The following is a 53,624-nucleotide window of genomic DNA, read 5'->3' as shown; positions in this document are numbered from 1 at the left end:
AATCTCGCAAATGCCATATTGCGAGTTGATAATAAGCACACATGTGACCATCTTGTAGATGCATCTACCAAAATCATATAATATCTAAATAGTCTACATGGAGGGTGAATGAGCCCACATATATCACCCTGTATACGTTTCAAAAATGTAGGGGGTTCCATCCTAACTTTAATAGTTGATGGTCTAATAATTAATTTGCCTTGAGAACATGCAACACAAGATAATTCCTTAAATTGAAGAATATTTTGGTTTTTCATTGAATGTCCATGTGGATTCTCAATTATTTTATGCATCATAGTAGAACCAGGATGACTCAACCGATCATGCCAAATAATAAAATTATCTTGATTAGTAAACTTTTCATTTACTATGGCATGCGTTTCAATCCTGCTAATACTTGTGTAATATAAGCCGGAGGAAAGAGCAGGTAATATTTCAAGCACATATTTCTTACCCGACTTTATTATAGTAATATAAAGATATTCAATATTTTTATTATTTGTAGTCTCAATGCAATATCCATTTTGGCGAATATCTTTGAAACTTAGTAAGTTTCTTTGAGACTTACTACAATATAATGCTTCATTAATAACCAAATTTGTTCCTCCGGATAGTAATAAATTTGCTCTCCCTGAGCCTTCAATTAATCTTGTACTGCCAAATATTATATTAACATTAGCTTCTTTCATCACCAAATAAGAGAAATATATTGTATCTCTTAAAATAGTATGTGTTGTAGCACTATCCAAAAGACATATATCATCTTTATTGATCTTGGATCTAATTGAATACTAGGGATTTTTCATATTCTTTATAAATAAACAAAAAGTACATCATAAGAAATACGAAAGATTATAAATAAAAGAAATATTAGAAATTACACGAGAAATATAGAAACTAGCATATATAATGCCTTAGGAAAGTACACTTAAGAAGAACAAACTACATAAAGACATAATATGAAAATAACAACTTTTCTTAAAGCTTTATTCCCAGTAAGATAATCAACTCCTCAGTCAATATCCTCAAAGAAGTCTCTAGCTTCTAAATGAGTAATATTTGCAAGGCCTCCAAAATCATCATCTTTATATGCAAGATTTGCCTCAGCATCATCATATTTGTTTGAGGAGACTGCTTTATCATCATCATTTTGAAAAGTCAAGTGTGCCTCCACATTGTTATCTTTTCTTTTATTGGATGCTTGATAAAGTTTGACAAAATAGTCAGGTGTACGACAAACACGTGTTCAATGACCTTTCATACCATACCTGTGGTAAATATTAACTCTACCTTTCAAAGAATTATTTTGAGGATCCTTATTGTTCTCTTGTTTATTTTCGCCATGATGACGCTAATTATTTCGTCCCCTTTCATGCCCTTGTCCACATCCACGATTATGGCCACGACCATGACCACGATAATAATTTTGTCTTCTTTCAGACTTTTGAGTAGCTGCTACCATATTCACTTCGAAAAATGGTGCAGATCTAGTGGGACGAGCTTCATGATTTTTTATTAAAAGGGTATTATGTTGCTCAGCCACCAGGAGGCATGAGATTAATTCAAAATATTTCTTTATACTCTTTTCACGGTATTGTTGCTGCAATACCATATTTGATGCATGAAAAGTAGAAAGAGTCTTTTCCAGTAAATCCTCATCATTCACAATTTTCTCACATAATTTAAGTTGGGAAGTTATCCTGAATACATCAGAATTATATTCACTTACAGTTTTAAAATCTTGTAACCGTAAGTGAATCCATTCATATCGAGCTCTTGGCAATATCGTTGCCTTAAGATGGTCATATCGTTCCTTCAAACTGCTCCATAATTCAAATGGATCCTTTAGGGTTAAGTATTCGGTAATTTAACCCTTCATCGAGATGATGACGAAGGAAAATCATAGCCATTGCTTTATCCTGGCCTGATATTTTATTTCTTTGTATAATAGTATTTTAAGAGCTTTTGCAGCAAGGTGAATTTCAGCATCAAGGACCCATGATAAATAATTTTTTTCGGAGATGTCAAGTGCCACAAATTCAAGTTTTGATAAATCCGACATAATGAAAACTATCATAAAAAAATATATAAATTAAAAGCAATTTGGGTAATTATGAAACAAGAAAAAAAAAAATAAGTCATGTAATATGGAATTCATATTTATATAAACAGAATTCACCAAAGTTTTTAATCAATAAAATTAACCAAAAATTTCTGTGGCAAATTCTTAATTGAATTAAGAGAAAAATAAACAAAAATGGAGGTAAACGCTCAACTGTAATTATGGCAAAGTCTTGTTATGAAATGATTTAATATACGTATTCTATATTTTCTTATAATATCTTAATAACAATTTTATAATGATCTTACAATCTAAATTAACTGGTATATGTGCAGATTAGCAATCAATCTTGGGAAAAAGAAAATTCTCTAGACGTAATAACAATAATATGACAACTTTAAAAGAAACATACCAGAAAGTAGAGTGGTGGTAGCTAGTGTGTGCCGGTTTAGACTTGAGTAGAAGCTAATTTGTGCTAATAACGTATTATAAATGTTACTCAAAGTAATAATATAGAACAAAGAAAAACAAGCTAAGAGATATAGAGAGAAAGGGAGTAAAAAATTCTTATTTCTTTTTCTATTGTGTTTATTTTTCTATCTATTACAAGGCCTTTATATAGGCATAAAAAGTGAAGAAAATATGTCATTGAATATGTCATTAAATATAGAAAATATGTGAATATGTAGATATGTAGCATAATTTGATATTTCTTATAACAATTTCTAAATATTTATCGTATTAAATTTTTTTTTTATAGTGATTTGGATAAAAGTTTTAAATTGTTGTACTGTTAAGAAGGCCGGCAAAGACAAAGTGTTCATCTTCATCACAACAGCCGGCCAAGTAAAAGTCAAAATTATATATATTTTTTATAGAATATCGAATAAAAAATAGCACCAGCGTTCCATCGAAAAAGATGAGCTACTACTTGTCTTAAATGTGATTTGACGTAAATCTGAAATTGAACGGACTAAACTTGTCGTCTCACATTTCCGTCTTCTCTTCTCTGTTCACACTGACCAGTTGATCAAGCAATAGACGTCGAGAAGTATGGAGCTCAAGCCAGGCCTATCAGCTTTGGTCACCGGCGGTGCCTCCGGAATTGGTATTTATGTATTTTTTAACTTCAATTCGTCATAACTCTTTTGTATATCTGCTAATTTACTTTGTATTACAGTATTGCTACTCTTTTTAGCTTGGAACTAAGTATACACGATAAGTGGCAACTGGCTAGGTAAAATATCATTCACAGATGCACTAAATACAGAAGGAACCACTTCATTGGCGTGTTAATTTAATGATTTGAGATAGCTATATCGGGTAGAAGTGTCACGCTATCGGTGTGTATTACTTGGATTCTATTTCAAATAATGATTCGTATTACTTGGAACTCAATGTTAAACTGTGGTAAATGTAAATCGAGCTCGTTTCAATGGGTTGGATAGGTGTGTAACACCGTCTAGGAGCATTTGCACTTGGTCTACTATTGTACGATCATTGGTTTAATCAACTTTTTATATATATATATATATATATGTGTATGTATGTATGTATGTATGTATGTATGTATGATTTGTGAATATGTATGAATGAACTAGTAAACACGGTGGTTAATTGCTCATCTAGTACTGAGATGATTAATCAAGCAATTGAAATTAAATTATCAAAATGGATGCTCTAGATTATTAGCTCCCGTTATGGTTTTATTCAGTTTCACAAGCTCTAGTTTAATAGGAATGTCAATTTTGGGTTTTCTGAATCTCATAAGCACATTTTTTTTTTGTTTTATGCTTGCTTATAGAGCTCCTTTAAGTGTAACATCATTAGGCAGCTAAATGTTCCTTTCTATGATGGGTGGAGAAAGTGCCATTTTAAGTTTATATCAGCTGTGAAGCAAGAATTTAAATGCTAATATGTTTTCTGTATGCTAATACGTGCAGGTAGAGCACTTAGCTTGGCTCTTGCCCAGAAGGGAGTTTTTGTTACAATTGTTGATTTCTCAGAAGAGAAAGGCAAAGAAGTTGCAGCCCTTGCTGAGAAAGAGTGCGCCAAATTCCATTCTGGACTGGAATTTCCACTTGTTATGTTCATCAGATGTGATGTCACTAATGCAGGCATGTGGCATGTTTATGTCTTTTGAGTCAAAATGAATCTTAAAGGTCGGAATGAGAAGTGACAAAATCATTCAGAATATTCCTTTAGTTTGAGTTTCCCCTTGTTTTTTCACTTTGAAATGTTGTACATGCACCGGCATGGTTACGACTGGACTCTGCAAGCATTCTACCTTCTACCTTCCACCTTCCTGATGGTACAGCAACATGTGTATTTAGCTGTGGACTGTGGTATACTAAAGTTGTACATGTTATGGACATATGGCTATGAAGTCCCCTGACTTCTCGTGCTGCAGTTTGTGTCTATGCATGTTTGAAAACAAAACTTCTGTGTAGCTTGGGTCATTTGGCCAAGTTATTGAAGCTTCTTTTCATTATCTAACATATTCATATATAAATGCTCTTGTAAATAAAATGTGATCGCTGTATTGTTTTAAGAATTTAACATCCCAGTTTTGGGGGAGGGGATGTGTCGGAAGGCATTCTCAAATCTCAAGAGGGTCAAGCCTCTAGGTTGTTTAAATAGGTTGCAGTTTTTCTTTCTGCATTTCGTAGGGCCCCTTGTCTTTGGAACTATCTTGCGGAGTGTTTTTATTCGTAGGTTCCTCTACTTACTTGTTAACACCATTAGAATGCACTTACATGTCAGTATGTGGAAAACGAGTTAATTTGCATTTTGTCAGAGGGGAAAGGGAAGGATCATACCGAGATAGGAGAGTGGGAAGAGAGAAACCGTAGAGTCTCAATGCTTGTAAACTTTATCGAGTCGGATGGTATTATCAATAGTTAGTGCATATCTCTATATTTCATCAATTAGTATCAATTGGATCTTGCAACTGTGGTGCATTCTTGTCAATTTTGAGTACCAGTAACAAAGCAACAACAAATGTTTGTTGAGTTATGCGCGTAAATTTGAGCTAGAGATGCAATAGATTGATACCTGCTACAGTAACCTTTTAAAAAATGTGCAACTGGATCGTGGAATCCAAGTTTTCCCATAGGTTTTAGTTCAGCTCTGGCTATCCATATCGTTGATACATTCTTTGAGAAGCTTGGAAATGCCTATGCATATATGTCACACCTGGCCATAGCTTCTGGAGGCATCTGCTTGAGTGAGTACTATTTCTAATTGGACAAGGAGTTTGAAAAGACAAGTCTTTACGCCTTGCTTGTGTAATGAAGACCTATAAAACCATGACGGCACATCTTAGAGCTGCCTAATTTCATGGGTTTCAGTACAAGAAATTGTCGTACAAGTTAGTGAATACAATATATTACACTGATGTTTGGGTTCTGAGAGAAAGGAATTTCAGGGTCAGATCACATCTAGAAGTTTTACACCATAATAGCGTCCATGAACCTCCCTGATTTTGAAACATCCCATCTGTAATATAAGCTAACCTCTGATGGTCAGGGCTGAGGATTGCTTTTCTTGAAACATTTGAGCTGGCGTAAGATGCTGTCCTTCTTTTACCCATAAAACCAAGAAGATGTTATCCTTATTTTTTGAAGGGGTGCAGTACCGTTGATAATACCAAGATTTAGAACAGGTTCTAGAAAAGAGGCGGCTATGGTTGTTTCAGTTCCCTTTATATTTTGATGCGTTCAAGTGACGGCTTACCATCATTATGTGCCTTAAAAGAAAGGAATGCTAAGTTTCAGGATCACAAATTTAATCAAGAGTCTCAAGACTCAAAAGAAAGCCTTTAGAATTAGAATCCTCCCATTTATTTGATTCGTGAACTGATTTTCTTGCTTCTATGTGCTTGTTTGTGTTTTCTTGTGGAAGTCTATTGATGCATAATCTTTATCATGTATGTTTTCTGCAAAATGGAGCGACATGGTCAGTGAGGATTCATATAGCCGCCGCCAACTTGTTTGGGATTAAGGTGTCGTCGTTGTTTGTTTTAAGTCTTTTGCAAAGTAAACACACACACAAACATTATATGTGGAATTCATTTGATGCATATTTTTAATCACGTGAGTCTTCCGCAAAATAAAAACTATCTCTACAATAAGTAATAGTGTCTTCAACATGTGCGCAGGAGAACTAAAAGCTGCTTTCGAGAAGCATTTTGTAACATATGGAGGGCTAGATATCTGTATTAACAGTGCAGGCATCGGCGATATTATTCCATTCCGTAATGATCGAACTGATGGGTCTAAAAGCTGGAGACACACAGTTAATGTGAACCTCGTCGGAGTTATAGATAGCACTCGTCTTGCGGTAAATTCAACTCACTGTTTTATGGTTGCTCAAGTTGATGGATATCAATGTTTACCAAGCCACAGCTGTTAAGAAGCTTCATTAGAACCAAGAAAAATTTCTTCATTTATCAATATTCTTCTGCATATCTAAACTTGTGGAGCTACATAGACGGTTGTACTCTCAAAACTTTATAAGGCTGATATTCTTACTTGTGCTAGACTAAAATTTTCTCTCTGTTAGGTGTTTGCATAGATTTGCTATCGGTATTCAAGCTATGGAATAATTTAGCTAGTCTGGATAGTTAACATTTGTTAAATACTGTTGCATTAACCTCCATATGCACTGTTTTAGATGTGACAATATGACGATTAAAGGTGAAAAAAGAGGATAAGGTAGGCCTAATATTTATCCCAAAAGACATAACCTTTCAGAATCAATGCGAACTTAACTAAGAACAGAACATGCTGGAAGTAAAGGATCTATACAGGTGATACCAGCTAGTTAAGGTTTAGTTGTTGCTGTTACATTCACACAAGGCCAATGTTTGTCAGGAATACTTTTATTCTGGCTAGCGACTTGTATGTCTGTTTAGGGATAAGTTTGAGATTTAGAGAAGCTCTAACTTTAGGTAATCCCTGATTTGCCATAAAACACAAATTATTTAGCAGCGGGATTGAACCATAGTAGAGCATAATTGATGTAGATGATTCATATAGTCGGTTCCTATTAATTTGGGATTAAGCATTAGTGAGATTGGTTGTTTGATTTGACTATTGCATAGATGTCGTACGGTTACCTTAGTGGAGGAATATAGAACTAGATCTTACAATTCTCTCTTACACTATATATCTTGATCCTCCATTTGACATTCCTGATTCAAATGCTGAAGACACAGTACGAGTGTGATTCCTTCAATGTACAATATCCTTGTCATATACATATTAGCATAATTGTACCTGATGCCCAGACTTTTGGCCATGCGATATGCTCTTTAGTTGTTGTTAAGTAGTTAGTCATGTATAGTGTCCCGCATCGGGAAGTAGATACCTATTATTATGTAATCACTGTATATAAATAGGGGTTGTACAATACTTTAGATAATTAATAAGATTTTTCTCTCGTGCATTCTCACATGGTATCAGAGCATCGGTGAGAAGAGATCGTTGTGCGTCATTCCAGCGACATCCGGGAAGAAAGAACTCAATCACCATGCGATTTTCTGGTGACCTAAGTGACTATTTGCGTCAAAGTCACTAATTATCAGTGTTGTGGGAAATCCAGCACCACCAAAAGTTTCCCAAGAGAGAGGCGGCCGAACCCCAAAAAGATTCTCCTGAAAAAGCCTACTCACGCGCCCCCACGCGCCGGCGCGTGAGGATTGTTCCGGCCAGAATTTGAAAAAGTTTCTTTTGGACAGTGTCATCACCTTGCAATTCCGAGCCTACCCATCCAATTTAAACCAAATTCCGACCACTTTTCGATTTTTCCGGCGTGAACATTATAATGTCATTCGTATTAGAAGCCTTTGACTCACAATCCGTTGGATGCAATCATTGAATCCAATCCAGATGGTTTCTTACCGGATTATATTGAGTTCCTTCAATACAAAGCATGTAAACAGACATTTTCAGGGATAGCCTCCGTTGTTCAAACAGATACTAGCGTGACTTGTGTCTCCCAATCTTCAACCTCTGAGTCTTGGGTCATTGATTCAGGTGCATCTGATCATATTTCTGGTAACAAATCTCTTTTCACTACTATTTCATGTTCTCAATCTCTCCCAACAGTTACAATGGCCAACGGGTCTCAAACCACGGCAACTGGAATAGGTCAAGCACGTCCACTTCCTTCCTTATCTTTAGATTCAGTTCTTTATGTTCCCGATAGTCCTATTAATCTCATAGCCGTTAGTCGCTTAGCCAAATCACATAAATGCTCTGTTTTATTTCTTGATGACCTTGTTTTTATACAGGAGCGCAGTACAGGATGAATCATTGGTACCTGGCGTGAATCAGATGGACTTTATTACCTTATCCTTGCAAAATCACATGGACTCACATCTTGTCTTCCTTCAACAACTTGTCCTGTTACCGATTCACCAGATTTATTAAATAAACGGTTGGGACATCCCAGTTTGTCAAAACTTCAGAAAATGGTACCTGGTTTATCTCACTTGTCCACTCTAGAGTGTGAGTCATGTCAGCTCGGTAAGCATACCCGCTCTCATTTCCCTCGGTGTCTTGATAATCGAGTAAAGTCACCTTTTACTTTAGTCCATTCAGATGTTTGGGGTCTTAGTCGGGTCAGTTCTACCTTGGGATTCCGCTACTTTGTCAGTTTCATTGATGATTATTCCAGGTGCACTTTGATATTTTTGATGAAAAATCGATCTGAGTTATTTTCTATTTTCCAGACCCTCAACACTGAAATTCAAAATCAATTAGGGGTTTCTATCCGCACATTTCGTAGTGATAATGCCCTAGAGTATTTGTCTTCCCTATTTCAGCAGTTTATGAACTCTCATGTGATTATTCATCAAACATCTTGTCCGTACACATCTCAACAACATGAGATAGCTGAAAGAAAGAATAGACATCTTATTGAAACTGCTCGTACCCTACTCATACAATCTCATGTCCCGTCGCGTTTTTGGGGGATGCAGTTCTTACATCTTGCTATCTTATTAATCGTAAGTCATCTTCAGCTATCCAGAATCAAGTTCCATTCTCTGTCCTGTTTTCCCACTTACCTTTGTTCTCTCTTCCACCCGTGTCTTTGGAAGCACGTGTTTTGTTTATAACCTTACTCCAGAAAAAGATAAGTTAGCTCCTCGTGCTCTTAAGTGCGTATTTCTGGGTTACTCGAGAACGCAAAAGGGGTATCGATGCTATTCTCCTTACCTCCAGCGGTACCTTATGTCCGCTGATGTTACCTTCTTTGAAACCCTATCATAATTCACAGGTCCAGGTAATCACTTAGATATTTCTGAGGTGCTACCAGTTTCATCTTTTGGAGATTCAGTCACTATCTCCCATTCATCTTCCTCTACAACTCCAGCTCCACCACCTACAGCTCCAGTTGCAGCTCCACTACCTATAGCTCTAGTTCCACCACTTAGTCTAGTTCAACCTTCTGCAGCTCCACCACTCTTGACTTATCATCGTCGCCCACGTCCAGCATCAAGTCCAGGTGATTCACGTCATGTATCAGATTCTGCACCTACTGCGGACTTGTCTCTTCTTAGTCAACCGATTGCACTCCGCAAAGGTGTACGATCCACACTTAATCCTAATCCGCATTATGTCGGTTTAAGTTATCATCGTCTGTCATCACCTCATTATGCTTTTATATCATCTTTGTCCACAGTTTCTATCCCTAAGTCTACAGGTGAGGCACTATCTCATCCAGGATGGCGACAAGCTATGATTGACGAGATGCCTGCTGTACATGCGAGTGGGAGCTTGTTCCTCTTCCTTCAGGTAAGTCTTCTGTTGGTTGTCGTTGGGTTTATGCAGTCAAAGTCGGTCCGGATGACCAGGTTGATCGGCTTAAGGCTCGTCTTGTTGCAAAAGGATACACTCAGATTTTTGGGCTTGATTATAGTGACACTTTCTCTCCCGTGGCTAAAGTAGCATCTGTTCGTCTCTTTTTGTCCATGTCTGCTGTACGTCACTGGCCTCTTTATCAGTTAGACATTAAGAATGCTTTTCTCCACGGTGATCTTGAGGAAGAAGTTTATATGGAGCAACCACCTGGTTTTGTTGCTCAGGGGGAGTCTAGCGGTCTTGTATGCCGATTGCGCAGGTCACTATATGAAACAATCCCATCGAGCTTGGTTTGGCAAGTACAACATAGTTATTTAGGAGTTCGGCATGACTCATAATGAAGCTGATCACTCTGTGTTTTATCGGCATTCTGCTCCTAATCTGTGTATTTATCTGGTGGTTTATGTTGATGATATTGTTATTACTGGCAATGATCAGGATGATATTACTAATCTGAAGCAGCATCTTTTTTAGCACTTCCAGACTAAGGATCTGGGTGGATTGAAGTATTTTCTAGGTATTAAGGTCGCTCAGTCTAGCTCAGGTATTGTTATTTCACAGCGGAATTATGCCTTAGACATTTTTGAGTAGACTGGAATGATGGGCTGCAGACCTGTTAACACCCCTATGGATCCGAATATTAAGCTTTTGCCTAGACAGGGAGCCTCTTAGAGATCTTACGAGATATAGGATGTTGGTTGGCAAATTGAATTACCTCACAATGACTAGACCTGATATTTCTTTTCCGGTGAGTGTTGTAAGTCAGTTTATGGATTCTCCCTGTGATAGTCACTGGGATGCAGTTGTTCGCATTGTTCGGTATATAAAGTCAGCTCTAGGCAAAGGATTACTATTCGAGGATCGAGGCCATGAGCAGATTGTTGGGTACACAGATGCTGATTGGGCAGGATTACCTTCTGATAGACGTTCTACGTCTGGATATTGTGTTCTAGTAGGAGGTAAATTGGTCTCTTGGAAGAGCAAGAAACAGAATGTAGTTGTTCGATCTAGCGCCGAAGCCGAATATCGGGCCATGGCTATGGCAACGTGTGAGCTAGTTTGGATCAAGCGGTTGCTCAAGGAGTTGAAGTTCGGAGAAATCAGCAAGATGGAACTGGTGTGTGATAATCAAGTTGCTTTTCATACTGCGTCAAATCCGGTGTTTCATGAGAGGACTAAACACATTGAGATCGACTGACAAAGACACTTTGTCAGAGAAAAGATACTCTCAGGAGATATTGTTACAAAGTTTGTGAAGTCGATTGATCAACTAGCAGATATTTTCACTAAGTCTCTTACTGGTTCTCGTATTAGTTACATCTCGGTACATATGATTTATATGCACCGACTTGAGAGGGAGTGTTAAGTAGTTAGTCATGTATAGTGTCCCACATCGGGAAGTAGATACCTATTATTATGTAATCACTGTATATAAATAGGACATTGTACAACACTTTAGATAATTAATAAGATTTTTCTCCCGTGCATTCTCACCGTTGTGATAGAATGTTTTTATTTTGCTTGCGCCTGAAAGCTCTTAACTCCGCATCCTCATCAGCAAAAACTCCATTTACAGTCTCTAGTGATATTACTTCATAATCAGCCTCTTAAATTCGGATGTGTCATATATACAGCTTACTTTGTTGGTGTAAAGTTACATATTATCTTCTTACTTCTATTTGTAGATTTTAGTCTCCTTGGGGTGCGGCCCTTCCCCAGACCCTGCATGAACGGGGATGCTTTCCGGGCTACCCTTTAGTTTATGATGAAATGCATTAGCTATTTAGATCACCTTTTATTTGCATTCCAAGTTTGCTTTATACTGTTCTCTATATTATTGTAACTTTGTTGCTCATTCATTCATGGTCAGATAATCACAAATACATATTATGCAGATTCAAACCATGCAAGCTGCCCAAAAGCCAGGTGTAATCGTAAATTTAGGCTCTGCTTCGGGACTCTATCCAATGTATATAGGCCCTATTTATTCTGCCTCCAAAGGTTAGATGTTTTGTGCTAATCCATCCATTTCTATTTTCTTCTCTTATTTTCTGATGGTCCAGTACATGAAGTACATATCTATATCTTTTTGCAAACCTTTGGGTATAATGAGAGCATATTTTGTTGTAGGTGGTGTTGTCATGTTTACAAGATCACTTGCTCCTTTTAAGCGCCAAGGAATCCGCATCAATGTGCTCTGCCCTGAGGTAATCTGATCTTTCATATAAGGTTGACAGGAAGAAAGTGACTCTTTCTCCCCCCTCAGAGATTTTAATCAGTCTCAAATATGGCCCATTTCTGCTATCTGTTACCTCTGTTTTATCACTGCCATTTGGATGGCCTAAAAGCTTTAGTATCAGCATCTCTCAAGCCACTGTTTTGCTCAGAGGCGGATGGAGCCTAATATACTAGGTTCAACTGAAACCCAGCAGTTTTGAATCAGACCAAATATATATATATATATATATATATATATAGTGGCTCATAATTTAAGCTTCATATTTGAGTGACATTAGGAATAGCTCCAGTTGTAAACATGATATTGTTGATACTAAGAAAATATTTACCTTTCTTAAAAATGATATTGTTGATGCTAAGAAGAGCACATAATATGATCAGTTATTTGTTAAACTTAGACAAGACTTTACTATTTTACTTGTCATACGCAGTTTGTCCAAACTGACTTGGCAACAAAGGTTAGTTCTCCACATATTGATCAACTTGGAGGATATCTGCCTATGGAACTTGTGGTGAAAGGTACTTCAATTATTTGCCTCAGAATTATGTTTTAGCACATACCAACTGCTGCGTTTATTTGGCCATGTTTATGATTTGGACTAGTAAGCTGCATTTTAATGAGATGGCATAGAATAAGTTTATGCTATCGTATCTTCTATCTGGTGCTTATAGCAACATAGGATTGATGATATCCTTCTGGTTCTCCTTTATCTTCCTGTGATATGCTAATCACGTGTTCAAGATAGCTAATTATCCTACCTGATACGTTCTCAGCCAATCCAATTCGTCAATAGACATTGTTGAAGTCTGCTATTTAGCATTTTCATCAGCAAATTTTATTTACTTTCAATAGCTTGGGAAAAGTACACAATCCAAGACAGCAATATATCAACAAGGGACAGATTTTCATTCAAAAACATAGAGCCTCAAAATGTAGTTTTCGTTGAGTCTGAAGTACCTACTTTTTTCAGGTGCTTTTGAACTAATCAGAGATGAGAGTAAAGCAGGGTCATGTCTGTGGATCACTAACAGAAGAGGCATGGAGTATTGGCCGACTCCTGCAGAAGAAGCAAAATACCTCCTCCCCTCTTCAAAAGCACTTAGAAAATCTTTGGTTACGGTTCCAATGGATCTTCAGATTCCTCAAAGCTTTGAAAAAGTGTATGTAATTGTGTGATTTACTTCTTTTACTTAGGAAAGAGCACATGTCGGATTGATTAATTCTCTTGTTGTGGACGTGAATTTCAAATGCACATGTTATCACGGTTCCATTTGACAATGTCTCCTGCAACAGAGGAAGCGAGAAGAAAAACAAAAAGAGAAAGATAAAGAGAATCCATAATTTAAGTCTTGGTCAAAGTAAAATTTATTCAAAAAGTCAACCCTAAGTCAAACCGGTCAAAAAGAGGCCCCATTTTCATTGTTCAACCTCAACAACAGCAATAACAATAACGTACGCAGTGAAATCCCACAAGTGGGGTCTGGAGAGGGTAGTGTGTACGCAGACCTTACCCTACCTTTGTTCAACCTCAACCTCTCTTTGAAATATGCCGTTGGTGACTGCCAATGCTGCTTGTTTACCCTTTCTTTATTTGCTGTAGTTACTTTTTTTTGTTACCATCTTAATTCTGCCCGGATACCTTTTCTAAAAGAAAATTATGTGGAGATTCTCCCCCATTATTTCTTATGACTTTTGACACTTTTTGGTTCTGATTTTTGTTCCAGAGTTGTTCACATGTTGAGTCACAACTTTCGTAGTGCTACAAGAATTGTGCGAACTGCATTGAGGTTGCCACTCAAACCAGATCATGTTCTATTAAAAGTCATCTATGCTGGTGTGAATGCTAGTGATGTGAGTTTTTCTTTTTTCTCCATTTCTGCAATAAAGAATCTCAGCTTTATTGACATCAGACTGAATAACTGAGTAGATCTGTGCTTTCTCTGCCCTCATGCAGTCTGTGCATGCTGGTATTTGTATGTTTTCGTCACTATAAAATACAACGACATCTCTATAAATCAAGAGAGAATTTTGTACCTTTTTTATTCCCCGTTGTTTGGCATATCATTTGTAATTAGCTGATCATATTAGGGTCTTCTGGGGCAATGCGTATGATGTACATGTCCGCCCCATTCTTCACTGACAGATGCATTTTGCATGCCCCTACTAACTCCCCCACCAAACATACATAGACATGGTTAAGTTCTTCACTGATGGAAGCATTTTGCAATAGGTAAACTTCAGCTCAGGGCGTTATTTCAGTGGAGATGGCAATGACATCGCCTCCCGCCTTCCGCTGGATTCTGGCTTTGAGGTAGAAAAAGAACTTCTATATTCTTTGGGTTGGTTCTTTGAAATTTAGAACTTTTTTATTAGAGAAAAAAGAATATATATATATATATATATATATATATATATATATATATATATATATATTATGTGTATGCGTATATATATGTGTACGTACATATAGAGAGTCGGAGAGAGGGAGAGAGATTTAGGAGAAACTAGCATAGGAAAACCATACAGCTTCTGTAATCTTCCATCTTTTTAATATTTTCTGCAAAAAATGATGATTTCAAAAATGTCATACTTAAAAATCACTGATCGGACTCCAGAGAGATGAGAGCGAAAGCCCTAACCACAACTACAACTACTGATGAGACATGGGTAGGGTTGTGCACTAATCAGTTAGCTCTTCTCAGTGCTTATTTTAGATCTAGACATGTTAGGGCTTTAATTTAGTTGGGGCTTATAGAACAGAATTGTTTATAATTTGGTCCACCTTCAGTTGCAAGTTTGGTAAACAATACGATACCAAGGCCTCTAGATGTGAGAAGCTCCTGTTAATATAATCTTTGGTCATGTTATGTTATTGCCACCCTCTTAGGTTTCATTTTGACCACGTGATGGTTAATTACAGTTTTATTCGCTTGTACTAGTCGTGATGCTGGAGGAATGAATTGGTTTCTGAATGTATTATGGAATATGTTTTGAAAGTCAGTTTTCTGTTTTGATCATAATTTTGTTACTTAAACTGGAGTATTACCTTGCTTTCCTCATTGTATCTTTTTAATTCCTGAATTTGCTTGCCTCAAATATAAGCCTTGTGTACTGCAGGCTGTGGGACTAATTGCTGCAATTGGTGATGCTGTTAGAAATTTGAAGATTGGTATGCCTGCTGCCATCATGACTTTTGGCGGTTATGCTGAATTTGTCATGGTAACTACTGCTTTACACATTTATTCTTGTCAGGTTTGAGTTGTCTAATCTTTCATTGTCCTTGGTGAGTTTTATGCAATTTGGCTTCTATATTCAGGTCCCTGCCAAACACATCCTTCCTGTAGCAAAACCAGATCCAGAAGTTCTTGCAATGCTTACCTCTGGACTCACTGCATCAATTGCTTTGGAAAAGGTTAGTATAAGCATTCTTTTATATTATTCCTTGAAGAATCTTTTTACCCGGTTTCTGTTGCTGCAGGGGAAGGAACATACAACATGTATACTATTTTATGACAGTTGGGGTTGATTTATACATGTTTTAGACTTTTAGTTCATATTGCCTTTTGAATATTTTATTTACTGTTGAATCTGTAGGCTGCTCAAATGGAATCAGGAAAAGTTGTTTTGGTGACTGCTGCTGCAGGAGGGACGGGGCAATTTGCAGTGCAGGTATAGCTTAAAAGAAAAAGAAACCTGCAAGAGTAGTTAGGTTAAGACTGCTCATCTACTACATATTCAAGATAATAAAAGTGTCTACCAAGTAATAAGGCAAACAGATAAGTGGTTATAAACCTGTCATAAGATTTCTTTGATCCCATCTAATAATTTGCAGTGAATATCAGAAGTTATTGTGCAACTTTTTTGGGTTTCTGCCTTTTCCTTTTGAAAGGGGAAACTGCAGTGGAAGTTTACAGTAAATTATGTACAAGGAACTTACAAGAATTCGAGTAATTTTTTGTGCCATCTTGGTACCTTATTTATGAAACTTCTACCTTATCAAAAAAAAAAAAAAACTTACAAGAATTCGTAATTTTCAAAATGCTTCTTACATACTAGATTATTTTTACTAGTCGTTGTGCAGCTTTTCTTTTTACAGTCTTCCTTTCCTCATTTGAAGTGTTTTACCATCTGGAAGTGTGTCTCTATAGGTGCATTCATGTCATATCTTCTCTTTCTGTATAGGCGAATTCATGTCATATCTTCTCCTTCTGTATAGGCGAATTCATGTCATATCTTCTCTTTCATTTTATATTGTAATAAACTATTCTTCTCATTATCATGTTGATTAGCTAACTAACACATACTGAACTATTTGCTATGGAAGCTTGCAAAATTATCTGGAAACACGGTGGTTGCAACTTGTGGAGGCACTGAAAAGGCCAAGCTTCTTAAGGATTTGGGAGTTGATCGAGTCATTGACTACAAAGTAGAAAACATAAAAGCTGTTAAGTTTCTTAAACTCACTGGCTAACTATGTTCATATAACTTGTATGCTGCTGTCTTGGATAAGCATCATATTATTAGTTATCATTCAAATGTTATTGCAATGCATTATGCATAGATACCTCAGAATGCTTTGTGGAAAAGCATGCTCTCGAGGGTAGTTCTTATAAATATCAAAATATTTACGGGGAAAGAGTTCCAAAATGGGGGTCTTTCGAGAACCTTTAGGTTTATAGAACCACTAATTTGCCTTAAAAGATAAATTATGTTGTAGCTGAGTGAAATGGACCTGAATAGAGCGAAATATATATAACAATTCGTGTAACCAACCCCAATTATTATGAGATTGAGGCGTGGTTGATTGATTGATCAATTAATGTTGTCATCCCACTGGTGCAAAGTGTTAAGTGTCCCATATTGGTAGATGGATGGGTTGTTTGTCTCCTTATATGTTCTGGGCCATCCTCATCTCATGAGCTAGCTTTTGGGGTTGAGTTAAGCTCAAGGTCCATCTCTTCACATAGTGTCAGAGTCAGGCCCATTCATGTTATTGTGTGTCCTAATGTTGGGCCTCCATATTAGGTTGACCATTTCCATGGAGATATATTAGCAGCAAAACATGAGTACCTTGTGCAGTATTAGCTTGGTTGTCTAATTCCAGAGTGGCTACTCTGTTTTTATGTTGCTTATCCTTCCTTTTTGTAACAAGTTCTTAAATGTTTGCTCTAGTATGATTTTCTGGGTGACCATGATATATTAGTTTCAGCTGGAACTACTTTTCTATCTAGTTTTTTTTTTTTTTTTTTTTTTTAATATATGGCTGCACCAGGTCTTAAAGAAGGAGTTCCCTAAAGGTATTGATGTTGTCTATGAGTCCGTTGGTGGTGAGATGTTTGACATCTGCTTGAATGCATTGGCTGTCTATGGACGACTTGTTGTCATTGGAATGATTTCACAGGTTTAACTTCTCATGGGATGCATTGTCTTCTTCTTCTTTTGGTGGTTTTTATCTCGTATTTATCTATTTCTTACTGGCTGCTGTTGATGATCATCTTAGTAATACAACCTCTATCCATGTCTCATCACATCTATCCTGTTAGTATGACTTTGAAAGCCAACTCAACAAGTTTTGATTTCAGTACCAAGGAGAACATGGGTGGAAACCTCGAAATTATCCTGGAATATGTGAAAAACTTCTAGCGAAAAGTCAAACAGTGGTATGTCCTGCTATCTCTTGTTTAAGTGATCCAATATCCTTATTACGTAGTACCATATCGTGAATGTGATTGATTGCAATTGCCAATTTTCATTCAACTTGTAGAACAACTAACATATGAGTTTAGAGCTTGCACCATTATTTTTCATACCTGATTGGGAAATACATAATAAACATCGCATAAATATGTATATTTGATCTCATCTGATATGGTGGGAAAGGGCAACAGCCTCATCGGAGAAGGAGGCTTGAAAAGTAGTTGTGGAGATTTAGATGGAAGAGGAAGGCCCGTGGAGGAACCTAAGAGAAAATGGCATGTGAGTCGTGTGTGGGGAAAGGCGGGAACTTCAGTTAGTTTTGAAATTACCGTAACTAATGAACTCAAAGGGAGGCTCTTGTATACAGCTGTGGATGTGTGGTGACTGATTGAAATTAGTTCATTGATAGAATGATAACAATTTGACCTCTCTGTTCGAATCCTAGTCCTCTCTTCAGGGACATTCTTCTTTTTAGGTTCCTTAGGGATTTCTTGTTGCAGATTCGAATAGGTCGATGGTCGAAACAGAAGATTGCTGGGTTTTGCATTTTTTAATTGATATGAAATGAGAAGTTTGTAGTAACTTTTGAGGGGGCTACGTATCCAAAAAAAGGTCCTGAGGAGTTCAACGCCCAATGACGAGCGAAAAACTAATGTTATTTTATTTGCATTTTTTATGATAATGGTGGAAGTAGCTTTCATGTCCCAACATATTTGGTGTTATAATGTATCTCCATAGAGAACTTTCTATATTGTTCAATGAGAACAGAGGTGTGCTGATCAGTATGTGACTCTTCGACTGCCTACTTGATTAATGTCACCAAAAGTGTCAGTAAATAATTTCCTTAATGTCCTAAGAGATTTGGATATATATTGTCGGAAACTCTTGTTTTGTGGTTTCTTGCTTGCAATCATCTTGTTTAATTTGCCTATTACTATTTGACAAAGCCATGCTTAGCTCTGTCTGGATGATAGGTTTTTCAAGTGCGTGGTATTGTATTATTTTGGCTTATTTGGTGGTTTGAGTTTGTTCTCAGGCTGGATTTTTCCTGGTACAATATGCTCACCTATGGCAAGAGCATTTGGATAGACTGGTTAATCTCTTCTCTTCTGGAAAGCTTAAGGTTGGTATATCTGCCGGAACAAATTTCTTACCTATATACTGCCATTGTTTGAAAAGTTGAGTTGGATTTGTATAAACACTGATTTATTCTCTATGATTTTATGTAATACACTTCTAACAGTGGTTTGGTCAATAAGAGTAACAATTTGCTGTTTATTTGTGTTTTGAAGATTGCCATAGATCCCAAACAGTTTGTTGGCCTACATTCAGTTGCTGATGCTGTCGAGTACCTTCACTCTGGTAAAAGTGCGGGCAAGGTATGAGTGAAGGGTGTTTAGTTATTTAGATTGTGTCTTGTTTTCAATTTGTTTTGAGCATTTCAGTTGTTCTTATGATCAGTTTTTCTGATGTGAAAAAACATGTAGGTTGTTGTTTGCATTGCCCCGACATACGCTCAGCAACTTGCAAAACTTTAGGTACACAAGGAGACAACTATATCAGAGTCCAAAGATAATTCAAGATGCTATATAGTACATCTGAAATTATAAGGTAGCTTTGTTTGTTGTGTAAGGTGTTCTGTACAATGACAAACAAGAACTGTGATATTCGTTTTGTAAAAACAGCAACCGAACTTGTTTGCCACTTTTAAGGTTACAGCATATTGTTTCTACCTGTTAAATTTGAAAATGGATGAAAATTCAACAACTTGCCAGCTTTAAATTTTCAATCTTCCTTTTATGTTTAAATTTAAATGTCCCATTACACCCACTTTATTCATGCTTATCAATCTTTCCTATGCTGGACTTGGTTAACTCTTAAGATAATTTCATCAGTTAACATACTACTCTGTCATGGGAATTTCTGACAGACCAGAGATAAACATCAGACTACACTTGTGGGATTACATTGAGTAACATAACTATTGATAATATATCCTGTAAACTAGAAGATTGAACAAAACTGCTGACCATACCAATCGCAAGGTTGAGTTTTGGCGCTGAAAGTCTGCCGTAATTAGAAATATGTTATAATGTTAAGGAGTTTTTAGGCAGCAATAATAATTACAATGATGCTAGTTCCAGGTTCGTAAATAGACATCTACAAAGACAGAAAGACGGTCCCAAAAGCTACGGTCAGGTGAAATGCATTTTGTTCCCTGCCAGTCACACGAAAACAGAACATTAGTACCAAATATTGTAACAATAAAAAAATTAGTGCATTCAAGTTCTTAGTCGTTTTCTTTCTTCTCTTTTTTTGTTCCGTCATCCTGAACTAGATTTTAGCTATTTTAGGTGTGAACAACAGTCGCCTTTATCATCTTTGATTTTAACTCTTCGTCTAAATCTAATGACTCGCAGCTAGAAATCAAATGTCCTCAAAAATCATCTTTATAGTCTCACTCTCTTCAGCGCTTTAAAATGAGCTGCAAGGACTTATCTTAATTCTTAAAGAAGAAAAACAGGAGTTATCCTGAACGACTTGAGCTTGTTTGGCTCTGCTTTAACAAATGGTACTTTTCTTATATGGTTTAGCACCCGTAGTTTTAGATCAATTAACACCAATTTGTTAAAGCTGACTTGTTGTGTTACCTGTTACTAGGGGTGTCAATGGTTTGGTTCGGCTGGCTATTTTATAAAATTTATATCATATCAATTTTTCGGTTATTCTATTATGTATAGCCAAAATTAAACTTTTCGAAACCGTCTCAATAATGTCAGTTTCTCTTCGGTATTGGGATGGTTCGGTTAGTTTTCGATATTTTTTTTAAAATGTCATGTAAAAGTCACCAGTAAAAGTAAAATACAACAACATACATACTTTTATAAGATTTAGCAAAACTCTCTTTTACAGTTTAAAGGGTGATGAATTAAGAAAATATAAAAGATGGCCGGAGTATAGATCCATCAGCTATTCACATCAGCATAAAAGAAACTAAGCAAATACAAAGAAAATATAAATCGCACGAGTGGAAAGATATTAACAAAGTTGGAACTCAAGAATAATGTCTATAGAAGATTAAATATTCAAAAAGATGAATCTAAAACATACGAAAGGAAATATATTCAATACATTGTATTTTGCTACTCATAATCGCTACAATATCTTGTGTCTTACTAGTGAATATGATGGAAATAATTTAATTTCAATCGGAGTAGCATAATAGGTTTGGGAACTAGAATTTTGAGTTTATTTACTTGTGGCTTGTAACTGTTTTCATGACCAAGAAAAAATTTAATGCTTTATTATTTTTAAACTTAATATATAAATATATACCGATAACTGTTTTCATGAATGGTACGATTCGGTATTTTTTCGATTTATTTTCGTAAAATAAAAAACATATCCTAATTATCGGTACAGTTATATATTTATGTAAAAACCTACGGTTTTATTAAAAGAAACCTAAAAATCAGTTCGGTACGGTTCGGTTCGATCGATTTAGTCGGTTTTTAAATATCCATTTACGTTGTGTTGATCTTTCTAAGTCTTTGGACATTCTGATGGCCAACAAAAATTGTGGAGCCTAAAAGATTCCTCGATATGTGCATGTAAACCATGCTCAACTACTGTCAAAACTGTAAATTCACAGTTCTTGCAGCAAAAAGCTGTGGAAATGGAGCTGCTTACTTGATTTCATTTCACGTTCCACCCATCTCAATAAATATTTTGCGTCTCTTCTGTCTCCTAATCTTCTGCTTGATTAACCCTTATGATGTAAACCTGAAATTCCAAGTAGAGAAACCATGTAGGAGTAAAAATCCGGGGGAGGGTCCAACTCACAGAAATATATTTCAATGTATTCATAAATTCATCTAATTATAGAGAATGAGGATGGAATGATATAGTATTCTCAGTTCAGTTTAATTTACCTTAAATTTTGTTGACTCAATCAACTGAAAAACCAGTGCATCACCATCAACTAATTCATGATCAATGGCGAAACCCCTCCATCCACCACTCAGCCCCCTCTTTAATGCGAGGTATTTTGTCTCAAACTCATCTTCATTTTCATCGATCAAGGTGACAAATTCATCACGTTTAGGTAGATGTGTGTTGCAAAAATGAACAGGCAGACCCTAAAAAGAACCACACTAAAAATCAATAAACTATGACCAAAACTGTAACATAAAATTTTTAAGAGTTATTTAAGCTTTAGGAAACAACTCAGTGAGGAACTTTATAACTTTTCACTTACCAGCCAAAAGCCACCAGTAACATGTGATTGGAGCATAGGTTTCACAAAACTTGGGAAATCAGCATCTATCTCTGATTGTAACTGCTCTGCTCTTTCTATAGCATACTGCCTATCTTCGTCATCAGCATACACCCGGTTTAACAAATCTCTTCTCTTGTAGCTGCAAACCAGAAAGTCAAGTGTAAGGCATAGATTTTCTGAAAATGCAGCACTGAAGTGGTCAAGCAAAAAAGGAAATATTTGTTTATGAGTCAAACCTCCTTGGCTTTCCCAAAGGTTCAATAGGGACCTGTCAGAATCAAGAAATACATACATCAATGACCTTGATCATATGATATGATCAGTAGAGGAGCAAGAATTTTCACAAGGGGTGTCAAAATTTAACAAAGTAAATACACAAGGAAGTCAAGGGGATTCAATCCATAATATATTGTAATTTTTACCAATCTAAACGGTGTATTTTTCAGGCAAAGGGGTATTAATTGACACCCACTTTGAAGCTATGTAGCTCCGCCACTGTATGATATACTATCAATTAGAAGGAAAGTAAAAATAAAACATACTGAATAGAAAGTGGCACAGTATTATTGAATACTTCACTATATAGCTGGAATATTACTTGGAGAAGAAAACAGGATCAATCAAAAATTCATACACGTCCAATATGCATCAGATGTTGAAACGACATGCAAACGTCTTAGAAGAAAAGAATATTTTCTCAATTAGGTCATCTAAAAGGTGAAGGTAGGTAAACCTATTTCTTATTGATTAGTAGTATCTAAGATCTACACTACTGGTGTAAAAAATCATTATACTGTCAGCTTATAACTTGAATCCTAAACTTAATACTAGTATCTTGAGAACGTTTGCAATATGGCTATGGCTGGCAATTCAGCACAATTGTCTCGGTATGCTAAGATCATTTCCACCATAAAAAAAGAAGAAGAAAAAAAAGAGACAAAAATCCCATAACATTCAAGTTCAAAAACTCCAAACAGAGGAGTTGGTAAGTGAAAATACTAGGCGGGGAAAACAAAATCAAACAAACGAAAGTCCAAAGGAAATATAAAGTACTCCTGGTAAGATACAGAGAGGAAATATCTTACTTCTTTGTAGTTTGGAGGAGGCTTATCCGCAACACGATTGGATCTTCTCACAGCTGAGCGATCTACCTCCTGCCGAACCCTCGGCTTCACCTTCTTCATCTAACAGATCATCGGGAAATCAATCAATCAATCAACTATTCCTCAATTCTAATCTAGGTTATATAAATTATCAATATTCACTTTACTCTATTGGAGACACATTTGTTAAAACAAAATAGACAGAGAGAAAGAGAGTCGTACAGGAGAAGGCTTAGGACTGGTAGCAGTACGAACAGCTTGAACGAGCTTGCTGAGATTGAGCTCTTCCATTCTCTTCTTGTTCTCTTCTAATCTTTTCAAACGACTTTCTTCGTACGCTAACATCTTCTTCTTTGATTCCACCATTTTTTCTTAAGGAAACAGCAACAAGGCGACGATGAATAAAACCCAAAAGGAGAGATAAACAGAAGAGAGAGAAAGTTCGGAGAGGGACGAAGAAGAAGATGATCGTACAAACAAGCTACAGAAGACTGTTTAGGTCCTCGATATATGGAGAATGTTTTGTTCTGTTTTGGCTCCACTTTTGGATTTTTTTGAATTTCAAACGCCACTCACCCTACTCTCTTTGCCCACCCACTCCCTACCCCCACACAACACACAGTATGAAATGCGTACTTATTAAACTCTACAATTTTTAGTTTTAAACATAAAATATTATATTTTAATTTCACAATTGATAAAGTTTTAAGGGGGTGATTTGGTATGATAGATGAGCAAAAATAATTTTGGGATAAAATTTTTAGTAGTGTCTTATCCCTTGTTTGGTTACTAATTCTAGGATAAATTATCTAAGGATTAAAAATAATACCGGGATAACTTATATCTGCCACTCTGTCAGAGGGTGGACTAATAATCTCATGATAAAGCAGTAAAATTGACATTCTCATTATTAATACAACATACCAAACAATCAATAAAAAATAATGTCAGGATAACTAATTCGAGCATAACTAATCCAGCATAACTTGTCAACGAGCCTAAAAGTTTTGATCAATGTTAATGTAAGAAATGTAGAAAATACTAGCATAATCACATTCTACTTAGACTAAATTCAACACTAAACATGCATTACTAACATGAAAAAAGAGATAAATAACCTGCTTGATTTAGCCTATGACCGTATGTGAAAACTTTGTACCAATTAGACGATAATATTCACTCTGTATTTGTAACAATCAACAGTAGTTTATCATAATTAAATGATAAAACAGAAATAAAAAATAAGTTTAAATAACCCGTAAGGGTAGCCGGAGTTGGTTGAGCGGAAAATCCCCCCAATGGGAGATAGCAGGTTCAAAACCCTTGCATGCTTTTTCGTTGCAGTGCGGTTTAACTCTCTAGTGTGGTAGTACACCGAAGGATGAAAATTAAGTTTAGATCAAATAGACATGGTAGGCTGAATAAGAATAGTACTGAATAGAGTGTATTAATTATGCTAGGATTATTTTTTATTGACTATTTGGTTTGGTGTATTAAAGATTTTGAAAGTGCAATTATATCTTTATACATACTTATTCATATATTAAATATTATAGTATTACTAATGCCATGATTTGCTATGTGTAAGAATAATATTGAATAGTGCGTATAAATAATACCGTGTATTAGGTATATGTATAATTAATACCATGTATTAGTTATATATAAGTTGAAAAACACTATCAAATAAGGGATTAATAATAAAAAAAATTAATACATGTATTATTTTCTCTAATACATTCCACCAAACGAACCCTAAATATAAGTGTTAGCATTTTATCACTTAGATTTGCACCGTAACTAATCTTCCAAGTCAGGATCTACTAGCAAAGCCATTTCATTTTCTGTCCTAAAGTTGATTATGTTTTAATATTTTCTTCAGAACTTATAATTTTTAACAAGTACTTTGCTCCCTCGACTTTTAAAAAAACTTCTATATATTCCCTTTTTTCTCTTTAATTTTTTCGATTGGTTTCCACTCTCTTCCCTTGGAACCAAGATATAGTATCGTAGAACAAATACCGACTTTTTTCTTCCTTTTTTTTTTGGGTTTGTGTGTGTGTGGGGGTGTGGGGGTGTGTGTGTGTGGGGGGGGGGGGGGGAGGAAGTATAATTCCGCTTGGTAAGCTGAAGTAATCTCTCCTAACTTAAAAATATTTGTCTCTAGATTTTCCTATTTTCTTCTTTTTTGGTTGAAACGTTTTGTAAGTAGAGGTGGTAATGTAATAAGATACAGAATTTCATAAAAAAGATCATCTCACCCGGTAGTAATTTTAATCTCATTTGACCAAGCCGCTCAACATTAAAAAAAATTGCCATTAGTAGCATATTATCTAAAAAAAGAGATACTTTAAGTTAAATACTGATTTTGGAGAATTTGTAAATTTCAAAAGATACTTGAAGTAGACACGGATTTTGAGAAGCTGTAAATTTCAAATGAATAAGAAATTCATTGGTCAGTGTTTTGCAGATATCCAAATACATCAGTGTGCGTCTATGTACAAATATGAAAAGTATAATCATGCTATCATCTCAAAATTACATCTTCCAATCCTATTAGACAAGGTATTTTCTTTAATGAACGAACTCAGTGAAGTGTTAGAAACACAAAAACATTATACATCCAAAAGAAATATTCACTTGGAAGAGTCAACTTCTGCATCATTCATGCCATCTGCCATATATACTCATCAGATGCTTCAGTTCAAAATCTTTCTTCTGGATATTACTCTATGTTGTGTATGTAGCATTTCTCTGGAGCTTCTCATGATAGAATTTGCTAGTTCAAATAAATCGTCAAAAGTCCTCTGCAATCTACCTACAACTTATGCTCTTTTGAGGATTATCATGTAAAAACGATGTTTCAGAGCAACATATTTCATTAGATTGCAAGCGGTTGATAACATCCGAACCTGCAATGAACCCTGTATATCATAAAGGTTTCCCAACACATTTATATGCAACAGAATTAAGAGTATCTCATACCTTCTGGAACCTCGGAATCCAGAACTTCACTGTTAGTTTCAGATCGGTGCACTGAAGGTGAAACATTCAAATCAACGGCACTATGGCTATCATTCTGAATATACTCTTTTGGTTTAGAAAAATCGACGTAAAAAGGCTCTACCAAACGCTTTGCTTTTTTCCGCTTCCTATTATCTTTCTGTGCAAGATCTTCTCATTCAAAGAAAAAAGAGGAAAAGAAGGGAGATCAACAACCAAGTGTGGAAATCCGTTACTTTAAAGCAACACAAGTGCACAAGTAGAAAGGACAAGATTACCAAGATCTGTTGATTTCTTCAAAGCGTCAAAATTCATGAGGCAAAGAGCTGCATCTACTACGTCTCGACCGTTTACTCGGATTATATAGACCTAGAAACATCATTGTTAATAATCAGAAAATACATAATAAAACCAAGTGTTAAGGTTATCATGGTCGAGCGTATAAGTGCAGGAATTGTACGAGTTCAAAAAAGCCCCACTTGATCATACTCTCCCAGATTCCAAGCAAATTATAGTTCCTATTACTTTCCTCTCTCAGTTTACCTCCTACAATTTTCATTGTCCGCAATCAAGTTCTTTCAATAACTGCCGAGGCAATTGACTTCCAATTTAATTTGCGAGATATTCAACCAGTAGCCAGTTATATTAGTAAGATTAACATATGCTACAACCTTAATTTTACAAGAAGCAGAATTCAGACAGAGTTTGCCCCCTTAACCTGTTAGCCTTAGCTGCAATATCAACCCCTATTGGCCCAAAAGAAATAGTCACAAAATGGATTTCACTAGATATATTTCTTTCTTGAAAAAAGGCAATAACAAGTAGGCCACATTGGCGAATTGGACCATCATGTTAAATCTAGCTCTATATATCAGACAAACAAGACTGGTAGAGACCATTCACTAGAATGATAATCTAAATGATATCAAGAACAGCAAGTTGATGCCACTGTGAGAAATTTACCAGGCTCAACTAATTTATCCTTTTCAAAATAAATGTTTCCTTGGGAAGTATGAATCACAATCCAAAAGAACAAAAAAAGAATGAAATGCATTTGCACTAATTGGTTCATAGACCCAAACCAATTTAAACCCTTTAGTAAAATGGAGGAACTCCAGATTGGCAGTTTCTACGTGTAACCAAGTATACTCATTGAATTGCTACCAGCTACCCATGCTGCCTTTATTCCTCTGTAGTCTTTATCTAATTTCATGGTAAGACAACATTGGCAATTTCCAACTGTCAGCATTTTAAAAGTCAGATTGAATTCTCACAGTCCGATAGCCGTGTACAAACCATCCTAGCCTCAGCGAAAGTCAAGGTCCGTCCAATTCCTTTGGTTGAAAATACCCCTCCCTCCCAATATGTCAAACAATTATATAGTAGTATATTTTGTTATTCAAACTTAATATGACATCCTATCAACTACCTACTACACTTCTCCAAATATTTAAACAATTAATTTAGATGCCTCTTTACCAAACTCAATATAATACTCTATACGAACATTAAATGTGTAATTACAAACATATTCTTTGTTAGGGTGGAAAAAAAATCTTCGTTCGTCCAATAACACGAAATATTTAGGCTTAACTAAGTATGCATAAAGATTTTGATACCTTTAATTTGCAAGGTTCAATCAAGCGAAAAATCAGAAGATCTCCTTTAAGTAATCTGTGAGACATGGAAAATCCTCTCCAACCAGCACTTAGACCATTCCTTTCTAGAAGATAACTTGTCTTGTACTCATTATCCCATTCATCAACCAAAATGACGGTGGTATCATGACTTGGTAAATGCATATTGCAGAATGACTTTGGAAGATGCTACCGTAGCAAAAAGGAAGAAAAAAATCGAAGTTAGAAGAAAATAGTTTGTTTAAATTCCATCTCTATGAAGCTCCAAGACAAAGATATTTAGTCTACTTTTTAGCTCCAAAAAGGTTATGTGGTTTCAGGCTTACCAGCCAAAATCCATGAGCAACATTTGAAGGGAGCATACACTTAGCAAAGCTGGGAAATTCATCTGCTAGGCTTGACAAAATCCTTTCTGCTCGCTCCATAACAGAAAATTTAGCTTCAACATCATCATATAGGTCATTTATCCTTGTCCTCTTATTTGTCCCCTTAAGTTTACTGCTATAAATTCAAAACATTCAGAAATTTGTTTGAGTTACTATCAAGAAAGAGAAAGAAGTGGAGATTTGGGGGAAGGAAAGAATAATATCCAATCAAATAAAATGCCAACCTCTCAGCCTTTCTGGGATGATTAGATTTCACCTGTAAAGCATTAAAAAGTTTCTCTGTTATAGTTTCATAGTTAATCAATAACAGAAGAGCATCATACAAGAGTGTACAGAAATTTCAAGTGTGCCATAAATATAAATTATAACTGGCTAGCTAGTAGTTCAAAAAAATTTGAAAAAAGAATCAACATAGAGTACTACATATTATCAGCAAGTAAGAAACAAATGCAGGCTTCAAAGGAGATGCTATGTCTCCAACTGAAGAAGTGAAAGAGACCTATAGAGAAGTAAAACTGTACTTATTTTCTGCAAGGCATTCCAGTAATACAACAGAGCCACTTCACTGACAATTACACATCAATTAAATCAAGTAACATTATTTGTGCTTAGACATGGTGAAACACGTCCTATACAACCAAACCAAGTGAACAACAGGAGCATATTGTCTTGGACACCATAATCCAAAAAATAAAATACGACAACAAAAAGAACAAAACAAAAACAATGGGAGCAAATCAAGTGCTTTTAAGATCTTCTCTTACAGGCCTACACAATCTCTTTGTAGAAATTCCTTAGGCGACAAACAGTGAATTACCACTAGCTTCTCCATGCAGTTGCATTTCCAAGCTTTAAGTCTACAAATTTCCAATAAGGATGGCATTGCCTTTTCTCTAAGTCTACAAATTTTACACTAGATTGTTCACATCATTTCATCAAACGTTATATGTTATCCGGTGTACACTAAAACACTCTATATACAAGCCAATAGCCTCAAACCTTGCATCTTAATAGAGGTCCATATAACTAAATAGAAAATAGGTAATTGGATGTGCTTGTAAGAGCTTAATGCATTATCAGGTAGAGGAAGCGCACGTAGACTACATCAACTAATTCATTAAGTATCATAGAGGTTCTAAGTTCTCGTAAGAAGCTAGATTTTTTAACTCTTGTGTGTATCTTCACCTAACATGTATTCCAACTATAAAGAACGTCAAGAAATGAAAGGAGCAAGGATGAATGAGGAAAACTACGGCTCAATGTCGAGTAGATCAATTTAACTCTATGAACAAGGTCATGAGCATCTTCCAGACTACAGATTCAAAAACCGTTTCACACTCAGATTCAAACTAAGGCTCAATAGCGGCCCCTTTTCATTCTTCTCCTTCGGTACAAGTAAACTTAAGGAGGGAAACAACTCGTAGAAGCAGCTGCAGACGAAGGACAACCGTGCCAGTGCTACACGTCTAGAGCGTGCAATCGCCTAAGGACACATCATCCCCTCCCCATCCAGACCCCTTTCCGGAACCAGAACTATGTTAAGTTGGTTGCTCGGGATATATCTCATTCATTAACCAAAATAAAAATAAATAAATAAATATATAAATAAAACTGAAAATATCCTACAATTACTAGCAAGAAATGATATCTATCAGCTACATCCACAGGCAATTAATGGATTTCAACCAGACACTAATGAGCAATTAGGGGCAAATCTAATCAGAATATCATACATAAAAATATCTATAAAGGAAATCAACCATCAGGTTCACTAGATCCTCAAACAAAACAGCAGAACACAAAAGAATTAGTGAATATTCTCACTCGCTTCGCCTTAGATTTAACACTTCTAGGCTTTTTAGGAACCATATTTTTCCTATCCAACTGCACCCTCTTAATCTGCAACCAAAACAAACACAATATTATTTACAAAAAAAAAAATCACTAGACAAAAGTCTTCCAAATTTTAAAAAAAAAAAAAAAAAAGTACCCAAATAAAGGCATAAAGTAGAAATGAAACCTTGGGTGAAGGATGAGTTTGAGTTGATGTGGAAGCAGAAGAATATGAAGTAGGTTTTAGTTTATGATGTCCTACTTTTTGTTGACCTTCTTTCCATCTTTTGGTCACAGGTTTTACAGAAATCAAATTCCTATCTTCCATTGATGTCGATTTAGGTTCTTTGCACAGAGGCTAGAACCTGAAATACGTAAAAGATGTATATTAATATAAAATTTTTCTTTTAATTTTTTGTGTGAAAAAGAGAAGACAAAAGAAGAAAGTAGAAAATATAGCCAACCAGGACAAGGACAGCGAAATGCGGGCCAGTCAAAGGAACTGCTACTTGTATTATAAGAAAATAGTTAAAAAAGACAATCTCATACACGAAACATCCTGTAAAGTTGGGGGAAGAATAGCATATCAATGGATAATTTTATGGTTCACAACCGGTGACTTATATGTCACACGAAAATAACTATATTATTGCTTCAAAATTTTCTTTTATTGTAAGAATTGTTGCCCAGCAAAATTTCGACTATGATTTAAAATTATCATTCGTTATTTCGAATATGGCTTAAAATTATCATCCGTTATTTAGGACATTAATGCAATTATTATCATTAACAAATCATTTCTAATTTATCCGTAAATTTTAATGGAATTTTGAGTTTCATGTGCTTACCTGTTAGTCCATACATAAATTTGAACATGAAAACACAGTTTAGATTTTGTGAGTGAAAATTGAAAGCTCAACCATTTTTACAAATTTCAAATTCTATGTAATGACTAATGATCCGCTAACAAACATTTGAAATAATCTCTAAATATTATTCCAAGTGTTTGAAATTTAATTTATAGACAAACGAGTAAGTTGTATAAAACTCGAAAGTCCCAATTAAACATAACACAAAATAACGAAATCAACCAATTTCATCTCCAAACGTCTATGTTTAATTATTTGCCTTTAACTCTTTTACGATATTACCTTGACCTACTTACTATGCAATTGTTCCAATTAAAAAAACGGCGAAGCATCTAACATTTTCAGTCAAACATAGCCAAACACAAAATTAACAATATGGTGACTTAGTTAATACGAAGGATTAAGTAATTCAAAAGGTCATATATAAAATTAAAAAAAAAAAGTAACACAAAATGTACAGCTTTGAGTCCACAGCTTTCGTCAAACAAGGTGCCTCTCGAGCCGAAAAGTTAATTTCCCACTTGTCCAGTTGAGATATTTATCACTACTTCACCTCCAAAAAATTTCCCATTTATCCCTTAACTCCAACTTCTGGGGTCAATTGGTGGGATGCATAGAGAAAATAAAATATGCATTAATTTTTAGTATTAATAATCTCTTGTTTAATATATATTTTTAATTTATGTATTACTAATGCAAGTATTAATTATACAATCTATTTGGTATTATCATATGTATACGTAGCAAACCATGATATTAATTAGTAATACCAAGGTTATTAATGCATGCATTAGCATGGTTAAAAATAAAATTATCCTTAAAGTCTCTTAAAGCTAAAGAATGTGAAGGGCATTTTTTATAAATAACTAATTTTCTTAAAAAACTATTACACCTTATTCAACACTATTCTTATACATCCTACCAAAGTAGGATGCATTAGAGAAAATAATGCATGCATTAACTTTTGGTATTAGTAATCTCTTGTTTGGTACACTTTTCCGACCTATGTATTACTAATGCAAGTATTAGTTATACAACCTATTTGGTATTATCCTATGAATATATTATACATAGCAAACTATGGTATTTGCAATACCAACATTATTAATGCATGCATTATCATGGTTAAAGACAAAATTATCCTTAAAGTCTCTTAAAGCTAAAGAATGTGGAGGCCATATTTGTAAACAACTACTTTTCTTACAAAATTATGCAATGCATTTTAATTTGTAATACACCGCACCAAACAGTGAATAAGAAATAATCTTTGCATAACTAATACTTGCATTACTAATCACTGCACTACTAATACACCTATTCAGCACTATTCTTATACACCCTACCAAACGACACCTAAGGCTTCCAATGAAAAAGAAGAAATATACTGATAGTTCAGTGGCACGCCTTGCAATCTGAGGCTTCTCATTCTCGATACACGCTGCTGTGGGAGCCATTAAAGAACTGTAGCCAGAGGCAGAATAAAATCTTAGAAAGGATACAAAGATTACAAAGAATTTATGTGGCAAGTCAAGATCTATTTTTGCATTATTCTTAAGTATTTGATTGTAGTAAGATTTATCCAAGCTGAATCTGAATGGAACTGCTAGAGAAATGCTCAAGATAGGCCATATAAGGAATAACACGATAAGAAAATGCTAATCAATGAGCTGAGCGGCACATCCATGACAAGGAACTTTTGGTCCATGACTGCTAGTATTTTTGGCAGTTTCCTGTAGTCTTTGAACTTGCTTGTTAACACGAGGCGGATTCAGGATTTCGAGGAAATGAATGCACTATTATCAGTGTCAAAGTGGTAAATGCTAACGATTCTAAGGGAACGCTTATGACTTTGGCCATTTAATTATATAAAATTTTATGATGACAAAAGAAGAATAAAGATTTCAGTATTGTTGGACTTGAAAATGTGAAAGAATAAACCATATAAAGAAAGAAAGAAAATTACTTCTTTGAATCGCAAGAGACACCAGATATGTTGTTGTACCCACACGTTTCAAAATTAGTACTTTTTAAAAGTTTGACCAAAATGACTTTAAGGTGTGTGTCCAAGTACTATTAAAAATACCGAGATATAAACTACGAGTGGCAAAATTAGCCCATAAAAATATGTTTCATCCAACTGCCCAAGTTGTTAGATTGATCATATTTTCCTGACGAGTCAATTTGAGCACAACTCAAGTGAGTACATCTACAAATTGCGCTAATTTAACTTAAATATATACCCCAATTTGACCAATAAAACACCATTTCAAAATCTTTTTTGGTTGATATATTAAATATATAGTCTTAACAGAGAAAAAGGTTTTACTTCGTAATCAAACAAAGAAATTAATATTTGGTTAGAAATTATTTTATCATGATTCGTTATTTACAATCTCAATTCATATATCTTTTTGGGTTAATGACCCTCCTATTTTATTAATTCATTCCATTTTAATATAACCTGCCTATTTTATTAATTCATTCCAGTTTGATCTGCCTAATACAAGCTTATTTGGATTTATCGACTTAGATTATTTTACAGGAAAGAGTTTTCGTCCGGAAAAGAAATTGCAATAGGAATTAAAGATGATATAATAACTACAAAAAAAGACATTTATTCAGAAAAAGCAAAAAAAGATAAGTATAAAAGTTGGCGGGGTTTAAACTCAACAGAATAGCTCTCATATTCACGAACACCGGCACACAATTCCATCACCCTCACCTCACACAGTTTCAAGATACACCAAAAACATCTCCGCCAGCACACATTCATCCACCATTTAGTCGTCGTCCTCCACCTACATTCACAATGGCAGGTTTACTTCTCTTTCCGCTTGTATTTTCCATTCTTGCTTTTGGACTATTTTGGTGTTAGTTTGTACTATTGTTTCAAGATTTAGACCTAATACTTTTGATCTTTGAGTGTGTGGGGGTGGGTTGGTGGGTGTCAGGGTGGGGTTTTTGCGGAGTAGGTTTCGCTGATGAGCTTCTTGCTCCGAAAAGCCATTGAATGTGTGTCAAAAATCAAAAGGGGTGAAGAATTGAGTCAATGATTATTGTACTACATTCATAGAAGACGAGAGAAATTAGAAAACTGCGAGAATAGTGCGGGCAGGGTTGCGGTTTTGAGGAATCCAAGTCTAAAACCAATTTTTTTGTACGTAGTCTGCCTGTGATTACCTTTGAACCAATTATCTTAGCATACTAGAAATACTAGATTCCTTATTGTTTTTCAAGTGTATGCTAGAATCATAAAGAGTTCTCACATGTGCTACGTCAAAACAATTAAACCTTTTTAACATTTTCTCAATATAATGAGATTGAGATAATGAAAAACCATTAGAAGTTCTTTTGATTTTAATCCCTAAAATCACATATGTTTCTCCAAGATCTTTCATTTTAAATTTAAAAGATAAAAAATTCTTAGTCTCATTAACAACATTCACAATAGGGCCAAAGATTAATATGTCATCCACATATAGACATATAATAACACAATCTGATCCTATCATCTTGGAATAAACACAAGTATCAAATGCATTAACAACAAAACCATTACCCACTAATGTGTTATTAAACTTTTCATACCATTGTTTAGGTATCTGCTTTAGACCATATAGAGACTTTCTCAATTTGCATACTTTATTCTCCTATCCTTGGATCACAATTCCCTCAGGTTGAGACATATAGATCTCTTCCTCTAAATCACCATTTAGGAAAGCCGTTTTAACATCTATTTGATGTATCACTAAATTATGAATACCGGCTAAAGCAACAAGAGTTCTAATAGTCGCTATCTTAGTCACAGGAGAATAAGTGTCAAAGTAATCAATGTCTTTCTTTTGGTTAAAACCCCTAATAACAAGTCTAGCCTTATATTTCTCAATTGTACCATCAGGTCTCAATTTCTTCTTAAATATCCACTTGCTACTTATGGGTTTACAATCTTTAGGCAAATCAGACAAGTCCCAAGTGTGATTAGAAACTATAGAGTCTAATTTACTTTTAATGGTCTCTTTATAAAAACTAGCATCTATTGAGGCGAATATGGTGGCTAACAAGATTGATTGGGATACTGGACACTGGCGCTTCAAGGCACCTTTGCGCCAACAAGGAGTTGTTTCATGACTTTTAGGAATCTGTTGATGGCGAGTGTGTCTACATGGATAACTCCACTGCAACTGGAGTTATGGGTAAAGAAAAAATTCTCCTCAAGTTAACTTCTGGAAAAACCTTAGCTTTGAACAATGTTCTGTATGTACCCTCCCTTCGTAGAAACTTAGTTTCTGGTGCACTTCTCAACAAAGCAAGTCTTAAACTTATTTTTGAATATGATAATGTTGTTATTTATCGTGGGGGAGACTTTGTTGGGAAGGACTACCTTATTGGGGGTTTATTTGTACTGAACATTGCTCAAGAGATTACTAATAATGCTAGTACTTTCAATTCTGCTTATATTGCTGAGTCTATTGATTTGTGGCATAGTAGACTAGGTCATGTTAATATTGCTTCTATTAAAAGGCTTAAAAATAGAATTAATTCCTACAGTTAATGTTGATAATTTTTTTAAGTGCCCTGTTTATGTAGAAGCAAAACATACCAAAAAGCCTTTTAAGAATGTAACTAGTATAAAGACAGAATTGCTTGAACTAGTGCATTCAGACTGCAGATTTTAAGAACACTGTTAATAAGGGTGGAAAGAAATATTACATCACATTTGTAGATGACTTTTCTAGATACACTAAGGTATATCTTCTTAAGTCAAAAGATGAGGCTGAAAGCATGTTTTTGAAATACAAGGCAGAAGTAGATAATCAATTAGACAGAAAAATCAAGAGACTTAGGTCTGACATGGGTGGTGAATATAGTACTAATACTCTAGAATTATTTTGTGAGAAAAATGGTATTATACATGAGGTTAGTGCTCCCTATACTCCCCAACAAAATGGTGTAGCCGAACGGAAAAATAGAACCCTTAAGAAAATAATGAATTCTATGCTTTTGAGTTCGGGTTTATCTGATAATATGTGGGGAGGGGGGGAGCTTTTTTATCTGCATGCTATGTTCTTAATAAAGTCCCTCACAAGAAATTAGATAAAACCCGGTATGAGTTATGGAAAATGTTTGCCCCTAACTTGAAAATTTTGAAAGTGTGGAGGTGTTTGGCTAAGGTTGGTCTACCTGATTTTAAACAAGTAACTGTTGGACCCAAGACTTTTGATGTTATTTTCATTGGTTATGCTCAAAATAGTGTTGTGTATAGATTTATGTCTTTGAATGATAATTCTATCTGTGAATCTAGAGATGCAAATTTTTTTTGAGCATGTTTTTTCATTGAAAAATAATGTGCCTAGTGATGTGCTTAATAATGCTTCTACATCTATGCCTGTTAATTTTCATATTATACCTTCTTCTAGTGTTACTGCTAATGAGCATGAAAATGAACTTAGAAGGAATATGAGGCATAAAATTAAAGCTAGCTTTGGTCCAAACTTTATCACTACTTTCTTGACTGAAAATATTGATCTTGATGTTTTGAATGATGAATTAGTGTCTATCTATTTAATAGAAGAAGACCCTAAGACTTATAATGAAGCAATGGGGCCAAGAAATGCTAGTTTTTGGAAAGAGACTATTAAAAGTGAATTAGACTCTATAGTTTCTAATCACACTTGGGACTTGTCTGATTTGCCTAAAGGTTGTAAACCCATAAATAGCAAGTGGATATTTAAGAAGAAATTGAGACCTGATGGTACAATTGAGAAATATAAGGCTAGACTTGTTATTAGGGATTTTAACCAAAAGAAAGACATTGATTACTTTGACACTTATTCTCTTGTGACTAAGATAGCGACTATTAGAACTCTTGTTGCTTTAGCCGCTATTCATAATTTAGTGATACATCAAATGGATGTTAAAACGACTTTCCTAAATGGTGATTTAGAGGAAGAGATCTATATGTCTCAACCTGAGGGATTTGTGATCCAAGGATAGGAGAATAAAGTATGCAAATTGAGAAAGTCTCTATATGGTCTAAAGCAGGCACCTAAGCAATGGTATGAAAAGTTTAATAACACATTAGTGGGTAATGGTTTTGTTGTTAATGCATCTGATACTTGTGTTTATTCCAAGATGATATGATTAAATTGTATTATTATATGTCTGTATGTGGATGACATATTAATCTTTGTCCCTAATGTAAATATTGTTAATGAGAATAAGAATTTTTTGTCTTCTAAATTTGAAATGAAAGATCTTGGAAATCAAAAGAATTTCTAATGTTTTTTCATTATATCAGTCTCATTATATTGAGAAAATGTTGAAAATGTTTAATTGTTTTGACGTAGCACCTGTGAGAACTCCTTATGATCCTAACATACACTTGAAAAAGAATAAGGAATCTAGTATTTCTCAAACTGAGTATGCTAAGATAATTGGTAATGTAATATTTCTCATGAATTTTACACGACCTGATATTGCTTATGCTGTTAGTAGATTGAGTAGATATACTCATAACCCTAGTAGTGAACACTGGAATGCTCTTCATCGTTTGCTAAGGTATTTGAGAGGTACTATGGATTTATGTTTGCATTTTAATAAATTTCCAGCTGTTTTAGAAGGATTTTGTGATGCAAACTGGGTTACTGACAATAATAAAGTCAGCTCCACTAGTGGCTATGTGTTTACTTTGGGTGCAGGTGTTATTTCATGGAAGTCTTCAAAACAGACTTGTATAGCACGATCTACTATGGAATCTGAATTCATTGCTCTTGAATTGGCAGGGCAAGAAGCCGAGTGGTTGAGAAACTTATTGGCAGACGTGCCTTTGTGGGGAAGACAAGCTTCACCAGTTTTTTTACATTGTGACTCACAGGCGGCAATTGAAATTGTCAAAAATTGTGTATACAATGGAAAAAGAAGATATATTCGCATTAGGCATGGTGCGGTAAAATAATTATTGAAACATGGTGTTATTTTCTTGGAAAATGTAAGATCCGAAATAAATTTGGTGGATCCTTTAACCAAGGGTTTGGCAAGGAGAGTCATCCTTGAAACGTCAAGGGGGATGGGGCTAAAGCCCATGAATTGAGGAAGTATGGTGGATACCCGTTTGTGGTCAAACGAAGCCATATAAGACCTCAATATGCACTACATTTCCTATCTCTAAGGCATGTGGTAGGGCTTTATAAGGTTGATCTCATTTTTCTCATAATGATTCCATAACCTTAAGGTTGTCTATGTGTAGAAAGACTTGATGGAATCACCCACGTGAGTGTAAAAGTGCGGTCGCCTTTTATGAAGGACTTGAGATGTATTTCCAGAGCTCTCATGAGACCCAAGGTATGTGCATAACCATAAAAATACTTTGTTAGTATCGCGGAGTTTGCATAAAATTAAGGATATAGTATGTTTTGTGAAGACGACTCCGGAATAGAGTTTTGTCGGTTCCGATAGCTCTGTTGGGTGATTTTGGTCTTAGGAGCGTGTCCGGAACATGAATTGGAGGTCTGTAGCTGATTTAGGCTTGAATTGGCCAAAGTCAAATTTTGGAGATTTTGACCGGTAGTGGACCTTTTGATATCGGGGTCGGATTCCGATTCCGGAAGTTGGAGTAGGTCCATAATGTTGAATATGACTTGTGTGCAAAATTTGAGGTCAATCGGACGTGGTTTGGTAGGGTTCGACATCAGTTGTAGAAATTTAAAGTTTCAAGTTCATTAAGTTTGAAGTGGAAGGTGATTCGTGTTTTAATCATTGTTTGATGTGATTTGAGGACTCGACTAAATTCGTATGGTATTTTAGGACTTGTTGGTATATTTGGTTGAGATCCCGGGGGACTCGGGTGTGTTTCGGATGCTTAACAGATTGAATTTGGACTTAGGCAAATGGCTGAAGCTTCTATTTTTTGGTATTTTCGCACCTGCGATGGAGAAACCGCATGTGCGGGATCGCACGTGCGGAGTGAAGGGCGCATGTGCGTTGTTGGTCAAGAAGGTCTATAAGCGCAGGTGCGAAAGTCAAGCTGTATGCGCGGGCTCGCAAGTGCGGCCCAAAGCTCGCAAATGCGGTCCTAGCCATTTAAGCCATTTTCGCACCTGCGATGAGTTTCAGGTGCGGTTGAAGGCTCGCAGAAGCGAGTTTGCTGGGCAGAAAATAGGAATTCGAGGGTTGTTTTCCCATTTTGATTTTGGGACTTTGAGAGCTCGGATTGAGCGATTGTTTGAGGGATTTTCAGAGAAAACTTTTGGGTAACGATTCTTAACTCATTTATGGTTATATTCCACTAATCGATGGTTGATTTCATCATTTAATTTCGGATTTGGGCTGAAATTTTAGGAAAAATGGGAAGAAGTTCTTCAACTATAATTTTGGGTTTTGATTGAGATTTTGACATAGGATTTGGATAATTTTGGTACGAGTGAACTCATGAGGGAATGAGTGTTCATATTTTATGACTTTTACCCGATTCCGAGACTGGGCCCGAGGAAACTTTTTGGGGCGATTTTCTAATTTCTTGCTTTAGCTTTGATTTCATTAATTAGATTAATTTCTTATAGTTGTATTTATGGTATGTAATTAATTTTGGCTAGATTTGGGCCATTCAGAGTCGGATATTCGTGGAAAAGGTATTGTTACCGATTGATTGAGCTTGGTTCGAGATAAGTGGCTTGTCTAACCTTGTGTGGGGGAAATTCCCTTAAGATTTGGTACTGTTGTGATATGTGAGCGCCATGTATGTGAGGTGACGAGTACGTACACGGGCTATTTGTTGTAAAAATCCGATTTATTTTTTTACTGAGTAGCAACCTATTTTCCTTTAATTTGAGTTATACCGTTTAAATGAGTATTAGTCTATTTTCATTCTTAATTGAGCTATTCCAATACGTGTAGTTATCCTGTTTAGTCTAATATCGCATGTCTACGTGGTTTAAATGCTTATTTGAACTCTGTGAAGTATGCCTAATTGATTTTTTGCTTTTTCTTGTTCTTTATCAGTATAACTGTAGAAATCTTGCTATTAACTGTTGTTTTTGTCGGTTTGAGCTGTGTGTTTACTTTTGAGACTACGAGGCGGCATTACTGGTGGAGAAGAATGAAGAAGGACATAGTGGAACATGTAGCTCGGTGTCTAAATTACCAGCAAGTGAAGTATGAGCATCAACGACCATGTGAGTTACTTCAGAAATTAGAGATTCTGGAGTGGAAGTGGGAGCGGATCACTATGAATTTCATTTTTGGACTCCCACGGACTCAGTGGAGGTTTGATGCAGTTTGGGTGATTGTGGATAGGCTAACCAAGTCAGCTCATTTCCTTCCTGTGATGACTACCTATTCTTCCGAGCAGCTGACTCGAATTTATATCCGCGAGATTGTCAGGCTTCATGGCGTACCGGTATCTATCATCTCTGACCAGAGTACGCAGTTTACATCACGGGTTTGGAGGGCTGTACAACAGGAGTTGGGTACTCGGGTTGAGTTGAGCACAACATTTTACCCTCAGATGGACGGACAGTCCGAGCACACTATTCAGATACTGGAGGATATGCTCCGCGCTTTTGTGATAGATTTTGGGGGTGCTTGGGATCAGTTCTTTCCACTTGCGGAGTTTGCCTACAATAACAGTTATCAATCGATCATTCAGATGGCACCGTATGAGGCTCTGTATGGTAGGCGATGTCGGTCTCCAGTGGGTTGGTTCGAGCCGGGCGAGCCTAGATTATTGGGTACAAACTTGGTTCAGGATGCCCTGGATAAAGTGAAGGTGATTCAGGATCGACTTCGCACAGCCTAGTCCAGACAGAAGAGTTATGCGGATCGGAAGGTTTGCGATGTTGCATTCATGGTTGGAGAGTGGGTCTTGCTCCGGGTTTCGCCTATGAAGGGCGTTATGAGGTTTGAAAAGAAGGGCAAGTTGAGCCCAAGATTTATCGGCCCATTTGAGATGTTGCGACGTGTTGGGGAGGTTGCTTATGAGCTTGCCTTGCCTCCCAGTCTTGCAGGGGTCCATCCAGTATTCCATATTTTTATACTCCGGAAGTATCACGGTGATCCGTATTATGTGTTGGATTTTACCTCAGTCCAATTGGACAAAGATCTATCTTATGTTGAGGAGCCAGTGGCTAGTTTGGACAGACAGGTTCGAAAGCTGAGGTCAAAGAACATTGCTTCTGTGAAGCTACAGTGGAGAGGTCAGCCGGTCGAGAAGGCGACTTGGGAGATCGAGCATGATATGCGCAACTGCTATCCTCATCTTTTCACCACTTCAGGTATGTATCTATGCTCGTTCGAGGACGAACGATTATTTTAAGAGAGGGAGGATGTAACGACCCGGCCGATCGTTTTGAGTGTATTAGCCCCGATCCCCTATTAACTGCTTCCCCCGTATCTATTTCTGCTTATGTGACTTGTCGGGAGGTTGTTGTTGTGGTTCAGAGTGAATTGGCACACTTGGTCCCTAAAACGGAAGCTTAAGCCTTAGGATTTTGACCGTAGTCAGAACTGTGTGAAGATGACTCTGGAATAGAGTTTCGTCGGTTCCGTTAGCTCTGTTGGGTGATTTTGGACTTAGGAGCATGTCCGGAATGTGAATTGGAGGTCTGTAGCTGATTTAGGCTTGAATTGGCAAAAGTCGAATTTTGGAGATTTTGACCGGTAGTGGACTTTTTGATATTGGGGTCAAATTCCGATTCCGAAAGTTAGAGTAGATCCGTAATGTTGAATATGACTTGTGTGCAAAATTTGAGGTCAATCGGACGTGGTTTGGCAGGTTTCGACATCGGTTGTAGAAATTTAAAGTTTCAAGTTCATTAAGTTTTAAGTGGAGGGTGATTCGTGTTTTTAGCATTGTTTGATGTGATTTAAGGGCTCGACTAAGTTCGTATGGTGTTTTAGTACTTGTTAGTATATTTGGTTGAGGTCTCGGGGGCCTCATGTGTGTTTCGGATGCTTAACAGATTGAATTTGGACTTAGGCAAAAGGCTGAAGCTTTTGGTTTATGGTATTTTTGCACGTGCGGTGGAGAAACCGAAGGTGCGGGATCACACGTGCGAAGTGAAGGGCACATATGCGATGTTGGTCAAGAAGGTCTATGAGCGCAGGTGCGAAAGTCAAGTCGCAGGAGCGGGCCTGCAGGTGCGGCCCAAAGCTCGCAGATGCGGTCCCAGCCATTTAAGCCATTTTCACACGTGCGATGAGTTTTCCGCAGGTGCGGTTGAAGGCTCGCAGAAGCGAGTTTGCTGGGCAGAAAATAGGATTTCGATGGTTGTTTTCCCATTTCGATTTTGGGACTTTGAGAGCTCGGATTGAGCGACTTTTTGAGGGATTTTCAGAGAAAACTTTTGGGTAACGATTCTTAACTCATTTATGGTTATTTTTTACTAATCTATGGTTGATTTCATCATTTAATTTCGGATTTGGGTTGAAATTTTGGGGATAATGGGAAGAAGTTCTTCAACTAAGATTTTGGGATTTGATTGAGATTTTGACATAGGATTTGGATAATTTTGGTACGAGTGAACTCATGAGGGAATGGGTGTTCATATTTTGTGACTTTTACTCGATTCCGAGACGTGGGCCCGGGGAGACTTTTTGGAGCGATTTTTTAATTTCTTGCTTTAGCTTTGATTTCATTAATTAGATTAATTTTTTATAGTTGTATTTATGATATGTAATTAATTTTGGCTAGATTTGGGCCATTCGGAGTCGGATATTCGTGGAAAAGGCATTGTTACCGATTGATTCGGCTTGTTTGAGGTAAGTGGCTTGCCTAACCTTGTGTGGGGGAAATCCCCTTAGGATTTGGTACTATTGTGATATGTGAGCGCCGTGTACGTGAGGTGACAAGTACGTACACGGGCTATTTGTTGTAAAAACTCGATTTATTTATTTTACTGAGTAGCAGCCTGTTTTCCTTTAATTTGAGTTATACCGTTTAAATGAGTATTAGTCTGTTTTCATTCTTAATTGAGTTATTCCAATATGTGTAATTATCCTGTTTAGTCTAATATCGCATGTCTACGTGCTTTAATGGCATATTTGAACTCTGTGAAGCATGCCTAGTTGATTTCCTGCTTTTCCTTATTCTTTATCAGTATAACTGTAGAAATCTTGCTATTAACTGTTGTATTTTTCGGTTTGAGCTGTGTGTTTACTTTTGAGACTACGAGGCGGTACCTCGGGAGTTTCCCCTGTATATTTACTTTTGAGACTACGATGCGATTCCTCGGGAGTTATCCTTGCACATTTATTTTTGAGACTACGAGGAGGTTCCTCAGGAGTTCTCCTTGTATATTTACTTTTGAGACTATGAGGCGGTTCCTCGGGAGTTCTCCCTGTATATTTACTTTTGAAACTACGAGGCGGTTCCTCGGGAGTTCTCCCTGTATATTTACTTTTGAGACTTCGAGGCGGTTCCTCAGGAGTTCTCTCTGCATATTTACTTTTGAGACTACGAGGCGGTTCCTCTGGAGTTTTCCCTGTATATTTATTTTGGGACTACGAGGCGGTATCTCGGGAGATCCCCTACTGTTTACCCATGTGTGTTGCACTGTTGCCTTGCTGTGTTTCCTTTTGTTAAATTTTAGTCTCTTATTATACTACATATCTCCTGCTTTATTTATTATATACCAGTGGGCCTGACCTGACCTCGTCACTACTCAACCGAGGTTAGGCTTGGCACTTACTGGGTACCGTTGTGGTGTACTCATGCTACTCTTCTGCACATGTGTTTTTGTGTGCAAATCCAGGTACTTCTTATCAGCCCCGCTACTAGCTGTGAGTGCTTGTTGTTGTACAGAGACTTCAAGGTATATCTGCCGCGTCCGCAGACCTCGGAGTCCCCCTCTATTCTCTCTTATGTCATTTACCTTCCATACTTCTCTTGTTAGACTCTGGTGTATAGAGATACTAGTTTCCTTCTGTAGCTTATAACTTATGATGTTCTGGGTTTTGAAAAGACTGTGTATTTATAGAGTATTGGTTATTGTACATGTCGAGCGGCATTGTTACTAGTTATTTAGTTATCCACTGCTGTTAGTTGCCAAATTTTACTTCTGTTTTGTTATTTTCCGAAATTTATTAGACTTACCTAGTCGTAGAGACTAGGTGCCGTCACGACGTTATACGAAGGGATTTTGGGTCGTGACAATAATAATTTTTTTAAATATTAATTGTAACTTGTTGATGTATGGTAGTTTTCTAATTGTAACGAGAATTCACTATGCAGTAATAACACTTTCGAAATTTGTGGTAGCCTTATTGTAGAGTAAGGGGTCGTTTGGTTGGGAAACAAATCATCTCATGATTAATTATCTCGGGATTAGTTATCCCACCCTTTCATGCGGATAAGAAATACTATAATCTCGGGATAACTAATCCTGGAATTAGTTATACCACGATTTTATCTCAACCAAACGTGACATAAACTCATCTCAAATTTAATTCCAAGATTAATTATCCCTTATCCTAATTACCAAATGATCCCTAACAGCTTGTTTGGATTGTTGTTAACTATTGTATTTGTTACTTTAAATACGGTGTTTGTTTTGATTTTTACTTAAATTTTATTGTATCGTATCGTTAAATCCGTCGTTACGTAACGACGAAATGTGCCACTTTATGTAACGATCGATTTGGTGTGGCCGCGTCATTATCTTGTCTTTTTCTCTCATCTCACCCTTTATTATTATTAAATAATTTTATTTTATCATTTACCCTACCTTTTTATATAATAATTTTACCCCATATCATAATTTTTCTTTATAATATTGCAAGTTTATTCTTCATATTGCTGGTGCGTAATATTATGAAACAACGGCAAACAATACAATCTATCCAAGCATTATATTTATCAAACGATACAGTACAGTATAATACAATACAATACGATACATTATGAAACAATACGTAACAACCATCCAAACAAGCTTTAAGGTGCTACGTACCATGACAAACAGAGAAACTGTGATAATTAGTTTTATAAAAACAGTGCCCTGTTATAAAATAAAGACTGTAAAGTAAAGACAAGTATAGAGAGAAACTAATATATTATTCAAACTTCAAACTTGTGTACATAATGAACTCAAATCTCCTCTATTTATAGAAGAAAGTAAGCTGCTACTGTACCAGATATAGATAATTTTCTATCGGGGGTAATGTTTATCTATAACGGAGTACCGAAAGGATAAGCTCATTGTACCAAATATAGATAATCTTTTACTGGGGTACTGTTTATCCATAATGGGATACCGAAAGGATAAGCTCATCGTACCAGATATAGATAATCTTCTACCGGGTATGATGTTATCCATAACGGGGTACGGAAAGGATAAGATCATTGTATCAGATATAGATAATCTTCTACCGGGTGTGATGTTTATCCATAATGGGGTACTGAAAGGATAAGCTCATTGTACAAGATATAGATAATCTTCTACCGGGGGTGATGTTTATCCATAACGGGGTACTGAAAGGATAAGGTCATTATACCAGATATGGATAATCTTCTACCGGGTGTGATTTTATCCATAACGGGGTACCGAAAGGATAAGTTTCTTCAGGAGACTTATTTCCAATAGAGTACTAAATAGATAAACATATTTACGACAGAGTCTCATAATAGATAAGCTTCTTCAGGAAGCTTATTTACAACAGAGTATTAAATGAACATCCATAATATAATATATTCATAACACTCCCCCTTGGATATTCATTAAAAGATAATGTGCCTCGTTAAAACCTTACTAGGAAAAACTCTGTGGGAAAAAAATCTTAATAAAGGAAAAAGAGCACACATATTTAGTAATATGCATAACTAGCTGTTTCATTAAAAACCTTATAAGGAAAACCCTGTGGGAAAAACCTTAGTAAGGGAAAAAGAGTATAGCGCGTATTTTACTCCCCCTGATAAAAACCTTGTTTCAAATATTTGAGTCTCCACATTCCAATCTTGTATACCATCTTCTCAAAAGTTGAAGTTGGCAAAGATTTAGTGAATAAATCTGCCAGATTGTCACTTGAACGGATTTGTTGCACATCAATGTCACCATTTTTCTGAAGATCATGTGTGTATAATAATTTTGGTGAAATGTGCTTTGTTCTATCTCCTTTTATAAATCCTCCCTGTAATTGGGCTATGCATGCATCATTGTCTTCGTATAAAATTATGGATCTTTTATCACATTCCAAACCGCATTTTCCTTGAATAAAATGAATCACTGATCTCAACCATACGCATGCCCTACTTGCTTCATGAATAGCTATTATTTCAGCATGATTTGAAGAAGTAACAACAATAGATTGTTTTGTGGAGCGAAATGATATGACAGTACCTCCACATGTAAACGCGTACCCGGTTTGAGATCGAGCTTTATTTGGATCAGATAAATAACTTGCATCTGCATAACCAACAAGATCTGCACTACCTTTGTTAGAATAAAATAAACCCATATCAAGTGTTCCATTTAAATATCGTGATATATGCTTAATCTTGTTCCAATGTCTCTGTGTAGGAGAAGAGTTATATCTTGCTAGTAAATTAACAGAAATTGTTATGTCAGGTCTTGTAGCATTAGCAAGATACATAAGTTCACTAATCGCACTAAGATAAGGTATTTCGGGACCAAGGAGTTCCCCATCCTCTTCTGAAGGTCAGAACGGATCCTTATTCACTTCAAGTGATCGAACACCCATTTGGTGTACTTAATGGGTACGCTTTGTCCATGTAAAAGCGTTTTAAGACCTTTTCTGTATAGACAGATTGATGGGTAAAGATCCCGTTTGCTAAATATTTAATTTGTAGACTAAGACAATGTTTTTCCCTTTTGGAGCTCTTCTGGAGTTCCGATGAGATTTATATCATTAACATAAACTGCAAGTATAACAAACTCTGATGTTGTTTTCTTTGAAAAAAATGCACGGACAAATGGCATCATTTATATAGTCTTCATTCATTAATTCAGTGAGGCGATTATATCACATGCGCCCTGCTTGTTTTAAATCATACAAAGATTTTTGTAATCTGATTGAGTACATTTCTCGAGACTTTGAATTATATGCTTCAAGCATTTTAAATCCTTCAGGGATATTTATATAAATTTGATCAAATGAGTCATATAGGTTATGACTTGCATCTAAATAGCATGACATCTTCAGGTGTCTGGACTACAGGTCTGATCCTCACAATTTGTTTTTATATTGTATCAAATATATCATCGACGATCATTTTGTATCGGTTCGCAAGTGACATAACTTGTTGAGATCTCATCACTTTCTTTATTTTCAGATACCTGAACTTCTTCTGGAGTTTCATGAAATGTTATGTCGTGGGCTCTTCTAGAGCTCATTTCCTCCTCATTATGATCATTTTGATCATTTGCTCCTATCCTTTTCAAGGATTGTTACCTTTGGAACCGATTGGTTTACTACGTTTCATGCGTGCAGTAAACTTTATCCTTCAGGGACTTTAATTTTAATAGGAGCATTTGCAGCTGAAATATGATATTTAATTTTGGATCAACAAATGCTTCTGGCATTTGACTTGAATTATGTTCTAAGTGAGGATCTTATTAATGATAATTTGATTCATATAGCATATTTTTCAGCTGTTTATTCCACCCCCCAAATGTTAAAAAAACTAACACATATCCCCAATCTTCTTTGAAAAACCTATCTTTGTGCATTGTGGTAGAAAAATTAATCATATACCACACATCAAAAGTTATTAGATAGTAAAAATATTTGATTTCTGATCCTAAACCAATTGTGAGGGGAGGACTTATCATATATTGTTGGTCTGATGCATACAAGTGCTGCTGTATGCAATTTAGAAAATCTTAGACCAACACATGAGGCTTTGTTCTCATACGCAATAGTTTAGCCATTAACAGGAGGTATTCAATGCTAAACTAGCTTGGATATAAACCATCATCATCAAGATGAACTATCTTGATTTCAAAATCTGAAAATTATGCTCTTAATTGAGAAAATCAATTTCAAATGTCAAACTGCAGGTTGATAATAAACACACATGTAACCATCTGTCATGACCCAATTTCCCCTCCGTTTGGGTATTGTGATGGCACCTAGTCTTAGAGACTAGATAAGCCTAACAATAATTGAAACAACAACATTATTTAAATAGAATCTCTTACAATTCTCAAAACCGGTAGTACAAGTCATAAGCTCTACAGAGTGTTTGCTAGAAAACTTCTGAATACAACTGTCCAGAAATAAGAATAAATAGTGCAAAACGAAAACTTAAAGGTGACTCCGAAGCCTGCGAATGCAGCAACAGATTTACCTTGAGTCTCCACAGCAACGACCCGCACAGCTACTAACGAACAAATACCTGGATCTGCACAAAAAAGAAATGTGCAGAAGTGTAGAATGAGCACACCACAATGGTGCCCAGTAAGTATCAAGACGAACCTCGGTGGAGTAGTGACGAGGAACAGTCAAGACACCCACTGGTCTAATAAACTGAACAAGTATAAGTATATGAACAGCCGAAATATGATATCTACATAAAGACTATACAATATGGCTCACAATACAGTAATGGCAATAAGAAAGGAAACAACAAGTATCAGCGGAATACCATAAAAATGACACAGGAAAGTGAATGGAACACAACCTAAATCCGGAATCACAAATACAACAAGGACAAGTAATAACTCAGCAACTACAACCTCTTTTACATTAGGTTTTAGTCATCAAGATCCACGAGGTACCGAACCTCGGACAAATCACAACTCACGGGTCTCAATACCTGAACCCTAACACTTGGCATCATGTGCCCTCATTACACTTCATAACCGCACTAACGACTCACGTGCCAATGGAGCCATTCTCACATAGAAGGCAAGTAAATAAGGGTGAGCATCTATGCTCAATAATATCAAGAACACCTCTTATCCGATAAGAGTGCTTAACTACGTGTATGTTTGTGCAAGTGTCCTAACATAGTCCATACCAGCAAATAAGCATAAGGAAAAAGAATGGACAACACGTAGAATATTTTCTCACAGTTTTCACAAGATAAAGCTCACAAGGTAAGTGTACCACTACAGAAATATCAACAACAAGAATGCCCCCAAGCCATCATAATTCATCACAAATCAATCCCTGACACAGCCCACCACATGTGCAGTAATAAAGTAAGTGCCTGCCTTGTCTCGCCACACGTGCATAACAATGTTTCCACCTTGTCTCGCCACATGCGCAACCCCCCTACATATATATATACCCCGCCTTATCACACCGCATGTGCAAATATCAATAATAACAATAGCATGACAGAAATCTCGTGCAATCCCATAACAACAACCGCACGACAGAAACCTCGTGCATCACAATAATAACAATCGCACGGTAGAAACCTCGTGCTTCACCACAACAAGTACAATAACAACAATGGTAATAATACAAAGTACGACAAGTAAATCAACTCAAGAACTTTTAAATCACAAGAAATGGTAGAACCAATTCACAAGGAATAACCACAGTAGAGAATGCTTGGCGTAAAGAGAACATCTCAACAAGGAAAAACTAATATGTAGCAACAATCCCACAATATACATTTCAACAACAGGGAAGCTAACATGAGTCAAATAATTCCAAATAAAATAAGTCGACTGAAATATAGGATATCTAAACTTCATTTAAGGTTGAAAAATTACGAAGGATATTCAACAATTCAATTAAGGACAAGTAGCGTAAAGATAATCATAACCTCAATTAAGACTGAACAATTATAGGATGAGATAATAATGATTCCAAATAAAGATAAGCAGATATGAAAAGATAGTATGGCAATAGAAAAGGTAAAATCTTCAGTTAAGTCAAATAAGAGTGAATCCTGAAGCAATTAATTCAACTTAAAGCATGTAGAGGTGAAACTAGTAAATAGGAACTTAATTATATCAAGAACAACTTCATACTCAGTGAATATAAGGACCTAGGCACCATAAAAGGCCAACTTTCCACAAATAAGTCCGAGTACGCACTCGTCACCTCGCGTACATGGACTGCAATCAACATAGAAGACTCAAATCCTAAGGGGTAGTTCTCTCACACGAAGTTAGGCAAGATACTTACCTCGAACCAAGCTCATTCAGTACGTAAGAATGCCCTTTTCTCAATTATCCGACTCCGAATGGTCCAAATCTAGCCAAACACAATTGCATATCTTGAATACAACCATAATAGACTCATCTAATTAATAAAATTAATATTTTAACAAAAATTCCAAAATTCGCCCTAAAAAGTCGACCCGGGCCCACGTCTCGGAATTGGGTAAAAATTACAAAATACGAATACCCATTCACTCACGGGTCCAACCATATAAGAATTACTCAAATCCGACCACAAATCCCCTTTCAAAACTCGAAATCTTTATTGAAGAAGTTCTTCCAATTTTTCCCAATTTCAACCCCAAAAGTCCGAAATTAAAGAGGAAATTAATGATAGATTAGTGGAATATAACCAAAATGGAGTGTAGAATCATTACCCAATCGATATCTCTGAAATTTCTCAAAATCTCGTCCAAATCCGAGCTCCCAACTCAAGTTTTTGATAAAATGGCAACACCCCCGTTTTTGGAAACGTCTTTAAGCATCGCGAACGCAGAGAAAGTCTCGCATTCGCGAAGAAGAAAAATGAAGGCTGGCAGAAGACCCTTCGCGAACGCGAGAAAAGGGACGCGAACGCGAAGCACAAAGGATAGGAACCTATGAGAATGCGAAGAGGACACCCGAATGCGCAGAGTAAATGATCACCAGCGCTCGGGACCTGGTTCCTACTACGCGAACGCGGAAGGAAGGATGCGAATGCGAAGAAGGAAAAAGGCAGACCTTCACAAACGTGAGAGATTGAACGCGAACGCGAACGCGAAGAAGAAATATTTGGCGGGCCAGCAGAACACTATGCAAACGAAAAATGAGGAAATGAACCGTGGCCCATCCGAAACACACCTGAGGCCCCCGGAACCTCGTCTAAACACACAAACAAGTTCCATAACCTAACACGAACTCGCTCGAGGTCTCAAGTCATATCAAACAACGTCGAAACTATGAATCACACCATGAATCGACTTTATAACTTTCAAATCTTCCAACTTCTAAAACCCGTACCGAAACCTATCAAATCAACCCGGAATGACGTCAAATTTTGCAGGCAAGTCCCAAATAACATAACAGAGCTGTTCCAACTCTCGGAATCGCATTCCGACCCTGATATCAAAAATCCACTTCTGGTCCAAATCTCTAAAAATTTGACTTTTGCCATTTCAAGCCTAAATCAGCTACAGACATCAGATTCACAGTCCGGACACACTCCTAAGTCCAAAATCACCCAACGGAGCTAACGGAACCGACAGAACTCCATTCCGGAGTCATCTTTACATAGTTCTAACTACGGTCAAAATCCTAAGACTTAAGCTTCTGTTTTAGGGACTAAGTGTCCCTAATCACTCCGAAACATCCGGTAACCGAATTCAACCATGCACACGAGTCAATACACATAATACGAAGTTGCTCAGGGCCTTATGCCACCGAACGAGACTTAAATTTTCAAAATGACTGGTCGGGTCGTTACACCATCTCATATATGCATCTATAAGTAGTTCACATGATAGGTGAATGGGCCCATATTCACATTTTATATATTCCAGAATTCAGGGTCTTAGTCCTAATTTTAGCAGGTATAATCAATTTATTTTGAGAATAAGCAACACAAGAGAATTCTTGAAGAATCTTCTAGTTCTTCAGTATATGCTTATCTGAATCCTCAAATAGCTCATTTAAAAATGGCAAATGAAAACTTCAAGTTTATCATAGCATGTGCTATCTCTTAGTAAGCTTGATTTACTATGGCATAAACTTTTGCATTAGTAAACTTCTGATTTACTGTGGCTACTTTTGTATCGGCAAATTTCTGATTACTGTAGCTACTTTTGCCTCAGTAAAACTTGTTGATTTACTGTGACTGCTTTTGTATTAGTTAACTTCTGGTTTACTGTGATACATGATGTAGTACAAATTGAATAATAAGGTGGGTAACTTCTCACATATATATTATTTTACCCCCTATGATTGTGGAAACATGAAGATTTTTAATCTTCCAATTATTTGTAGTCTCAGTATGACAGCCATTCGTATTAGTAAACTTCTGATTTATTACAACATATGTTTTGACCATAATCATATAATATGAATGATAAATTTGCATATAAGCTCTTCGGGAGCCTTCAATTTATTGTCCACAATCAAATATTATTCAGGCACTACCTGTGTCATGTGTCTTCTAGACAAACAGTTAGCTCTCCAGGAGCTTTTGATAAACTTTGTACTACCAAATATCTCTCAGACACTTCTGGTATCATGAGAGAATTTTTTTTCAAAATGACATAAACAAAATAAATATGATAGTAAACATCATTATCAAAGCATAACTTTTATTTATGTACAACAATTACATAACAATACTATCTACTATATACAATAAAAATTAAAATATTATATTTCTACAGATTCATCACCGATCACATGACTTGTTTCTCCTTCCGGAAGTGAAAAGTAATTAGCTACATCCAAATGCATGAAGTCTAAATTATCATCAGAAATAAAATTTGCTTCAACATTTTTCTCTGTCTTCTTCAGGGAGGCTTGATACAGCTCAACCAGGTGCTTTGGCATACGACATGTACGTGACCAGTGCCCTTTTCCTCCACATCTATAGCATGCATTTTCTGCGTTTGCTGCTTGCACCGCTTCATGCTTTTGTTACTTCATTTTCCACTGCTGGTGGTGAGGAGGGTTCTTTGGTGCATTATTATTACCATGATTAGAGTTTCTTCCTCGACCACGACTGGGGCCACGTCCTCTTCCACGTTTAGCTTGGTGGAAGTGTGTCTCATTCACTTCAGGGAATGGACGAGAACCAGTAGGTCGACTTTTATGATTTTTTATTAATAGCCTATTATGTTGCTCGGCTACAAGAAGATGTGAGATATGTTCAGAATACTTTTTGAATCCTATCTCTCGATATTGCTGCTGTAGGAGCATATTCGAGGCATGAAAAGTGGTGAAAGTTTTCTCCAACATATCATGATCAGTATTATTATCACCACATAATTTTAATTGGGAAATAATTCTGAACATAGCAGAATTATACTCACTGATAGATTTAAAATCTTGTAGCCTTAGATGAGTCCAATCATAACGTGCCTGAAGAAGAACGACTATCTTCAGGTGGTCATATCTATCTTTCAAATTATTTCACAGTATGACTGGATCTTTAATAGTGAGATATTCCATTTTCAAGCCTTCATCAAGGTGATGGCGTAGGAATATCATTGCTTTGGCACGGTCTTGGTTTGATGCTTGATTTTTGTCCATGATGGTGTCCGCCAGACCCAGCGTATCAAGATAAATTTCAGCATCAAGCACCCAAGACATGTAGCCTTTGCCCGATATATCCAGGGCTACAAGTATAGAGAGAAACTGATATATTATTCAAACTTTAAATTTGTGTACATAATGAAGTGAAATCTCCTCTGTTTATAGAAGAAAGCAAGATGCTGTGTAAGCTGCTACTGTACCAGATATAGATAATCTTCTACCGGGGATAATGTTTATCTATAACGGAGTAC

The 53,624-nt window shown here is 36.2% G+C and overlaps 3 protein-coding genes across 8 annotated transcripts; 1 reads left to right on the top strand and 2 right to left on the bottom strand.

The window, feature by feature from the left end:
- The first annotated feature begins 2,906 nt into the window (after positions 1-2,906).
- LOC104106008 (uncharacterized) lies at positions 2,907-19,633 on the top strand. Of its 2 annotated transcripts, XM_009614460.3 has the most exons (18): positions 2,907-3,170; positions 4,006-4,179; positions 6,222-6,403; positions 11,826-11,931; positions 12,061-12,137; positions 12,600-12,687; positions 13,140-13,329; positions 13,894-14,020; positions 14,400-14,480; positions 15,287-15,388; positions 15,486-15,581; positions 15,764-15,838; positions 16,494-16,613; positions 17,442-17,570; positions 17,752-17,829; positions 18,903-18,989; positions 19,159-19,245; positions 19,354-19,633. In XM_009614460.3, exons 1-18 carry the CDS (start codon positions 3,116-3,118, stop codon positions 19,402-19,404), a joined length of 1,905 nt encoding a protein of 634 aa, XP_009612755.1. In that variant the 5' UTR covers positions 2,907-3,115; the 3' UTR covers positions 19,405-19,633. The 2 variants fall into 2 exon arrangements, with proteins under 2 accessions (XP_009612755.1, XP_009612756.1); XM_009614461.4 differs by lacking the exon at positions 17,442-17,570.
- Positions 19,634-19,834: 201 nt separating this feature from the next.
- Positions 19,835-23,740, bottom strand: LOC104106009 (B3 domain-containing protein At3g19184-like). 2 transcript variants are annotated; one of them, XR_004509557.2, is made up of 7 exons: positions 23,471-23,740; positions 23,231-23,329; positions 22,382-22,413; positions 22,125-22,284; positions 21,799-22,005; positions 21,557-21,649; positions 19,835-20,084 (listed from the first exon to the last, which is right to left on the bottom strand). XR_004509557.2 is itself a non-coding variant. In XM_033658632.2 (6 exons), the coding sequence occupies exons 1-6, from the start codon at positions 23,612-23,614 to the stop codon at positions 21,614-21,616; spliced, it is 678 nt and encodes a 225-aa protein (XP_033514523.1). In that variant the 5' UTR covers positions 23,615-23,740; the 3' UTR covers positions 21,553-21,613. The 2 variants fall into 2 exon arrangements, 1 of the variants encoding a protein (XP_033514523.1); XM_033658632.2 differs by lacking the exon at positions 19,835-20,084 and having other exon boundaries at positions 21,553-21,649.
- Positions 23,741-25,674: 1,934 nt separating this feature from the next.
- LOC104106011 (B3 domain-containing protein At5g42700-like) lies at positions 25,675-30,590 on the bottom strand. 4 transcript variants are annotated; one of them, XM_009614463.4, is made up of 9 exons: positions 30,572-30,590; positions 30,295-30,472; positions 30,099-30,173; positions 28,499-28,530; positions 28,215-28,389; positions 27,871-28,077; positions 26,530-26,620; positions 26,234-26,422; positions 25,817-26,172 (listed from the first exon to the last, which is right to left on the bottom strand). In XM_009614463.4, the coding sequence occupies exons 2-9, from the start codon at positions 30,433-30,435 to the stop codon at positions 26,063-26,065; spliced, it is 1,020 nt and encodes a 339-aa protein (XP_009612758.1). In that variant the 5' UTR covers positions 30,436-30,472; positions 30,572-30,590; the 3' UTR covers positions 25,817-26,062. The 4 variants fall into 4 exon arrangements, with proteins under 4 accessions (XP_018629600.1, XP_070040937.1, XP_009612758.1 ...); XM_018774084.3 differs by lacking the exon at positions 30,572-30,590 and having other exon boundaries at positions 25,675-26,160; positions 30,295-30,521; XM_070184836.1 differs by lacking the exon at positions 30,572-30,590 and having other exon boundaries at positions 25,675-26,160; positions 28,215-28,386; positions 30,295-30,520.
- Between the last annotated feature and the right edge of the window lie 23,034 nt (positions 30,591-53,624).

The sequence above is a fragment of the Nicotiana tomentosiformis genome, chromosome 1 (assembly GCF_000390325.3).
Source record: "Nicotiana tomentosiformis chromosome 1, ASM39032v3, whole genome shotgun sequence".
Lineage (NCBI taxonomy): Eukaryota > Viridiplantae > Streptophyta > Magnoliopsida > Solanales > Solanaceae > Nicotiana > Nicotiana tomentosiformis.
Note: the sequence above shows the minus strand (reverse complement) of the source record. Positions and strands in the feature narration are given on the sequence as shown.

Bases quoted from the DNA above. Each gene is read 5' to 3' on its own strand.
- LOC104106008 (XM_009614460.3), top strand. From the start codon at position 3,116: ATGGAGCTCAAGCCAGGCCTATCAGCTTTGGTCACCGGCGGTGCCTCC. The intron at 3,171-4,005 runs GTATTTATGTAT...TAATACGTGCAG, and splicing joins CGGCGGTGCCTCCGGAATTG to GTAGAGCACTTAGCTTGGCT. The intron at 15,839-16,493 runs GTATAGCTTAAA...TTGCTATGGAAG, and splicing joins CGGGGCAATTTGCAGTGCAG to CTTGCAAAATTATCTGGAAA.
- LOC104106009 (XM_033658632.2), bottom strand. From the start codon at position 23,614: ATGGTGGAATCAAAGAAGAAGATGTTAGCGTACGAAGAAAGTCGTTTG. The intron at 23,330-23,470 runs GTACGACTCTCT...ATGATCTGTTAG, and splicing joins CCAGTCCTAAGCCTTCTCCT to ATGAAGAAGGTGAAGCCGAG. The intron at 22,285-22,381 runs GTTTGACTCATA...TCTGGTTTGCAG, and splicing joins CCTTTGGGAAAGCCAAGGAG to CTACAAGAGAAGAGATTTGT.
- LOC104106011 (XM_009614463.4), bottom strand. From the start codon at position 30,435: ATGGAAGATAGGAATTTGATTTCTGTAAAACCTGTGACCAAAAGATGG. The intron at 28,390-28,498 runs GTTGGCATTTTA...TTGAATTTATAG, and splicing joins CATCCCAGAAAGGCTGAGAG to CAGTAAACTTAAGGGGACAA. The intron at 26,621-27,870 runs GTATCAAAATCT...TGATGTTTCTAG, and splicing joins TTGAACCTTGCAAATTAAAG to GTCTATATAATCCGAGTAAA.